At 46.5% G+C, this 71,554-nt stretch overlaps 1 protein-coding gene across 2 annotated transcripts; it reads right to left on the bottom strand.

The window, feature by feature from the left end:
• Positions 1-20,430: 20,430 nt before the first annotated feature.
• MICALL2 (MICAL like 2) lies at positions 20,431-66,296 on the bottom strand. Of its 2 annotated transcripts, XM_054995252.1 has the most exons (18): positions 65,686-66,296; positions 52,136-52,184; positions 47,103-47,244; positions 44,538-44,728; positions 43,935-44,056; positions 43,071-43,763; positions 40,560-40,801; positions 40,119-40,163; positions 37,142-37,220; positions 35,998-36,125; positions 34,824-34,976; positions 32,427-32,491; positions 31,689-31,812; positions 29,906-29,996; positions 28,882-28,955; positions 28,191-28,305; positions 25,881-25,927; positions 20,431-22,581 (listed from the first exon to the last, which is right to left on the bottom strand). In XM_054995252.1, exons 1-18 carry the CDS (start codon positions 65,826-65,828, stop codon positions 22,496-22,498), a joined length of 2,589 nt encoding a protein of 862 aa, XP_054851227.1. In that variant the 5' UTR covers positions 65,829-66,296; the 3' UTR covers positions 20,431-22,495. The 2 variants fall into 2 exon arrangements, with proteins under 2 accessions (XP_054851227.1, XP_054851228.1); XM_054995253.1 differs by lacking the exon at positions 52,136-52,184.
• Between the last annotated feature and the right edge of the window lie 5,258 nt (positions 66,297-71,554).

Below are 71,554 nucleotides of genomic sequence, written 5' to 3'. Positions count from 1 at the left end.
CAGGTGGATTACACAGTGTAAGTCAATGTAATAGGACTCTCTCTCTCTCTCTGTGTGTACATGCTGTCAAGTTGCAATCGACTTATGATGACCCCCCCAACAAGGAGCTTTAAAGACAAGTGAGAGGCAGAGGTGGGTTGCCATTGCCTTCCTCTGCGGGGTTTTCCTTGGCAGTCACCTCTTCAAGTGCCAATCCTGCTTAGCTTCCATGATCTGAAAATATCAAGCTATATCATGCCATCTCCACTCCTTAATAAGACCAGGGTTACAGAAATCTGAAACAATTTTGAGAAATGATAGTGGATACCAGCACAAAATGGCTGTCATGGGACGCAAGGCCAATCACAAAATGGCTGCCATGATGGACAATGATAACATTTGGGGAGTCCAAGCCTAGTGTCTCCTATAATGGGGGCTATTCTCTAAACAGACACTCTTTGCAGATGCAAAGATGAAGCTCTTTAGGGTCTTCTGAAGCGCCTCCTGCTCCAGTGAGAGGGAAGGAAAACCAGGATTGGCTCTTTGCTTTGGGGAAGAAAGACGTGAATGCCAGGAAACACAACAGTAGATGTCATGGTGCCCAGTAGGCACCAACTGGGGATTGCAGCCTTAGAGTGAGTTCCTGAAGAAGATCCTAAAGCCATCAGCTGGGAATGAGTGGACCAGCTGGGTAGTGTAAGGATCTGCCAGCTGAATCTCAATAACTTCACTGCAAGAGTCAGACTGCATGAGTTAAAGATTTATTGATGATCCCCAGTTCAGCATCCCAAAATGTTCTTTGTTAGGAATAAAGTCTGGTTCTCAATACCCAGCATATACAGACATTTAAGCACAGCCCTGTTTTCCCCCTTCTATCTACAGAAAATGTATCTACAGTGAATGGGAAGAAATCCAGCTACAGCAGATATCTACAAAATTGCAAGCGAAGAGAATGTTTTTATAAAGTCAAGGTTATGTATCTATGGCAACAGTTGTTTTCTTGCTAAAAGTTCAATATAGTCAGATAACATAGGCCGTTTTCACACTGTCTCTAACTAGCCCGAGACTCATGGAAGGCTGCCGGCTTTTGATGCCATCTGTTTACAAAATGCCACAAACAGTGATTTATGGCGTTTCGTAATCGGATGGTGTTAAAAATAGCGTGAGGAAGCCGCAGCCTTCCGTGAGTCTCACACTAGTTAGAGACTAGTTAGAGACAGTGTGAAAACGGCCATAGTCTCTGCCATGTCAGCAGGGCTGGCGCCACCATTGAGGCGGTGAGGCAGGCACCGCTGGCGCTGAGGTGCCGAAGGGGGAGCTGGAGGGGGTGCCGGGGGCGGAGGCGCGTGCCATGGAGCTGGTGTTCCTGGCCCACAGCTGCTGCAGCCAGCCAGCCCTGCGCCGGCACCAACACATGCCCCCCCGCTGGGTGCAGCAGCTGCAGGCCAGGCACGGCAGGCATCCAGGGCTGTGTGCGGAACCTCCCCAGTCACCCGCCGCACTCAACTGGGAGCGTGGGCAGCCTCCACATGCTGTCCCAGCCGCTCGCTGGCCAATGGGGCCAGCTTGCTGCGTGATGACGTCATCACTCAGTGACATCATCACACAGTCCGGGGGGTGCGCGCGCGCACTATGTGTGTGCTCATGTAGGGGCAGCTGCAGGCACCAGAAACCCTGGCGCCACCGCTGCATGTCAGCTAACAGGATCCTTTACACACAAGATTTTACACAGCATATAACGAATATCAAGCCCCAGCATAATAGTTCACATTAAGTCCCTAAAATATGACGGGGCCATGATGACTCTGACAGGAAGAAAGGAGGAGATAAGCGCCCTGCTATCTGAACATTTATCGAGAACAGTTCCTGTCTTCTGGTTCTTGTTATTCTCATGGTGTCCATGTGCTTTTTGGGTAACACCTTGCTAGAATTAGAGTTGTGAGTGGTCAAGCCTCATGGTTTCCTTATTTATTTTTAAAGAGTTCTATCCCACAGTTTCTAGGTTCTGCCCAAAGTGGCAAATGACATAAAATAAAAACAGTAACAAATATACATTAAAATAAAGAAAAACAATGAAAATAATATCTAAATGAGCTGCAGTCAAACCTATCAGCAGTATTTTAGAACAGCAAGCAGTAAAACTAAGCCCTTAACTTACATGCCCATGGCTCCAGCCCCAATTTCCCAGTCCTAAGGAATTGATAAGCTGGCAAAAAAATGTTCTTCCCATAGCAAAGCTCCCATAGCAAAGATCTCCTCAAGTGTCTATGGTAGAGGCCACAGAGACTAGAGGAGGCAGACTAGAGTGTCAGCCAGAAGTGGAATGACATCCTCCCCCCAGAGTCTGCTCTTCCCAGGCACTGCTTCCCAATCTCCCAGCATTTGCCAAGGCATTAAAACCAGTAGTAAAAGTCAGAATTAAAAATAGACATTAAGAGCAAATGTCAGGGATACAGGAAGGGAAAACAGGGTAGGATTGCCAGCTCCAGCTTGTGGAATTCCTGGAGATTTTTAGGGTGGAGCCTGGGAAGGGTGGGTTTTAAGAGGGGAGGAACACCATATAGTCCATAGTCCAAATGAGCAATTTGCTCCACGGGAACTGATCTTTGTTGTCCGGAGATCAGTTGTAATTCCGGGAGATTTTCAGACACCACCTGGAGGTTGGCAATCCTGCTGGTCGGTTTGGATATTCAAATTGTACCAGGAAGAACAGATGTGGTATAGTTGTTATAGCATCAGACTAGGATCTGGGAGACCAAGATTCGAATCCCCTTTCTGCCATGGAACCTTGCTGGGTATCCTTGGGCCAGTCACATTCTTAGCCTTACCTACCTTGCCAGGTTGTTGTTGTAAGGATAAAATGGAGACAGAGAGAATGTTGTCAGCCACTTGGAGCCCTCATTAGGATGAAAAGTGAGATACAAATGAAGCAAATAAATAAATAAAGGGCAAACTAGGTTGCTTGGCTGCATTCTAGGCTTTAAAAAAAAGTAAATGTTCTGTCTCAGGAAATGCAAATGCCCCCCCACCCATCAAAGATGTTCTGCAACCTCCATATGCATCTGACGGAGAGAACTGTGGTTCTTGAAAGTTTATGCTACAGTCTTAAAGGTGCTACTATTTTGCTACTACAGACTAACACGGCTAACTCCTCTGAACCTTCATATATTATGCAGATTGAGCAAATTTGCATATTTTGCATCATGTAATCTGCTTTTCTGGGGGAAGGCTACAATCAGATTCCCCAGCCCCGACTTCTGGAAATCTCTCTTCTGGCTTCTGGTATATCGCCTACACCCTTTGCAGCCATGAGCGCTAAAATCTTGTGGGTTTTTAAAAAGACATGGCTAGGAAGCTGCATTCCGCATCCAACATCACAACCTCCTGCAGAATTGTGGTATGCCACTGTGTTATAAGTAGGGGTGCTAATTCCAAGGCCGTCGTCACACGGGCATCTCTTCCGTTAAATTTACAGCATATAGCGTCCTACCTGTTATCGGCACAGTAACGTTTCTTTGGGTCACCTAACGGCTCTTCGCGCCACCAGCTGTCCACACCGAAGCACTCTGTTCTGTTCTCTCTAACCGCGCAGAAGCAGCTCCTCCCCCCCCCTTTTTTTTTTTATTATTCTGGCGTTTAATTCCGCTATAACGGAATAACAGCATATAAACATTCCGTTAGAGCAAAACATTACGACCCTTTTGTTTTTCCAACTTTGAAATTATATAAATAGCCCTTTACCCGCAGAAAACTCCCTGTCTGAGGTGATCCCCATCGCTGAAGACTCTGCCATGGCGACTGAGTCATTTTTACTTCAGCAGAAAGTTTGCATTGTGTTATGTTGTAATGGCGTTATAAGGACATAATAAAATAAAAAAAAGGGGAGTCGCAGGAAGAAATGGATTCTGGGATTGAAGGGAGGGCATAGGATGTTGCGAGGCGAAATACATCGATGTGAGGCATTCACACTGAGGCGCAAAATATCGCAACTATCAAGCAAAAAACAGCAATGAGGAAATCGCATCAGTGTTGGAATAAGGTGGGTGTTTGCCAGGAAATAGCGCCATTTTAGCGCTAAAAAAAAGCCCGTGTGACGACGGCCCAAGTTGGGAATTCTTGGAGATTTGGAAGGTGGAGCCTAGAGAAGGGAGAGAGCTCAGCGGCATATAATGCCATACAGTCAATCTTCCAGAGCAGCCATTTTATCCAGGAGAACTGATTTTTTTAGTCTGGAGATCAGTTGTAATTTGGGGAGATCTCCACCCTCCACCTAGAGGTTGGCATTGGCAACCATAGCTACAAGACATAATGGAGGGGGAGGAGTTGTATTCTTTCTCCATGGCCCGGCTATAAAAGAAAGAAAACTGCAAACTGCAGTGGGAGAGATTGTTCACCCTCGTCTTCTATGTTTGCTGCAGAAAGGCTGCCTTTTGATGCTTCCCCCAGCCTCCTTTACCAGCTCGCTTCCCCTTCTCCCAGCCCTCCAAGTTTCCTTCTCAAACTGTATGTCTTCTGTGATGCCATTAACCCTCCAACTATCTCCAGGAGGAAGTGTGAGCAGAACCGTCACAATATTGCTTTTGCAAACCATCAAAATACCAACTGGCGAACCTTGTTGTTAGTGTTCCCCCCCCCCCCGCCACCCCATTGGCTTCATGTTAAGAAAGGGATTCTTTCCCACCCACATGCTACCCTGCGTCATCCGCTAGCCTGTTGGCTGTCTGGTTAGATGCCCAGGCATATGGCTCCGGGTAGCTCCCTTAAAAGAGCATAAGAACCTCCGACAAGCTCTGCTGGATCAGTCCCAAGGGCCGTTTACAGCACCATCTGAAGCAGAATTAAGAACTTTGAAGTCCATTGATGTCCATGGAATTAACAAGGTGTAACTATCTGGTCACATTTTAATTTGAGAGACACAGGTTTGATTCCCCAGTCTGTTGAGGGAGCTTGTTGGTTGACCTCCTAGGGTCGCCAGATCCAGGTTGGGAAATTCCTGGAGATTTTGGGAGTGGAGTCTGGAGAGGGCAAGTTTTGGGGAGACAAAGCATATCACCAGGGTATAATGCCAATACAGGCCATATTCCAAAGTAGCCATTTTCTCCAGTGGAACTGATCTCTATGGCCTGGAGATCAACTGTAATTCTGGGAGATCTCCAGCTACCACCTGGAGGCCGGCAATCCTACTCAGCCCAGTCCAACACATTCAGCCTAACCTACCTCACAGGGTTGTTGTGAAGATAAAACTGGAGGAAGAGCGAACAATGGGACCAGCTTTGGGACCCCACCAGGGAGAAAGGTGGGGTATAAATGAAACTCCTAAGCAGAGATTTTAGAGCCCGTTGACTTCAATGGATTTAGAAAGGTTACACTCTTAATCTCCCATCTGCTTTCCTAACGAGGCCAGCCAAGTGCAGGTGGAAGGCCTATAAAGCCAGAGCCAAGGGCTTCCCACCTCCTGATAAGTGGCATGCAGAAGGGTTTTGCCCCAGAATATGGAGAGCCCATTGAAGGTTCATGGTTAATAGCCATTGATGGACGGTACCCCATATGGGTGTTGGAAGACTGTGGAAGCTGGCATTGCACCAGCCAGCTTTCTGCTGCAGCTTAAAATCAAAAGGGGGCAAGTATAGTGTGTTCCTATGCAGTGTTACTCCAGTGTAAGCTCACTGAAATCAATAGAGTGGCCTAACATTGCACACAGCCAGGTTCTTAGGAGGAGGAGGTCAGTGTTTGTGTGACTAAGGACCTGGCTAACAGCAATGGGAAATTACTCTGAGGTTTGGGAAGGTTGGATTGCAATGTGGAATGTGGGGATGTGCCTCAAGAGTACAGACATGGGAACTCCCCTAAGAGATGTGCTGGCATAACATAATAGGGAGGTAGCATGTAATAGTGGTTAGAGCATCAAACTAGGATTTGGGAGACCCCAGTTTAAATTTCCACTCTGCTGTGGGGGCTAGCTGGGTGACCTTGGGACAGTCACACACTCTCAGCCTAACCTACCTCACAGTGTTGTTATAAAGATTAAATCGAGAAGAGAAGAATGATGTAAGTCACTTTGGGGTGGGGTAAAGGTAAAAGTAAAGGTAGTCCCCTGTGCAAGCGCCAAGTCATTACTGACCCATGGGGGGACATTGCATCACAATGTTTTCTTGGCAGACTTTGTACAGGGTGGTTTGCCATTGCCTTCCCCAGTCATCTACACTTTATTCCCAGGATACTCATTTTACCAACCTCGGAAGGATGGAAGGCTGAGTCAGCCTTGAGCTGGCTACCTGAACCCAGCTTCCACCGGGATCAAACTCAGGTCGTGAGCAGAGCTTGGGCTGCAGTACTGCAGCTTACCACTCTGCGCCACAGGGCAGAATGATGTTGTAAGTCGCTTTGGGGTGGAGTATCAATAAGGTAAATAAAGAACAGTACTGCTACATCACCTCACACGAGGAACACTATGACATTTCTGTGGGATGACTGGCCACTCCAACCCTTGCTACCACTAGCCAAATGCCTTTTTCCTTGCAGGATTGGAGTCCCAGGGAGCAGACCCCACAGAAACAGTAGACAGGGTTGGATAAGTAGAGGCCAAATGATGGTTCCTTCAACAGGTGAGTTCTGATGGGCAGGAACTCCCATGTGAGAAGGGGCGATTGGGTACCTGGCTGAGCACCTATCTGGCAGCATCTCTAATGCAAGCTCAGGATATTGACCAGCTATGGCAACGCAACACCAGAATCGGTGACAGACGGTTGCGTCCTCAGTTTGAGATTGCCAATGTTCCGAATCCAACTTCGGTCTGGTTTGAGATTTGAGGACCAAGCCAGTCTTTGGTGCCCTCCTGTCTGATGCAGAAATTATTTTTCACCTGTGCCAAGTTCTGATCATGAATTTAGGGGAGAAATCCTGATGATTTAGCAATTTTTTTTAAAAAAACGAAAAGTTTCAGGTGGGTGGCTGTGTTGGCCTGCCGTAGAGTAGCAAGATTCAAGTCCAGTGACCCCTTAAAGACCAGCATGGATATAAGCTTTTGAGAGTCAACGCTCCTGTCTTCAGGTGATGCCCTGAAAATCTTGTTGGTCTTTGTGGGGTCACTGAACTCAAATAAAGTTGACCCTTTTTCTGTTGCCCTTCTTAAACAGACCCAGTTATAATATGGAATATAGGATAAAATGCTTATGACCAATATCACTCTGCTTTCTTTTATACTTCCCTCAAACAGAACTCCTTTATCCATGTTGGCTGCAGACCATGAATGTGGTACCCAAAATATTTCCTGACATCTCTATTGGAGGATTAGGACTGATTCTGGTTCCTTTCCAGTCTTCTTACATTTTGTTAAATTAATTTGATTAATTGTTTTCTGACTTTGCAGTTTGCAACCCACACATTTTGAAATAACAAGGTTCCATCTTCAGTTAGAAATGCAAGAATTCTGTAAAATCTCTAAGAGGAGCCCCCAACACAAGGGGGAAAAAATGGATCCATAGATAAAATGCATAGAATGTTATATCATTTCTGGCAAAACTGAAACAGGATGTTGAATTAATGGGTGTTTTTAGAGGCCTGGCTAGAGATACTTAGGTCTGATCTATTTGTTCATACTGTAATGATTGATTACCTATTGAGTTATCTTGCCTGAAGGCTTCTGTTGTGGCTTGGTGCTACATTGTCTCTTTGCAGGGCAGAGTTCGGAGCATGTTTGTCCTGATCTAGGCCGTTTCCACACGGCATACCTTTTGCCGGGACGCAGCGTGTTCTTTTGCGAAATTGCGCCAGGAAGACGCTGTTATTGCGTGATTTCACGCGAGATCACGCTGCATCCCGGCAAAAGGTAAGCCGTGTGGAAATGGCCCTAGTGACCAATTGGTGTGGAGCTGAGCACTTCCTTGTGAGAATAAGTTTTGCAACATGCAAACAGAGATACTATGAATTTCATGAAAAATGTGCACAAGGGTTCAATTTACTGTGTACAAAGGCATCAATGGTAGGTAAGGAGCTGACGGAAAGACATTTGAACAATTGTCAGCTGAGTGAAGCAGTTGTGTGACAAGGTATCATGGGTTGGGCTAGCCCAAGCAGAGTAGTCAAAGTCAAAGTCCAAGCTCAGAACACGAGTGCCGAGGAAAGTTCAAAATCCAAAATCCAAGTCAGGGGGTCCATAGGTCAGCTACCAGTAAGATCAGATCTAGGTGCAAGCAGAGACAGGGCACAGTCCGAAGCTACAGGAGCAAGGCAAGGTTCAAGGGACTGGTCACAGCAGTAGCAAGAATGCAACACATTGCTTCCACACCAGGCAGTTCCTTTAGACTGGCTTTTATAGCTGGCTGCTTGGGCTCTATCCTGATTCTACTCATCATCGCTATCCACAAGCAGCTGGCGTTGGCCCAGGAGGTGAGCACAGTGCCGTCTCTCCTGCAGCTCCACCCTCTGCCTTTGTCTGCGGCGCTCTGTGGCTGTGGGCAAACCTGGGGGGGGGGGTGGAAGCCCCTGGCTGGGCTTCACCTGTGGTGTTGAACATCCCTGGCTGGGCTTCTTCTGTGGTGTTGGGGCTGGAGGGTGCCAGTGGCTCTGCTTCAGCTGCTGGCTGTGGACTCTGATTAGCCAGCAGATGTTCTACCTGATCACCGGCTTCTGCTGAGTTAGGGCTGGCTACATGGAGCTCCTCTTCTCCTGAGGAGTCAGGGCTGGCTACACGAGGCTCCTCTCCTCCTGAGGAGTCCTCACTTTCACTGAACCCATGACACAAGGATAGAGAGAGTAGAACTCCACCTGGCTCATGCATGAAAAGTGGATTGCACTATCAATGTACTATTAGGAGGGAATACAGTGAAATGGCCTGCCAAGCAGCCACAAACAAGTCAGTGAACCAATCTGTCAAAAACTCAGCTGCAACTCACGAACAGGCAGGTGTTCGAGCAGCCCTATATGCAAATGAGGACAGAGGTTGTATTCCTTGATTTACCCTTAAAATCAGCCCTGATGGCCAAGGCGGTGATTTTCCAGGTGATTCTGTAAAGCTTCACATCAGGTGAGTGTCTTGATTCCAAGCTGGATTTCCCAACACCCTCTTCTTTCTGTCACATAGAGAAAAGGCCTTAGAGCACTTGGCAGAGAGAAAAAAGCTACTAAAAGGAAGAGCATTAGGTAGAAAGAGAGATAGTAAGCGCCAAGCCATATCAGACGTCTTCAGGCAAGATAACACGATAAATAATCAATCAATCCTGGGTGAAATCCTTAAGTGCTTGATGTATCCGGCTGCAAATTGAATCACTTCGCCTACCAGGAAGTTCTTCTCTTGTAAATAAATGAGAGCCAAAATGGGCCCATATTGGAGGGGGGGGAGGAATATAATGCTGTTAAAGCCACTGATTAAGTTTTACACAAGCATACGAGAGCAAACTAAAAGGTTTTAGCTTTTTAATTTAAGAAATGAGGAATATGATATAATTTCAATTTGGGGAGGGGGGGGAGACAACCCTCAGCATTGGTCTTGCAATTGGATTATGCCCTAATGTACTTTTATAAGGTGTCAGTGTGGCTGCCGATTAAGGTAGGGGTGTAATATTCTTTATTAAGAATTTAATGGACTCGCTTTGACTCAATCTGTCTTAATCAGTGTTTCCAATCCACCTGGGAGATCTTGTTTGCGTGGAACCCGAAACTCCAACTTGATGAAACAGGCCAGTCAGCCATCCATCAATGTCTTAAGCAAGAGAGTGGAGGAAGAAAGTACCAGGGAGGCAGGTGTGCATTCAGAGGACTGGTGTGTTGCGTGGGGTGGGGGGAAGACTCTGGCAGGTCTCAAAAGCAATCAATACATTACAAAGGTCACTGATTGGGTCCAGGGTTCCCACTCTGTAAAACAGTTAGATGTGAGCAGATTCTCCTCAATTCCCATGTATGGGCCAATTTGGATCGGGATCTGGAGTGCTTGAAGAAGAGGCCTCAGCATCCTCACCTCTTGCCATTTTGCTAACCTGAAATGCTCCCGGGGCACTGTTGAGCCCAATGGGAAATCCCACATGTACCCCAGGGAACATATGGGTTCCTCATCCCCTGGACCATGTCAGATTGGGAAAATGGTTTGCGGGGGAGAGGCTAAAGCCTCTTCTCTACATGTACCATGGTCCCAGTCCAGGCACACCATTCACAGGGACTGGGAACTCACTGGTCATGTCTGTTAAACAGAGTGGGGATCCTGGATCCAACCTATATACCCCATAATGTGTCAACTGGCCTTAATGAAACTGATATCAGGAACCTGGGATGGGAATTCAGGCAGGTTGCAGCCAGGTTCTAGCCTGGAGAAATGTAAGACTGCAAAGAGACCAGTCATGGAAGCCTCCTTGTTCCAGTAGACTGGAGCAAGCCAGTGAATTTTTTAATTAAATTATTTAATCATATAAACAATAATACAAACCAAAGGGAACCATAAAACCACGAGATGCAGAGAGGAAAAAAATCATAAAATTAAACCATGGAAAGCAGTAAAAGAAACTACACTTCATAATCTGTTACAAACCCAAGAATCACAATGGACAAAAATCTAAACTTTGTTGCATCGAAGGAATTACACCTTTAGCACCTATAAAATCCAGAGCTTGTTTCCATATTTTATCGTACTCAAATAAAGGAACTACCATGCGTAGGTCCCCAAAGAACAGATTATGCATAGAGCAAGCCAGTTCTGATACCCCTCAGCCTCCGTGGAAGGTCTTGTGTCAAGATCTTCAACTGGTTCCATGTACTTACGAGACTGTTGCTGGCTATGGCCTGGCTTCACCTCACTTGTACAGATGAACAGGAGTTGTAGCTGACTGGTGGATAATTAAGCTCTTATTATCATGCAGTGCCAACTCTCCAAAGATCAAGGCCTGTTTGAAGTCAGCATCGGGTGAGTTCTCCCCCAGCATGGCTTGCAATTGGCTGTCTTCCTGATTAGGGTTGCCAGGTCCCCTTACCCCCCAGGTGGGAGGTTGGAGGCCTAGCACTTACCTTTCTGATGTTTTTCTCTCTCATGTGCAGAGCGCACGCGTGCTCCCAGCCTGCATGATGACATGACTTCCAGGAAGCGATGTCATCACACAGGGCACGTGCTACACTGGGAGTGCTCTGGTGCTCCACAGGAGGCCAAATTGGGTCCGATTCAGGCCTGAATTGGCCCAAATCCGGCCACTGCAAAGCGTGGGAGTGCTGTTGCACTCCACATCAGCCCTATTTGGGCCCAATTAACCCCAAATCCGGCTGCATTCGGCCTGATTTGGGCCCGAATTGGCTCAAATCAGGCCCAAATCAGCCCGAATTTGGCCCAATTCAGGTCAAATTAAGCCTGAATCAGGCTGCTGCAGTGTGCGGGAGCCCCCACTGGCCAGGTAAGCTGGGTTGAGGGTGGGAGGGTGGGAGCAGGGAATCCCCTGCCCCCAGTGTGGGACCAGCAACCCTATCTTGAGTCCTCTTGGAGAACTTTCAGGGGGTGACTGGGGTGTTCCCAACCAGCTGCCTTCAAGTTCATATGTACACTCATGCCAAGGCTCAGCTCCAGAACGACGTGTAGTAAGAAGACAGGAGTGCCCGGAAGCACATAAAGAATGCCTTTGCTTTATCACAGCTATTCCCTGTACAGCTGGGAGTAGTGGACAGAGCTCTCCTTTCCATGGGTGTAGCCTCTGAGCTTGGGCACTTCTTACATCGAATGTGGGCCCTTCTCTTTAAGAATTAACTAATCCACTACAAATGGCAGATCTCTCTCACATGCCCCTTTCCAAATAGTCTCTCCTTGTGTGATCCTGGCGGAAGTCTTCACATAATGAGGGTGAGATTACCATCATTGCTTTGGTCCAAAAGAGACACCTCCCGCCCTTGCTGGTTTTATATCTTTCCTAAGTAGCCATGTGCACGTGAATGTGTGCAAAACAGAAAAGTGTAAAAGAATTAGCAAGCTGCTTTGTAATGAATGTGTGATCGAGGGGTGGGGGGAAGTATGGCTCCTCCTTCCATCCCCTTGAGATCTGTGTCTCTAGTAACATTCAACCCTATGCAAAAGGTGGATCCACCAATGATAATGGTAGGTGCTCCTGAACGGGAAAGGGGTGGGCAGGAAAGGAGCGTCAAAAAAATGAAGTTGTTTGCAACGTTTGATTCCATCCCTGGAATTATTTACAGCTGCAGGCGATCTGAAAGTATGTAGAGCAAGAGTCCTCATTTACATGCTAATTCATTTATACCCTCTGGATTGATTCCACCAATTCATTTTCAGCCCACTAACTCTTCTGACGTGAATTATATTATCACCTCCAGAATGGCGGAAGGGAAAGGCAAATGCAGGGGAAGTGGCCCCTATCCCCTTTGCTCTCCAAACTGACCTCAGACTTTGTATAGACAACTGTTGCAGAAGAACAGGCTTAATCTATAGATCTAGCTCCCAAGTCAAAGTCAGCTTTGGAGAATCTGTTAGGCAACTCCTGTCATCAAAGAGAGGGGAAAGAGATACTCAGTTAAAATATAGAGCCCGTACGCTGACTGATGAAATAATGGATCTCAGGGACTTAACAAATGAAACTCATTGGGTGTGTAAATTTTACAGCTGCTATAGCTATTGGTGATGGAAGCACCACCTCCCATTGATCGAAGTGAGACCATTGATGGAAGCGAATCATTGTGATACCAGAGTAGGATCTAGGAGACCCGTGTTTGAGTCCCCGTTCTGCTGTGGAACCTTGCGGAGTGTGCTCTGCCTGCAAAAAGAACTGTGCTTCTCACATGGGTTTTTGAGTAACATTTGGACCTTGCTGGGTTCTTGTTTTTTCAAACAAGATGACCCTCCATTGTTTGCCTCTTCTTCCCAGAATGCCCATACTGGCATCTAACACCTACAGCAACGAAATTGTGAGCGTGTCTGCATCTAACACCAAAAGCTGGAAAGAAAAGGTTTTAAGATCTTGGCCTGGAAAATCTGGTTCCCACCCTCCCGCCTTCATTTTTTAAAATTATTGTGCCATCTAGCCTGATGAAGAATTCCGAGAAACTCAAAAGCTTGTACTGAGAAACTTCTGAGAAACTCAAAAGTTTTGGGTCATTTTGCCTGGCCCTAATAAAAGGTATGACTTGAGTCATACTTCTTGTTCTGGATTTCACGTGGGCCAATACAGCTGTATACAGCTTTTGGTCTTGAGTGTTCATTCTTTCTCAATCTAACCTACCTCACAGGGTGGTGGTTGTGATAATAAAACGGAGGCAGGGAGAATGATGCTTTAAGCTACTTTGGGTCCCCATTAAAAGGAAACATGGAGTATAAATATTTAAATAAATTAACCAGCAGCTTCAGAGGCTGTCATGGAATGTGGACAAACATTCCAACTTCTTTCATTTTTTAAAGATTGTCTGCACAGAAGACCTGAGTAAGCAACTGGCAAAAAAGTTCAGCCATAGAACAGAAGGGAAGAGGTTCATACTGTCCAAAGGATAATCAGTTATAGGGCTCTGTAGTGTCTGTGCACACAAAGATTCAAGAAATGAAACATTGTAGAGGCTGGGAAAAGATCTATTCTATTCTCCCCAAGCTTTGGCAGGTATTATGGAATCAAGAATGGTTTCCTACAAGGTATGAAATGTGGTGGTGGTCTAGTGAAGCTGATTTTCCAAAGGAGGCAGTGGGTTAGGAAAGCTTTTTAAATAATCATCTGTATTCAACTGAAGCCTGTTGTGATATTGTGGTTAGTGTGTCAGACTAGAACCTGGAAGGTTTGAATTAAATCCTTACTCTGACAGCAACCTCACTGGTTGATCTTGGACCAGTCACTGCCTCTTGGCCTAACTTACCTTACAGGACTGTTGTAATGATCAAATGTGATCCCTGGAGGAAGGGTTAGACACAAGGCACTCATTGGATATAGCAACTGAGGAATATCCAGGCTTTAGCTCCAGCCAGCACTCAAAGATACCTTCACAGATTCCCTGAAGAAAACATTTCTAGCAAGAGCGGTGTGTGTGTGTATCTGAACTGAGTGGGTTGTGTGAATGGGTGCTTTTGCAAATGGGGAGTTTGCAAGACAGCAAAGGGAGAATTGGAGAAAAAGTTAATATCATACTCAGAAAGAGAGAAGTATCTGGGTCTCTATTTGTTCTGATCTAATTTTAAGCGTGGGCCAGGGTGGTATAGGGGTTTGGAGTGTTAGACTAGGTTCTGGGATACTTGGCAACCAGGCAGGTGTGTGTTCAGGACTTTTTTTCTGGGAAAAGAGGTGGTGGAACTCAGTGGTGGAACTCAGGACCGCACAATGATGTCATTTTGGGTCAGCTGGAACAAGGGGGGAGTTTTTAAAAGTTTAAATTGCCCTCGGCGAAAATGGTCACATGGCCAGTGGCCCCGCCCCCTGATCTCCAGACAGAGGGGAGTTTAGATTGCCCTCTGTGCCGCTCGGCCATGTGACCATTTTCAAGAGGTGCCGCGTTCCAGCTGAAAAAAAGCCCTGGGTGTGTTACACAGGGAGTGTGTTACATGCCAAGTTTGCAGTAACTTGCAAGTTCGGTCCCTGGTATCTCCTGCTCAAGAATCTGAAGTCACAAACTGTTGGAAAGGAAAGGTGTTTTTCTGCTGTCACTCTGAGCAGCAAAACCAAGTGAACTGAACAGTGACGGACTTGATACAAGGCAGATTCGTATGTTCATGAAAGTTGGTGTTTTTTGGTAATGAATGGTGAGTCGATAAATACTGGTTGAAACACTCAAATTTAGGGGCCTTCTTGGCAATATCTTTGTGCCAAGCCAGTTGGATCTCTGGTGATCTCGAGCATTCCTTAGGAAACGAATGTATCGCTGCCATGCCGCTGAGGGAGGAAAGGATAATGCTGTGTCCCTGCTTCATTCAACTTCAAAGCTCCTTGGCCAGGAAAACTGATAATTCAGTCAAGTGCAGTTTCTTTTAACGTCCTCATTTAGCTCTCGAAACTGGGCTATTGAATTCATGCAGTTCTTTGATCGAGACTGGTTAATTAAGTTATTCCCTTGATATGGGCCTTATCATTTTTTTGCTCTAGACCTCCATCATGCTTCTGCAATTTGTGTGGAAAGCGTCGATATGCAGGGCTTTTTTTCAGTGGGAACGCAGTGGAACAGAGTTCCGGAACCTCTTGAAAATGGTCACATGGCTGGTGGCCCCGCCCCCTGATCTCCAGACAGAGGGGAGATCTGTCTGGAGATCAGGGGGCGGGGCCACCAGCCATGTGACCATTTTCTCCGAGGGCAACCCACTGAGTTCCACCACCTCTTATCCCAGAAAAAAAGCCCTGTTGATATGTATCCTACCACCAACCCAGAAATGGGGCATTTCTGGATTCCCAGTTAAGCCTAGCTTGTTTTTTATCTTCTAAATCTAGGGCCAGCAGCTGGAGGTTCTGCAAAAGTTTCTAGCAGTATTAAAAAGCACACCCGGGAGCAAGATTTTGAGTCCAGTAGCACTTTAAAGACCAACAAGATTTCCAGGGTATAAGATTTTGAGAGTCAACAGTCAAGCTCTCTTTGTCAAATAGCAGACCCAAGTGGCAACTGCTATTTAGAACATTTCTAAGCCTACTCTTCAGAGAACCTGCCCTAGGTGGCTTACAATATAAAACATGATCAAAACATAGTATAAACGTCATTAAAATAACTAGGAAAATCCCTGCAATTAAAAGCCCTGCGCTAAAAGCCTGGGCAGAGCATAAAAACAGCTCAAAACATTTAGCAGCTTACAGGCAAAAGACACTTAGTACTGAATGAGTCGCCGAGCGGCAGCTTTTGTGACTGTAAAGGGCAAGGTCTCACTGTACTTTTTTGCAGTTTGCAAACTGCACAGTACAGAATCCATAGCCAGATACTGAAGGCTAAACTGTTTTTATGCCATGCCTTTAAACAAGGGTTGTGACTTGATTTAAAGTGCACAAATGTTTCCATTAGAAACAAGATAGCATACACCTGCTGGGTTACATGCCCTTATGCAGCAGTCATCACACGCTGCTACTATACATGCGTAGAGTTCAAGGGTCCCATGCCACTTGCCCGCCGAGGCAAGATCACAGTGGACAGGATTTCTCCGTAGCGCTAACCCTTGGCCTGTTCCTCACTATGGTGTACCTGTGGAGCTCAGCTTCTTTTTCCTGTCCTTGGATCTTCTGGTCTTCTGCCCTCAGTGCAGGCTTTAACTCTGGTGAGGTTATCTTCACTCTGGCTCCTCCTTCCTGTTACCATATGACTTTCTGTCATATGTTCACATTTCAGTGAGTCCCCCTTCTGGGGAGGTCGAAGAAGACCACTGGACTAGGGGTTGACCCTTCAAGACAATTCTAGTCATCTTGTAAGATTTCAGTCTGCCTTATTTTGGACTGTGAGCTCAACTTGAGCATTTCTGTTGACTTCTGCCTCCCAGTAACCAATCTAAGGAGGAGGAGATAGCAATTGATAATAATATTTGATTTATATACCACCCTTCAGGACAACTTAATGCCCACTCAGAGCGGTTTACAAAGTATGCCATTATTATCCCCACAACAAGACACCCTATAAGGTGAGTGGGGCTGAGAGAGCTCCAGAGAACTGTGACTAGCCCAAGGTCAAACCTGTTCAAACTTACAGCACTCATTGCTATAGGAGGCTAGAGGTGGCTACTTAAGACAGCATGATCAGGTGATCTGACAATGTCATAGAGGACAGGTACATCAGACGCTGTTAACCGGGATGGCTAAACGGAGCCTTCATGGTCAATACCAGTAGTGGGACTAACGTATGGTATCCAGGCCCTGTTCATAGTTTTTTCAAATATGGCATCTCATTCACTGGGTGGAAGAGGATATTGGACTAGATAGTGTTTAGACATGATCTACCAGGGCCGATTCCAGATGGCCCTCCCCATCCCAAAACGTTGTGCATCGTCGCGCGGAAAACGCGAAATATCGTGTTTTCCGCGTGACGACGCGCGACGTTTCGGGATGGGGAGGGCCATCTGGAATCAGCCCAGGACTCACATTCTTAACCAAGTGGTGAACAAACCTAGGCTGGGTGTTGGCTACCAACACTTATGGGTGCTCATATACCTGCTCAACGTTTGCTTCATGAGCCAGTGTGGTGTAATGGTTAGAGTGTTGGACTAGGATCGGGGAGACCCAAGTTTGAATCCCTGCTCTGCCATGGGATAGGGTTGCCAGCCTTCAGGGAGTGGTCTGGAGATCTCCTAGGATTACAACAACTCATCTCCAGAGACTACAGAGGTCAGGTCCCCTGGAGAAAATGGAAGTTTTGGAGAGTAGACTCTATTGTATTCTACTCTGCTGAGGTTCCTCCCCTCCTTAAACTCTGCTCCCCCAGGCTCCACCCCCAAATCTCCAAGAATTTCCCAACCTTGTGTTGGTGTAGAAGCTTGATGGATGACCTTGGGCTAGTCACACAAACTCGGTCTTACCTTCTTCACAAGGCTGTTGTGAAGATAAAATGGGAGAGAGGAGAGGTAAGGTGCTTTGGGTCCCCATTGGGAAAAAAGGCAGGGTATAAAAGAAACAAACAAAAAAACAGATGTTCTGTTTGTTGGTCACAAGCTGGGAGCTGATTTTTTGTCAACTTCCAGGCTGTTTCCAAGCAATTTAGGCCTATTTGTGGAGTCGCTTTTCACGCATTCAAATGCTGCACTGCAACCAGCAGTGTTTTGCATGTGCGTCCTCACAGGCAACAACGAGAGTTATTGCTCCCCCCTCCCTCTTGTCACTGTACACTCCTGGGCCAATTATCTAAATAAATGGTGAGCAAATGAGTCGGCCGGTGTTTTTGTCATAAAGTCTTTCCATGTGTTATTAGTCTAAGTCCATGTTTACTGAGGTTATTTTGTGCGTATTTCCACACAGCCTTATAGGAGGCCTAGTTCTCCTGCCACATCATTTAATTACCTCCCCCAGCCATGACACTGGGGGAGAATTAATTGTACCCACTGCTCAGATGGAAAAGTGCCTACAAGGCAAGAGAATGAAACTCTGCCACCGCAGCTACCGCGCAGCCGCAACACTGTTCTTTAGCTTTCCGTCTCAGACTGTGGCAGGTCTGTTGGTGCTTATTGAACTGCTGCTAGTTTTTATTGTGGATTTCATGCTAATTTTTCCTCCCAGTGTCGCAGTGTGGATTTCAAGAACATCATTAGCTGTGTTGTGGATTCCATGAATCAAACAGTAGTGTGTATATGTGTGCGCTTGCGCATAAGTAAATAAATACAGCGCTGGGGAAACATCAAATGGAAAAAATTAAATGAGAGCTAGGAAGGCACCACTGACTCCTGTTGCATTGACAGCCATTTCGAAGGGGAAGGGGGAGACAAAGTTTCTTCTGACTGGCAGGTACCAAGCAGCTGCCCTAACAAAAAGCCCTGAGCTTGTGAATTCGGCTCACAATTGATGGCCAATGTTTGTATTCGGGGAATAGCCCCCCTCCTTTGGAAAGGGAGGTCAGGATTGCATGGATGGAGCCACCCAAATTTACCTTCACACTTCTGCGAGGTAGGCTAGTCTGAGGAAGAATGATGAACCCAAGACGCTTCAGTGGCTGTGCTTGAGCCGTGGGGATTGCAACTCATGCTGCCTCACTCCCTGGATGCCACGTGGACTTCTGTACCACATCATTTCTCATGAAAGTAAAAAACGGGAACATCATAATACAGGGATCATGGCTTGGAGGCATAAGGTCCCAAGTTCGATCTCTAGTTAAAAGGAGCAAGTGATAAGTGATACGAACGACCTCCCCGAGACAGAGGACAGCTGCTGCCGGTCAGAGTAAACAATACTCCACGTCGGACTCAGTAGAAGCCTGCTTCATGTATAATACACAGTTGCATGGCTGTCTCTTATGTGAACATAGGAAGCAACCTTAGCTCCAGCCAAATGCTCCATCAAGGTCAGTATTGTCTTCTCTGACTGGCAGCAGCTCTCCTGGATCTCAGGTCTTTCACATGACCTGCTATCAGATCCTTTTAACTGGAGATGCTGGTGACTGAACCTGGGACCTTCTGCATGCTAAGCAGATGCTCTGCCACTGAGATACGGCCCCTCCCTAAACGAAGCTGCCTTCTCCAGAGTCAAATGCTTGGCCTATCACAGTCAGTCTTATCTACTTGGATTGGCAGCAGCTCTCCAAGGTCTCTGGCTCTGGGGTTTGAACCGGGGACTTTCTGTGTGTTGGCTCCTAGTCCCAGCCTCTGTATCAAGGTGGCATATACCCTGACTTTCCCCCCAATGAGAACACAAAGCAGCTTATGTTGTTCTCTTCTCCTCCATTTTATCCTCACAACAACCCTGTAAGGTTGGGCAGGCTGTGACTAGCCCAAGGTCACCCAACAAGCTTCCATGACAGAGTGGGAAGTCAAATCTATGTCTCCCAGATCTGACCCTCTATCCATTACACCACACTCAGCCAGAAGGTTTCTGCATCCATAATGTGATGGCATATAGCATCAAACTGCATGCAATTCCTGATCCTGGAACACACATACCTCTCCCCTGAGTTGAACAGAGACTTGGGATTCTTATCTCACTACAGATGCTAATTTCTGCTCTAATCAAGCTGCATTGTACCATCGTAACTTTACATCCTCTTATCTAATCTAGCTGCATTGCACTTCTGCATCCCGATGCCCTTCCTTGTAACACCATTCCCACCTTCTGGCTGGGATATAAAGGCTCAGGGATCTTCATTCCTACTCATATCTGAAGAAGGGAGCTCTGGCTCTTGAAAGTTCATACCCTGAAAATCTTGTTGGTCTCTAAGGTGCCACTGGACTCAAATCCTGCTGTCCTACTGCAGACCAACACTGCTACCCACCAAAAACTGATCCTGGTTGGGCAACCATGGTGGAACTTATGAAATCCCTTCACAACCTTCCCTCTCTACCACACATTTCACAATATCAAAAAGGGATTCGGCCCATCCTGCTGCCCCCCAGGGAGACCTGGATAAGGGCCAGAAAGCCATGCCGCACCATGTCCTTAACCACTAAAGAGGTTAAGTATCTGTGTCCATAAAGGGGAGACTGCCCACCATCCCTTTATTATACTTTAAGTAATATTTATTTGCATATTTATTTCATTTATACCCCACCTTGCTCCCCAGTGGGGACTCAAAAAGGCTTAGACCATTTCCTTCCCCTCTATTTTATCCTCACAACAACCCTGCGAGGGAGGACATGCTGAGAGTGTGTGACTGGCCCAAGGTCCCCCAGCAAGCTTCCATCGGAGAGTGGGGATTCGAACCCGGGTCTTCCAGATCCCAGTCTGACTCTTTCCATCACACTGGCTCCCCCACTCCCACCCAACCACCTCTCCCTTGAGCTGTCAGGACGGGTGCTGTTTAAAATGCAAATGTCGAGAAAGAGCCTGTCTCTTGCCCAGCCACCACATTCAAAACAATTTTACAAGCCGACTCTGTTTAAATCATTCTTGATTTAATACAAACAAGTGCAAAAATAAAGCCAGTCGCAATATCAACAGCCTAACTATACAGATGTATGTGTCAATGCTGTTTCCCCCCTCTTTTTTCTACCTTTCCTCGTGCTTCCCCCCACCCCACCCCACCCCCTTCGTTTTAATAAGCTTCCTGAGTTTGTTTTTTTTTTAATCTAAAACAAAACCTTTCAGCCTATGGTAGGCCAAAGGGACTTGTTGAGAACTGCACTGCCACCTGGTGGACAAGAAAATATTCAGCTTTGGGGGGCTGCCCAAAGGAGGGAGTGCTTTCTCGGAGCTTTGAGAATGGAGTCTGCAACACATGGACACTGCAAAATCAGGCAAGGAGCAGGTGTGCCAACCCCTGGCCTGAGGTACAGAGGCTTTCTGTGACTTTAATGGCTGCCTGGGCTGGGAAGATTTTAACTGGTACAATAATGAGATGTACGTTCAGCTCTGCCTCCCAAGTGGTAAGAACACAGGAGACGCTTTGTGTAAAAAACGTGGCGACCCTAGCCAGGGAAACTCTTCCAAGGCAGAATCAAGAAACACACAATCCCTCGGCCAACCCTACCTGACACCTAGTTCTGCTCCAACATAGCAAACAGCTGCAGATCACTCATGGGGGTTGCTGCTGGGTTTTTTCTAGCCAGGCCCTTGTGCCTTGACACAGTTGCTGAATGGGCAGAAATCCAACAGGTGCAGTTCCCCCTTCCCACACGCAAGGGTGGAAGAGCAGGGATGTTTGCCAGTGGACCGTAATATCTGCTTCTTGTTATAGGGGAGGCGGGGAAATGGCAGCCTGTGGGAGAATTTCTGCTAGCTCTTCAAGCTGCTTAATTTGTCAGGAACATTGGCCCGCTGGATTTCACAGTCACCTGAAAAAAAGTTAACCAAATTGAGGGGGCAAAGCAACTAAAAGGTCCACAGGTGAGTCTCAGCCTGCTTTGGAAGACTCCTAGCGCAAGGCTGGCCATTCCTTTTTCCAGTGCTGCCACTGTGTGCCACGTCCCAAATCAGAGCCCTCTAAAGCAAGCGGGGTTTCAAACGTGGCTGTCAGGCTAAAACAAAATGGCCTGCTGCTGATGTCAAGGCACAAGTGTCCTGCCAAGATAAAGATGGCATTCCATGCTCCAAGCCTTGCTGTGGTTGCACATCACTGAGGAAAAGAATCAGTACCGGCGAGTAAGTAGTTCTTTTGGGTCACTATCGTTTTCCTCATCAAGGGACCTTGACGAAGTATAGACACATCCGGAGTTTTCCAGAACACAGTTTGAAAACTACTGCAGTGTTCTTTCTGAGGAGAAGCCAACATGCTTCCTGGTGTGGAAAGGGATTCTGTTCCCCTTGGAAGCAGAGGTGGCCAAAGAGTGGCCATTTTGCACAGGATGAAACTAGACACTCTATCTAGACATCTCCTAAAACATTCGCATTTGGGCCTCCTATGGTAATGTCTAGTCGCACAAAATGTACAATGAGATGTGTTTTGGCTAGCAGCCGCATACACCCTCACGGAAAGGAAAAAGGGGGGCGTGATGCCACCACATCATGGGTTACGTAGCCAGCAGAGGACGTGGGCTGCCATTTTCAACAGCAGCCCTGCACGACCCATTGCCCTGAACAACCCATTGCCCTGCACGACCCATTGCATCTAGTTTCAGGCAAAGACTTCTGAGCCTGATGTCTGGGTGTTCCCCAGGATTTTACAGCCATGCCAACCCTCTTATCTTGCCAAATCAGGCAAGACTAAGACCATTCCAACTGGATCCAGGTGCTGAGGAAAAACTCAGATTAATGAGCAAGTTGCTACTGATGCTGACGAAAGCTGTCACACTGGATTTGGGGCAGTGTCAACTGGTTCTTGGAAGGCAAGAGGGGTGATTTCTCCCACACAGATCGCTCTTTACGCCCCAGCAAGGCTTTCTTCTGTAATTCCCAAGAAGAGTAGGATTGACTTTCCTAAAAAACAGTCCTCAGATTTTTGCATCACAGGATCCGCATCAACAAACAATGGTAAAAGCATCCCTCGATCTCCACAAATACAAACACAAGAGAGTGTGCCATTTTCAAATCTAGCTCTTGATTTTCAGTTGCAGTATTTTGAACAATCCAAACTTGACTTTTTTCTTTTCACCTTCCTGGTTGTTACGAGGCACATCTGCAAAGGAAGCGGAAAAATTACCAACTATGATCTTGTTGCTTTAAAACACAGCTGACAAGGAGGTTATAAATACAGGTGTGTGATTCTGTATTTGGTATACCCAGATTATACCAAATAATTGATGATTTGGTATTATCCGGATATACCAAATCAAATTAAAGTATCCTGAATAAAATCAGGATACTGAATAAACGACCTGAATTTATTTGGGTTTATCCAGCAACTGCAGTTACAGCCTTTTAAAAGCCAGCTGGCTGCTCTTGCAAACTCTTTTCTCTCCTCCCTACAACTTTCCAAGGCTTTCCTGGGCTTTTTCTCCCAGAGGAGGGGGGAGTGAGGCAGGAGGGAGGGGGAGTGAGTGAATTAGTGAGGATTCTCCCTCTTGCAGGCTGCCCAGACTTGTCTAGTAATAGTTTGATGTTGGTTGTTGGTTTGGTTGAGCTTGTTAAAGTGTCCTTCCTTGCTTCAATTTTGTTCAGTTTGCTTTTTGACTTTGGTCCTGCTGGAATTTTGTGGTTTGGGGTTGGTTCTGATGTTCTTGCTATGGCCCTAGGTTCTGCCTGCCTGAGTTCTCTGAGTGACACTGGTTCTGTTGGGCTCACAGAGATGTCCTTCCTTGTTTCAGTTTGGTTCTGTTGAGCTTCTCTTGGTTGACATTGGTTTTGGTGGGATTCTCTGGTTTGATATTGGTTCTGGTTGGATTGTCTGGTATGATGTTGATCCCCCTGCTTCAGTTTGGTTCTTTGGGGCTTTATTGGTTCAGCTTGCATTGGAACTTGCATTAGGAAATGGGTTTTGGCCAGGGGTCACCCCTTCGTTTAAGGTTTCTTTTCCTGGAAAGCCTCAGAAATGTTGCCCCCATAGGAAACAATGGAGAGTAGATGGGGGCACCTTGTTCAGGGGCCCATAGAACTGGGTTCCTGGGCCCAATCTTCCTGTAACTCAGGGCAGCGGGTCTTTAGGGGACAGGCAGGACTAGGTTCCCTACAAATTGGGTGAAGTTTGCTTGAAAAAATGCCCCCCCCCCCCCGGATATAATGGCTGGGTAAATTTTGGGATTCTTTAATTTTACTGAACCAGATTACAGAATCTGACCCAGATTTCAGGAATACCAAATTTTTATGGTATTCCTGAATACTGGATCCAAATTCAGCCAAATTTATTTTTTGCTGCCCACCCCTAGTTATAAATCCCGTTCATGACCACAGAGACAGCAGAATAGCCAACTGTGATTTCTCCTCATCTCTTATAATATACTTTGCATCTACATTTTGCTTTCAGAATTCCATGTGATTTATTCACACAATCTTGTGCTATAAACCTGATGACAACCCTATAAGGCAGGCACAACATTGTTATTCCCCACCCCCCACCCCCAATTTGCCAAGGTGGAATGGAGCAATGCTAAGACAGGGTGCCTTGCCAAGGAAGATCTGAACTGGTGACTTCCTGAATGATCAGTCATTCTTGTAGAGGTTTACTCAAAAAGTAAGCTCTTATTTTATTCAGTGGGGCTTACTCCCGGGAAAGGATGGCAGCCTTAGGCACCAAGCCTTCCACTTTTCCAGAGACAAGACTCAACCTTTAATCTCTAACGGCAACATGATATCCACTCTGCAGCACAGTGACAGATATGGGTTCAAGACCTCTGCCTTATAGCATCCAGTAAGAGTCCTTCCACCCCGCTCCTCCCAGGCCAATGTGGCTACAATCTAAAGTTTTAAAGTGGGGAGAGAATGCAGGAGAGGAACCAGAAAAATCAAGCAGTGAACTAGAGAGGGGGCATGGTGCATGTTTTACAATTCTCGGATCACGCATGGCACAGCCTCCAGAATTTGATATGATAACCATCTTCAAGTACTTGAAGGGCTGTCATATAGAGGGTAGCATGGTGTTGTTTTCTACTGCCCCAGAAGGTCAGACCAGAAACAATGGGTTTAAATTAAATCAAAAGCGTTTTTGGCTAAACATTAGGAAGAACTTCCTGACAGTTAGAGTGGTCCATCAGTGGAACAGGTGATGGGCTCTCCTTCTTTGGAGGTTTTTAAGCAGAGGCTAGATTGGCCATCTGACAGCAGTGCTGTGAATCTAGGCAGATCATGAGGGGGAAGGCAGGAAGGATTACATCAATGCTTACTTCTCGCAGCCCTTTCTTACATGTCCAGGGTAAGGCCAATTGCAACTTGGGGTCAGGTAGCAATTTTCTCCAAGCCATTTTTGGCTAGCAATCCTGACGGTGTTTCGCCATCTTCTGGGCATGCAGTAAAGTTCACTGGGTGTGTGTGGGAGGAGGAGGTATCTGTGAATTTCCTGCATCGTGCAGGGTGTTGGACTAGATGACCCTAGAGGTCCCTTCCAACCCTATGACACTAATTAGTCATGGCTAAAAAATACAAAAACAAAAAAAGGGGTGGGAAACCACAATGGGAGGAGGAAAAACAGTTAAGTAATATATATGAATATAAGTTGTGTATATATATTTATAAGTAACCAATGCTCTAAATAAATTCATAAATAAGTAATGAAAGTGCTTATAAATACTTATAAATACAGATAGTACCTAAAAATACAGATAATTCAATGTAAACAATATGAACCTGCCAAACTTTAAATATATATATATATATACAACTTATATTCATATTGATTACTTGACTGTTTTTCCTCCTCCTATTGTAGTTTCCCACCCCTTTTTTGTTTTTGTCTGGTGTAGGAGGTGCCCCTTTTGGCATTGAGAGTGTGACTACAAGTGACTTTCTTCACGTGGAGAACACTAGATTTTTCTCGCAGGGTTACCTGGGAAGTGAAGTCCGAGTGGTCCTTCCCCTCTCTGTTAGAAACGCTGCCTGAAGAGCCACAAGAGGGCTTCGTTTGGGGGTGGGCAGCTACTCCTTTCTTCCAGGGCGTCCTGCAGGCTGCCTGCTCCCGGGGAGCTGCTCTGGAAGTGGCAGCGTCGGTGAAGCTTCAGCTGCAGCGACAGCGGCAGAATCTACAGCAGATTCACTGTTGCTATGGCTGAAGCTTCACCGATGCGACCGCTTTCTCCAGAGCAGCTCCCCGGGAGCAGGCTGCCCGCCCCCAAACGAAGCCCTCTTGTGGCTCTTCAGGCAGCGTTTCTAACAGAGAGGGGAAGGACCACTCAGACTTCACTTCCCAGGTAACCTTGCGAGAAAAATCTATAGTGTTCTCCACAAGAAGAAAGTCACTTGTAGTCACATTCATATAGGGCTTAAAAATACAGCATCCTGGTAATTTCCCATAGGGAGGTGTCCCAATCCACTGTCACAAGGGCTTACCAAGTTTCTGGATCAGGGCTGCCATCTCCTTGTCCTCCTCCATCTCCCTAAGGAAGGAAGGGAAGGCAGTTAAGAGAAGGGCCCACAAGGCAGAAGTTTCAAACACTTGAAGTTTATGGTGGCTGAAAGCAGGAAGAGAGCCGTGTGCCAGGCCTTGAAGTCCTTGGCATCATATGGTCACTCGTGACCCTTAGCCCAGTGCAGCTAAGTGGGGTCCTAGCTGCCGCTGGGGTGGTGTGGTATTTTTCCAGCTCTCCATTCAAATGCTGCATAAATCCTGGAATTAGCATTGGCCGAAGAATTCAGCATCCTGCAAATTTCTGAGTTAATTCTCTCTCCTATCTCATTCATTTCCTTAGGGCTACTGTTGAATCAAAAAGTTTGTACAGCAAGATAATTGCTAGTGTGCTGCAAGAAATGCATCAATAAAAATGGTTTGGGTGCATTTGGACCAAAAGAAGAGGTTGCTTGTTGTATGTCATTTATTACCTTTGGCCTAGTCAGTTTCCACCTGGGGTGGATAGTTCTGCCATATTCTGTATATTGTAGAATAAGGGCAATCGTTCTCAGTTCAGGGATGTCATGAATTACCTAACCTCCACTCGAGAGTAAGTTGCTTATTGCATCTCTGAATGAGTCTCTGTTCTAGGCTTGCCTCCCTCCCTTCACAAGGTAAGCCAAGATAATTGATTCTTGCGAGGGTTACCCTTCCCTAAGGACAAGAATTTGCCTTTATCTCTAATACAGAACAGCATGCCGTGCCCCTGTAAGAGTGGGCTACTGCAACACTGAATGAGCTCTGGCCTGGATTCCTTCTTCAGTTGGGGTTAGGCACCTCTACCATGTTCTGCATCAGGTGTGACTGGATCATTCAATCATACGCAATGCAGAGAGACAACAAAATAGCTCAGCCTCAGAAGACAGGGTATCCTTTGTGTCTCTGTATGAGTCTCTGTTCTAGGTTTGCCTTCTCCTTGGCTCACCCAGACATGCAGAGGAGGTGAGTAGGTAATCCTTACTTTTTGCAGGGTTTTTTTTCCAGATGTAAAAGTGAAATGTGTCTTCAAGTCTAAATCAGAGCAGAAAGGCTCCTCTGCTAGCAGAAGGCTAGCTGTGGCCTGGTTATGTTTTCTTTCCCACCTGCTTAGTCACCACACCCTCTCTAAGCATGCAGCAACCATGTAACAGCAGCCAGAAGCTAAGAAGGTTTCTAATTGCTCTTGTATACTTGCCAAGGAGCCAGACCCTATGAACCATGTTTGGCAGAGAGAGCTGATGAAAACTCATTCCAGGGTTGGCAGCGGGCCCCTCGCAGGAAATTCAGGGGTGAAGGAGAGCCTTCATTCTGCCCTGGCCTCCATTAGGAAGTCTCCCCTTTATCAAGGAGGAGCCTCCAGAGAAACGTGAGAATAAAGAATGGGGGAGGGGGGAGGGGAGGGAGAGGCAGTCAAATTCACTTCCCCGTTTTCTTCTATTCCCTGCAAAGAATGAAAAACCTGGCAGAGCTTTGTGAGGAGCTGCAGCCCAGCAGTACAGCGCACACACAGAAGATTCCAGGTCCAGTCCCCAGCAATGCTGTTTTTCTACGCTTAGGTTAATATAATTTGAGGTCAGAGTTACAGTTCCTTATAGTCCCAGGTTAATCATTGAAGGGTTCCTTTTTTTCTGTTCCTCATAAATAAAACAAAAATCTAGGGGCACCTTAAAGACTAAGAACAAGTATTTCAGAATGAGTTTTTCAGCTCAATTTTCCAGACAGATATGTGATGGAAAATCATACTGGGAAGTTTACGTAAATGGCCACGTTATTGATTGTAAAGTGTAAATTTCTCACGCAAAACATTACATGACCAGGAGGAGGTGTGCTATTCCCTCAGGTCTCTCTCCATGCTGCTGCCAGAGACCCCTAAAGTTCCACAGAGTTCACAGCAGGGCAGGAGGGAGGGATGTGTGCTTGCACAGAAGACCATTTCTGGATTCAAGACAATACTGTATCCTGACTCCTTTGAACACAGTTTGATGTCCAGGTCTTTAATTCCAATGAACCTGCCATATAGAGTCAGACCCTCAGTCTACCAATGTCTACTCTGATTGGAAGTGGCTTTCTAGGGACTTAGGTGAAAGTCTTTCCCTTCACTAACTACCTGATGCTTTAATTGTTGACAGTGGGAAGTGACTCTGGGACCATCTGCATGCAAAAGAGGTCCTTTACCTATCAGCCGAGTGAACATCACTAACTGGCTCTAACACCTGTGCTTGCTTCCTCTATCACCCTGAGAGCTACAGAGCTTCAGCATGTCCATTTCCTACCTAATTCGGTCCTCGTCCAGGTTCTCCACAATTTCATTCCGACCATCAATGATGGCCAGATATGACTCCAGCAGCTCTTCTTCCCTGGCCTTGTCCTTGGAGGTCTTCAGTGTTTCTGCAGAGGAGAAACCAGACATAACATGATGGTCATTTCTATTTATGGACCTTGAAACATCTCCAGTTGGGGAATGGTGGAGATTTCCGGTTCTGAATTCTATTGGAACCAGAAGGACAAAAAAGAAACAGACGAGGCAGAGAACAAAACAGAAGGAACCACTGGAAGGGAACAAGAAGGAACAGAGAGAAAAATCAGGAAGTGGGGAAGAGGGAAACTGGGAGTAGGAGGTAAGGAAGAGGGTGTTCGTGTAGTTCTGAAGGACAGGTGCTTAGAAGTAGCTTCGAAGGGAGAACGGCTGTCCCAAGAGGATTCTGTTTAGGTAAGGCGAGGAATCTGAACCTCAGTTATTGGCATTCAGGACTCTTGGTTTGCTGTAGTCGGGAGTGTGATTTTGTGACTATTTCAATTACTTTTCCTCAAAACAGCCAGAAGGGGTTGGGATAGAAGTACACTGAGTGAAATAAATAAAAGAAAGCAAGTTATATATATGTACACACACACATCCCTCAAGAAGTATCTCAAAAAAATAACTCTCAAGGCACCTCCAAAGAAAGGTAAAAGCACAAGACCCACCAGGCTTGTTCATGAGGTTCCGGAGCTCCGTTTCAATATTCCACTGCTTCTCCTCCAGTTTCTGTTGCCTTGACCTATTTTCCAATAAAAGGAGAAAAAAGAACGCAGTTGGTACATGTGGACTTGCGCTCAGATCTCCCCAGAAGATTGGTGAGGCTCTCCCAGACCTCTTGAGAAAGCTGCGTCTTCGTACCGCCTCATGTGTGCACAAGAGGTTGGAGCCAGGGCTGCCTGTATGCGTGACGGGTGTTCCCCCCTGCTATGCTAAGGATTGTGCATTCTATTGGAGCAGATTACTGGTCCCGCTACCCTAACATGGTCTCCTCTGCCTGGTAGCAACAGTTCCCAACTTGTTACAGATTAAGACATGACATTAGGAATGGTACTTGGGATTTAGCGCATGCAACGTAAGGCTCTGCTGCAGGCCAGAGTGGACCCTCCCCCCAACAAATGAGTGCATGTGTATGGAGTTGACACATAGCACACCACAACACAAGTGCACCTGGCACATTATGGTTGTCTTCTCTGACTGACAGCAGCTCTCCAAAGTTTCAGGCACAGATCTGAGCCTGGACTGCTGACTATGCAGCCTCTGGCTAAGCTCTTTCCTCCATTAGGAGAGGGGCTGTGACTCAGTGGCAGAGCATCTGCTTGGCCAACAGAAAGTCCCAGGTTCATCTCTGGTTAAAAGGATCAGGTTGCAGGTGAGGTGAAATACCTCAACCCGAGAACCTGGAGATCTGCTGCCAGTCTGAGAAGACAATCCTGACAGATTCATGTGTTCATGCGTCCATTTCCTAATCACTGAAATAATTGGAAGCTGTGGAGCTGGAGACCCAACGTGGTCAGGTATGCACTTTGAAAGGCAGTTGCTTTTGACCTAAGGATACCATCAAGGGGCAAGACTGATCTTCCCTCCCATGCCATGGAAGGCAAGCCCTGCAGACAGCAAGACGTCAGCTGCCTGGTCAGCTACTTTCCCAGCCCCTATGGAATGGGACAGACCATTTGTGGCGTCACTCACTTGTACATCAGCTCTGACTCCCTCCTCAGCAGCAGCTGTTTCTCATGGATCAGCTTGAACCATTCCACCATCAGGGCGTCCTCACGTTCATCTATATGCAAGACCCAAAGAGACACAAAAGAATCTGCATTAGAGGTGGGCACGAACCAGGAAAATGGTGGTTCGTTGCAGTTTGTGGTTCGTCATGTTTCACGAACCACCATGAACTTGCCTAGTTCAAAAACTGGTTCATTTGGTTCGTCACTTCCAGGGCTGCAGAAGGTCTGCAGAAAGCCCATCCTCCTCACCCCCACTGCATAGATAACAGATTAATTGGCGACAGGCTATCTGCAGTGATGAACCGAAAAACGAACCATACAAACCACTCTAAAACTCATAGCAGTTCATCACAGTTAGTCAGAAATGAGCTCTGATGAACCACCAGTTCACAAACCAAAAACCGGCCTGGTTTGTGACAAACCTTGGTTCATATTTTGGCTCGTGCCCACCTCTATTCTGCATGAACTTAATTCATTCCATCAGACAGACACTGCCAGAATGGAATGGATATGGTGTCGGCTGAGGGAACCAGCTGAAGATCTGGGAGACCTGGGTTCAAGTCCCCACTCTGCCAGGGAAGCTTGCTGGGTGACCTGTGAGCCAGTCACGCTCTGTCAGCCTAACCTTCCTCACAGGGTTGTTGTTATAAGGATAAAATGGAGAAGGGGAGAATGATGTCGCAAGACACTTTGGGTCCCCAATAGGGAGAAACGTGGGGTATAAGTATAAATATAAATAAATAAATAAAACTATAAATATTGAGATGTTGATTGAGTGCATTTTTATCTTCCTCTTCCTCCAGAGAAGTGTACATTATTCTTCCCTCGTCCAGGTTTAACCTCACGGCAACAATCCTGTGAGGTAGATTAGGCTGAGAGTGTGTGACTGGCCCAAGGTCACCCAGCATGCTTTGTGCCAGGGTGGGGGATTTGAACCTGGCTCTCTCCCAGAGCCTGAGAACAGATGGAAAGGAAGGTGGCGGCAGAGGAAAGGGCACGGATCCATTTTCCCTGCTGTCTTCTGTGCTGCAAGGACTAAGAACTTCTTTGTTTTTAAGTAAGATTGCCAGACTAATGAACTGAGATGGTGATTTTCAAACTGGGCGCAGCAGGTAGCATTAATGTGCTGGAAAGAACTGCTGGTGTCCATTGCAAATTCATTAATTAAACCATAGAGCCCACAAAGGAGGCTGCCTAACGCATATCAGCATGACTCACTGCTCTGGTCTTTGCAATCAGTCTCCGTTGGGGGCAGTTAACTTTCTGCATCCATTTGGAGATACTGTAGAATTACCTACTCTGAGGAGGCTTCCCATTGCATCTCTGCATGAGTTGTTTCCCTATAGTCATCTTCCAAGTACACCCAATGCAGCGACTTGTGCACGAACACGGGTGCAAGGCTTCTACGAAGGTAGGGAATTCTTGTCCTTGTACTAAAAACAGACCTTTTCAATGCCAAGGATGAAGCAACTCTTGCATTATAAAACTGCAAAAGTGAGGCATTCTAACTCCTCACCTGTCAGAAGCCTGGGAACACCCATCTAAAGAAAGAGGATTTGTTAAAACTGAGGAAGCCCAATCCATATCTGGATGGCAGAGGTTCATCAGGAGCTCCTCACAACCCCCTCCACGTTCTTCAGTTTGGAAAACCTCAATTTGGTATACAAGGGGTCAGTAATAAATTACTGCCCATATGCGCATGGGGCAAGCCTCGCAGATGTGCAGCAAATCCCATGGCCACCCACCTCCTTCACATTTCCGCAACTGCTTCTCCATGTCCACCCCTTTCAGTTCCAGCTCGTCCAAATCATTCTCAATCCTCTGGACTTCCTTTTGGATTTCTTCCTCAGGGATGTAGTCTGAGGGGTGCTGAGAGGGAAAAAAAACAGAAGTTAGTAACAGATGCACCCCTCCCCCACCTAGGGTTGACAGGATGAGCCTGTCAAACAGCGGGGGGGGGAGGGTTGGGGAGGATACAGTGTGGGGGGTGGCATTGCGACCCTGATGTTTGTTCCAGGGAAAACCTGGAAGTGATAGTGGCAACACTAGGAATCACTAGAAACCCTATGGTAAATCCATAGAGTTTCTGGTAATTCCTAGAGCTACTGTCATCGCTTCCAGATTTTCCTTGGATGCGACATAATGTTTCAGACACTGATGAGTTTAAAAAAAAATCACTTGCCATCACTTGGAGTGGTAGCAGGCAACAGGGCAGGGGATTGGCAGCCCTGCCCCCAACTCATAAACCTCTCCTGCCCCTACCAGCTGCTAGAGAACAGTGTTCTTGGTTCTCATGGTGTGAGAGGCAGTGAACTCATTGCGGCCATTTCACGATACCTCATTCTCCCTCCTAGGTGCTGTGGCCCTGACTGGGGCCATGAAAAGACCTCTAGCAACTTTTGCCACCCAGCAATACCCTCACGCTCCATGAAGTCTGTGACACAGACTGGATGCAAAGCTCTGGCCTCTATTTTAAGCCATACCTTGGATGGAGATACCACAGGACTGCTTGGAAGCTTCCGGAAAGGTTCAGGAGCTGAAGGTTTAACTACAAAGGGCAGGGGCAGGGGGATGGAGAGAGAAGAATCTCTTGTGACATTAAGCAAAACTGACTGGAATTAGTATGAGAAGGATTCTCGCTCAAAAAACCCTGACTTGTAGGTAACAAGATCATTAATATATATATATATATATATATAATATAAAAATAGACAAGAAACGCACAGCTATCCAGTTTCCTCTCAAAAGAATATCCTTCTGATGAAATGTAACTGCAAAAGGCCCTCCTAAAAAGAACAATCTTGCATTCCTCGGGGAGTGCATTCCACAGTGCCAAATCTGCCACCGCCAAAGAATGGGCTGGGTGGCACACAGACTACTCGAAGGAAGGGAGCAGCCCTGGGAGCATCTGAGGTGGAGAACAGGATTGTAACCACTAAAAACATCAGGACTTAAAAACAGCCAGGGGGACTTTATTTATGATACAAGTGTACGATATACAGTTCTTGGGCATACCTTCAGTGAGACCAGCGGCTATCAGCTGATCTTGGGTTCAAGTCCGGTTTTCCTGGGGGCCACTTTTTTAGGGTCCTGGGGAAAGGAACTCCAAGCTTTTATCCTCAGGGCAGGGAGAGCCATATAATATAATTCTCCTCTGCTGGCAGTTAGGAGCCACTGAAAGAGGAGGGCAGGGGCTGCCTCGAATCCCACAAAGGTCCCCTATTTCCCCTGCAGTTCCAAGATTTGTGGAGCTGAAATTCCCTTGTTACAAATCACCAGATTGGCCTCAATTTGATTGACTCTCTTTTCTGTGGCACCCACCCCTCTGGTACAGCTTTTCTAGAGAGATTTTAGGGTCTACCCACTTTTAGGCCAGAGGTCTCCAACCTTTTTAAGCCTGAGGACACCTTTTTAATTCCGAGGTAGGGTGGTGAGTGAAACTATGAAATGGCTGTGGCAAGAGGCAGAGTCAACTACAAAATGTCAGGAAGTGAGGTTATACAAAGCTCTATTATTAACCGTTCAACATTTCAGATAGAAATTCTTGTTTAACAGGATGCCTTTTAAAATGAACATATTTAAAAATATTTTCTTGCAAACACACAGCTTAATTTCTGCCATATGGTGAAGATCCTTTTGCTGTGGTTGCAGGCTGCTACCAAAGCAACATTTTTTAAAAATCTGCACAGCCAATCAGACCTCCAATGGCAGATCAGAAGCCCTATTGGGCAAAATCCCCACCTGATTCCTAAAATCTCTTGGTGGGTACCAGGAAAAGTGTCAGAGGGTGAGATGGCACCCATGGGCACCATGTTGGGGACTCCTGTTCTAGGCTGACCCAGTTTGGGTTCCGGTACACATATGGACATCATTTTCTTTGTGAGCAGATTTCTGTTTGGATTATGGGCAATACTTGTCATTTTATTGGCGGATAAGCTTCAGTTTTAGTTATGTTTTTAAAGATGGTAAGCTTATGTATTTTGAGGGTTAGTCACCTCATATGAAGTAGCTGCAGGGCAGACCATTTTTAACATAAATAAATAGCTGCATCAAGGCTAACACTAATCCCGGTCAAACCAGACTGCAAAATCTATTAACTGCGCTACACCACAATTAAAACTCAGAACAGGAAGGGAGGGCAGAATTTTGAGCACAGAAGGGAGGAAGTGTGCTTGCTCCTCATCCCCAGGGGCAAAATTATCTCCTCCCTTCCTTTCTAAGTAGTCGCCAAAGATACATCTGACCCTGTTAATCACAGGTTTTCTTCCATCAGAATCTTCTTTCCTATGTGCTCTCCAATGGCTGTCTGATTCGACCGGTGCCAACTTTGTGGTCCTTTTATTCAGCTTCTTTCTTATTGTATTAATTGAGATATTTATAACCCTCTTTTCTTCCTGATGGGAACTCAAAGCAACGTACAATGTTGTTGTCCCCTCTTCCATTTTATCCCTGTGGCTGTAGCATAGTGGTATACGTGGCTGGGTTGCAAATCAGCCCTCTGCTAGTTCAACCCCCGCTACGGCCAGGACTTCAGCAGGTGGCCTTGGGAAAGCCACTTCTCTCAGCCCCAGCTCCCCACTGACTTTGTTCACCGCTCTGAGTGGGCACTAATCTGTCCAGAAGGGCAATATATAAGCACAGATGATGATGATGATGATGATGATGATGATGATGATTCCTACAACAATCACCCCTTGAAGTAGGTTAGGCCAGGAAAGAGAGAGAGCACCTGGTCCCAAGTAACTCAGCAGGCTTCCATGGCCAAGTGAGGATTCGAACTTGGGTTTCCCAGATTCTAGTCTAGCACTCTAAACACTACACTGTCTATATGTGCTCATTGCTTGAAAAAAGGGTAAAATAAAGGGAGGGGGGTCACTTACCAGGTGCAATGGCTCTCTTTGGCCAGCCTGGCTCCTCTACCTTGCGAGAAGACGGAATATCTTCCCATTGTTGTCTGGGCTTCTGCCAGCCACTGGTAATATCCAGTTGGGACACGAGCAGTTTCTTCTTCTGTGGCTGATCAGCTGACGGCGCTAGAATGAAAAAGTACACATGGCTCTCAAAACAGTCCACAACCACCTTGCTTCTCATGGAAAAGTCTTGCATCCAGTTTCCAAATCTTTTCTCCTTTTATGCACAAATGTCAAGACCTTTTCCTGCTTACCTATTCACCTGCCTGCCCTACTTCTTCCAGGCCCAATGTTGTAGTGATCCTGCCACGCCTTAGATCTCAATTGCAATTGCTCCCTGTCTGGGCCCTATTCTACTTCTGACCTGATCCTGCCAAGACTTCTTCCTCAGGCCTCAGCAAACACCCAGCATTACCCCCGATGCTTTTCTTGTTATATATAGATCCTAAATACATTTTATTTATATCCCCCCTTTTTCCTCGATGAGGAGCTTCCCATATCATTGAACCCTCTATATTATCCTCACACAGAAACCCTGTGAGGTAGGTTTAGCTGAGAGTCATCAGCCCAAGGTCACCCAGAGAGCCTCTAGGGCAACGTAAGGATTTGAACCTGGGTCTTCCATATCCTAACCACTACCTCACACTGGTTCTTTAAGATCATCCTCCCAAGTTCGTGAGTGCAACTGCAGACGACTTCACCAAGGGAAGAAGGGAGCTTTGACTCTCAAAAGCTCACACTCTGTAATTCTTCTTGATCTCTACCATGCCACTGGACTCAAATCCTGCTGTTCTGCTGCAGACCCACTGAAACAACTTCACCGAGGCATTCTCTGTATGAGTTAAGCAGAATGCAAAATTTAACGCTAATGAACATAAACACTCTGCTTGTTGCTGTTGACTTGAAAATGTTGAGAATGAAGAAGGCTTCTCTGCAGCTAAAAACCAGGGACACCTCAGCGCCCAAGTTTACGGCAGACACAAATCTCACTGTTAAGACTTTTGCCAGCCTCTGTGAGGACTAAATACTTGCAGGCAGATCTTCAAACTGACAGCTAAGACCCTAGAGAGGATTTCACATCCGGTGCTCATACAAAGGGCTCACAGAACATAAACTGCTCCTCCCGCCCGCACCACCACCATACCGGGATCCTGAACCATCAGGGAGACTTTTGGCAAAGCTGGTTTCGTTTCTTTGGGTGCTACATGGATGACTGGCTTGTGGGCATCTGCGGGCTTTGGAGAGTTCCTTGCATCTCCTTGGTGGGAGACTCTACAAAATAATATAAAGAGGCAGCTGCAGAAACCGTACCATCTCACAAAACACATTCCAGCATCCTTTGGCACTATCAAAACTCTGCGCTAAGATTATTTAACTATTTAGAATTTGTACGCTTCCTCTCCAGCCATGCTGCAGGCGACTCGCCACTAAAACAGCAAATGCAATAGAACACAAATTGCACTGATAACAGCACATCAAAAGAAAAACGTTACAATCAGTATCAATAAAAACAACCAATAAAAGAAAGAGAGAAGATAGAAGAGTCTAAAACAGAGCAGTCTAAAACTGATGCTGATAAAACGGTTCTCTGGCTAGGAGCTGACCCAAATTTTACTAAAGATTACCTTATTCTTATTCTGCAACATCTGTCCATGAGATCTACAGTTGCACCCAATCTCTTGGCCAGTCAGAGGACCCAGAAGGTTTACAAGCAGAGCACAAAGGCCAAATCCTTCCCCTGTTGCTACCCCTCAAAACTAGTATTCAGAAATATACTGCCATAAACACAGAGGTCTTATTTAGCCCTCATGGCTCCTAGCCATTGATGAACCTCTCCTCTGTGAATCTGCGTCATCCCCTTTAAAAGCCATTTGACTTAGCAGCTATCACTGCCTCCTGTGGCAGTGAGTTCCACAAGTCAAGTATTAACTATTAACACTATTGCAGCTGTGGAACACACAGAGAGGTCAATAGTAGTGATGTGCAGACTGACTTCCATTACTAAACTTCCTAAGGAGCCCCTAACCTAGCCCAGTGAATATATTATGAAGGGATCCATTTCAAATCCTTTAAAATTGAGAGGACAGGGGTTGAAACAGGGACATCCATCCCACAAAGCTTGTGTGCTGCCCCTGAGCTATGGACATCCCATGTGCAGATCTCAGGGTGTGCTGATGAGCTAGTGAAGGTATTTCCCTGTCCAACATCTACACAGAGATCAGCATGAACTTTTATTGTGGAATGAAAATGCAAATATCTCGATGAATGGCACTCTCAGTAGTACCTACTTGGTGCCCACCGGCTTCAGTCTTGACCGCCAGTCTGCAGGGCTCTCCAGCTTCTCTTCTGTAATACCCATGCTGCCAGCTGTATGAGAAACATATGAATATAAACACACAGAGCAGACTGCCTTATAAGGTGCCCAATTACCGACTGATAATCCAGCCAGTGCAGTGTAATGGTCTGAGTGTCTGATTAGGATTTCTGAGACCTGGATACAAATCCCCACTCTGCTATGGGTGACCTCAGGCCAGTCATTCACTCTTGGCCCAACCTACCTCACAAGGCTGTTGCGAGGATCAGATGGGAATGGCATGTGTGCTGCTCACAGTGCCTTGGAGAAAGAGGTGGGATGAAAATGCACTAGACAGACTAGTATGATCTCTGCTGACAGGTCAAGTCAAAGAGCTTTGTTATTTGGAACCCAGATCTCTCCAATCCAGTTCTTGAACCAGATGTATGCAAGGAGATCTGTCTTTGGCCACCCAGCCATTTTAAAAAACTTAGTTTTCAGGTTAGGAGCACCCAATTTGGATCAGGACTTGGAAAGGGGTTTTAAGCCCCACCCCACCCTGCACTGAATGGCACAGGAAAGGCTTAAAATCTTTTCTAGTGGTCCTGAGCTGAATCAGTCCCTCCCCAGCCTTTTTTTAAAAAAATCCCTGAACTCTAAACATAAAACTCCCACTGCATGAGTGGAGGTGTTTCCTCAATAGAAAATTCAGAGCCTGCTAAGGCTGAGTTGCCACCCAGAGCTTTGCTCTAGACAAGCATCCCAGTTCTCCATGAATCACCCCGACTTCTTCTTCACAAACCACCCCATCATCATCATCATCATCATCACCAGGGCTTTTTTTCAGCTGGAACGCGGTGGAACGGAGTCCCGGAACCTCTTGAAAATGGTCACATGGCTGGTGGCCCCGCCCCCTGATCTCCAGCTGGAGTGGCGCTGGAGCGGCGCGGAAGGCAATCTAAACTTGCCTCTGTCTGGAGATCAGGGGGCGGGGCCACCAGCCATGTGACCATTTTCACTGAAGGCAACCCACTGAGTTCCACCACCTCTTTTCCCAGAAAAAAGCCCTGATCATAGCCATCAAATTAAAACCCCTGGCTCTTGGAAAAGCAGCACAAAAACGGAGCCTAATGTAAAAACAAACTAGTCAAGAATATGCATGCCTCCTCCTTGCACACCTCTTTGCATAATTTATCCTGAGAAGGGAACCAGAGTTGAATTTGTCTACTGTTAAAAAACAAAACAAAAAACGGGTCTTCTTGGCACTGGATTTTTCGTCCTTCAATGCAAAACCAATTTCCAAGTGTGTTTGTGGCACAGCCCCTCTTGAACAATTCTGGCTTCATCTAATCTTTATTTTAATGGCCTTCCTAAGTGCATTGTTTTAGTAGAGCAGTGGAGGAGGGGAGAACATGATTTACATGTTTTCATCAATTCAAGTGACACAGTGTTCAAAATATCTGCAACGGGGCGAGAGGTATGTGCAGGGAAGCATAAAATGTATCCATAATCCATCTTTGGGGCAGAATTTACATACCCCTAGCATATAATGCCACCAACTCTACCACAAGAATACTATAAAACTGAGGAGGAATGGAAGAGGAAGCTATTGAGAAGATAAGGCTGTAACCAGAGTTTTATTTGTCCTGTGCAGGTACAGAGAAACTGTAGGAATTAATACTGGACATAACATTCGATATGGGGCAGAGAATTCAGTATCCTGAAAATCTCCCCTTCTTTAAAACGCTTGTTTCTAATTTAATTTAATTTAATTTAATTTAATTTAATTTAATTTAATTTAATTTAATTTAATTTAATTTATTGCATTTCTAGCCTGCCCTCCCCACCAGCAGGCTCAGGGCGGGTAACGACATTAATAATATTAGAATAACATAAAATACAATATAAAATCAATAATATAATACAAGATATAAAAATTAAAACCAAATCCCAGCGGCAATGTGTGATGTGAATACACCTCATCAGGAATTCATGCGGTTAGAGAGGGCAGGTTGCAGATGTCTCAGCTATACAGCGAACCAAGGCCACAGCAGAAGGCCGACCAAGTTGCCCGCCCAAGCCTCAACCACTACCATAGGCCTTGATGGAAAAGGAATTCCACCAGGCCAGTGCTGCAGCCAAAAAGGCCCTGGCCCTGGTTGAGGCTAAGTAAACGTCCTTAGGGCCAGGGACCACCAGAAGATGTTGATCGGCTGAATGAAGGGCCCTCTGGGGAACATATGGTGAGAGGAAGTCCCGTAGATATGTAGGTCCCAGTCCATTTAGAGCTTTGAACATCATAGTCAAAACCTTAATCTTGACCCAGAATTCAACTGGTAACCAGTGCAGCTGGCACAGGACAGGTCGTATATGTGTCTGAACCAGCTTCTCAGTGAGGATGCATGCTGCTGCATTCTGGACCAACTGTAATTTCTGGATCAACCTCAAGGGCAGCCCTGCATAGAGCGAGTTACAGTAGTCTAATCTGGAGATGACCATTGCTTGGATCACTGTAGCCAGGCTGCTGGTCAAGAGGTAGGGAACACTATTGACAAGGAAGTGTCCAGGATCACACCCAGGCTCTTAGCAATAATGGCAGCAAAAACAGGTTTTGAAGTAGGTGTAAAAGAGAGACCCAGCATAATATAGTGATTAGAGTGCCAGACTAGCATCTAGAAGATCCCAGTTTGAATCCCTACTTTGCCATGGAAGCTCACTGGGTGATCTTGGGCCAGTCACACACACACAGCCTAGCCTCCCTCACAAGGTGGTTATGAGGCTGAAATGGAGGAGGGGAGAATGTTGTATGCTGCTCTGGGTCCCCACTGGGGAAAAAAGTGGGGAAGGAAGGAATGGAATGCTTGGTGCAATCTCCAAAGTCAAGGGTAGTTTTTAATATTAGACAAATTCATGGGTGCTAGGGTTTATCAATCTTTAATAGAACCTCCATGTTCAAAGGAACTATACCTTACCTTCGTGCCTTGCTTGTAAGCTTTCCAGAGGCTTCCTAGGGGCTGCTAGAGAAAACAGAATATGAGACTAACAGTGGAATCTGATGCAGAATTACCCCAGTCTATCTCCATTTGCTATGGAGGTGTTAGATCGGATTCAGTAAGGCAAAGGGCTTAGCGCCCTTCCTCAAGTTTAATAGAAGCAGAACTGGCTATGCAAATTAATGATGCTTATGCAAATGTGATTAAGCTGCATAATTTACACAGGGTGCAAAAGTATAGGATTTAATTTGGAGTAAATGACCGAACACTAATAATGTCTGACGAAGGAAGTTTTGATTCTTAAAAGCTTATACCCTGAAAATCTTGTTGATCTTTAAGGTGCTACTGGACTCAAATCTTACTCTTTTACTGCAGACCAACACTACCCACCTCAAATGAATGCTAATAGCGAATTCTTACCTTTGGGGGCCTTAATATCCACTTTGAATCTAGCTTCGGCAGGTCTGCTAATGGGCTGATCTTTGGCTGAGTTCTGGATGGCCGTTCCCACTGCGTGGCGCTGGTTCTTTGGTGAATTTTGGGCCGCAGTTCTCAGTAGCACTTGCCCTGGTTTTTCTGAGCTGCTTGGCACAGTGACAGGTCTCAAGATGTTGGTGGACTTTGCCTCTGGATGCTGAAAGCCGGAGGTGGCAGGTGATGATCTGCCATGACAGATGGAAGAAAGATACTTAATACCTTGGGTGGAATCCATGCTGTCCTGCGAGCGCTCCCCTGCACTTCTGCACATGCCCCAGTTTAGAGTTGCCCTCTGCTTCTGCGTGTGCTCCATCAGAACCCACCTGGGAAGGTCACTTTTCACAAAGCACAAAGAGCTGCACAGTTTGGGGGAGATCTGAAGCCACAGAAAAAACCTAGAAGCTGTGTGCACCATTTTTCAGACTGGACACCTGAAGCTGCCTTCTACTGCACCGCATCATTAATCCATCAGGACCAATCTCGTCTAGTCAGACAGGCAGCGGCTCTCCAGGGTCTCTGGGCAACACCCTTCCTATCACCTGCTACGTGGCCCTTTTAAACTGGTGATGCTGCAAATTGAACCTGAAGCCTTCTGCATGCAAAGCGGAGGCCCCGCCACTCGGGCATATCCCCCCCTAAGCAGGAGTCCTTACACCAGGTACATAAATGTTTGATCTGTTGTCAGCCTAAGGAGCCAGCAGAGATAAGCCTCATGCATAGGATCTGGCACTCTGATCCGGAAACGGTGTTCTTTTCATTTAAAAATAAAAACCAACTTTCTGCTCCTTTTGGAGACTGCAGTTTTGATTGCTAACACTGCTCCCCCCAAGCATTTTGGGCAGGGAGCACGGGAGAGTGCTTGAGCCTCACAACCAGGCCAGAGTCCGGCTCACAGGTGGTGGCTTCTTCCAAGATCACCCAGTGAGTGCCACAATGATCAAACAGCCTGGCCTTCCCCAGGCTCCGTGGTATGAACCGGTTCCCCCTGCACTAGGAAAACTTGTTCCTCTCCTTCATGGTGACCCTCCTGCCCTGACAGGATTAGGGAAGAGTCTCGTAAAAATAAACCACTGTTCCCTACTGCTGCCATGCTTTGCTGATGCTCTCACACACATTTGAAATCCAGTTGCAAACAATCACTTAAGTGCATTGAAAGTGCATTACCCAACGTGTGTCAAAGCAGCCTACATCTCAAAAGACTACGGTCCAGAAAATTCTCTGAGGGGGTGTACAGTCTTGCATGCAGGCTCCAGATCAGAAAGGCCCTGCCCTATGAGTCTGGTATCTTTGCTTCATTTGGGGAGTATTTTTCCCTCCAAGGGGTCAGACATGTTGATCTGCTCTAATGATTACATGGCAGTGTTTATTTTTCAGTTTTTACCCTTTTTCCCACTAAAGATCTCAAACATAAGAAGGCCCTGCCAGATCAGGCCAGCGGCCCATTGAGCCCAGCATCCTGTTTCACACAGCAGCCACCCAGTAGCCTTGGAAGGCCATGAAACAGGGAACTAAGGCCAAGGCTTTCCCCTGAAAGCATTGGGACTCAGAAGGTGACTGCTTCTGCCCACGGAGGTTCCCTTTATTCACCATGGCTAGTAGCCATTGATGGACCTCTCCTCAGTTAATCTGTCTCATCAGATCAAGGATTCCCAAAAAGTTTCACATCTAGCCACTTGGAGCGTTCCAACCATAACCGCACGCCCAACTCTCTTTTCAACTTTGAAAACTGCTCAGTCACAGAGGGCGAGGGTGGCTTTGGGACACAACGACCAGCCAATCAGTCCAGCTCTGAGAAAGGGTCTTAGAGAATGCTACATGGTAGTGAATTTCCTCTGTCAAATTTACAGCATGTACTGGCGACGAGGGCCGGCTCCATCTGTGCCACTTACTTTCCCCCTGCCTGTTCTCCCATTTTAAAATGTCAGGCCACAGCAGCCCAAGTTGGAAAAACAAGAGCCAGTGGGTCGTACCAGTTAGACTGTGGAACTGAGAGATCTGAGTTTGAATCCCCACTCTGCTACAGAAGCTTGCTGCATGAGCTTGGGCCAGTCACTTGCTCTGCCTAACCGACTTCCTGGGGTTGTTGAGAGGGTAAAATGAAGGAGAGGAGAATGAAGTAGGCCGCTTTGGATCCCCATTAGGGAGAAAGGCACAGTAGAAATAAACTAAATCAGTAAATCAATCAAGAAAAGATGAAGACCACACGAGTATGCTATACCAGTCCCTTACTACCAAGCCACATGACTGCCCCATTAGTTTTCACAAAAGTTGCCGAAGCGGAACGAGCTGATATATACAAGTTTGCTCAGATCACATAAACCACAGATTGGTGGGATTTGCAGCCACAGATTTTAGTGTTTTCTAGCTGCAGGATTTCAGGCGCCCAGTTAACTGAACTGACAGATGCACAGAAATCAAGAAGACCTTCCTACATATTCCCCAACAAACTCTTACCCATGGAGTCCTAACAAGCCCGGCTGAGCACCAGCAGGGGCTCCTTGCCTGGTAGTTGAATGCCCAGGTAATGCATGCATGAGGATGCTCCGTGCTTTATCCTTCTCACTGCTTCCTGAATTTGTCCCTGGTGTGCTGATGCCAGGAAATGGTGTTTTCCCAGCTGTTTTGGAAGTACTAAAAGGAGAAACCTGATTTTTAACGGGATCCACTTTGTCCGTGGAAAGGCCAGAAGTCCCTGAACCGGACTGGAAAAATTTTTCTCGGGCCTGCTGTGTTTTGGCTGACGACGCTGTCCAATTAGAAGGGGCCATTGCAGCAGCAACTTCAGCACGGTCAGTTTTACCCCCAATGGGGTTGGACTGGCGCGAACTAGGGCTGGTAGAAACAGAGATGGATTTATTTGTTCCCAGATATGAAGGTTCCCAAGGTGCTGGCTTGGTGAAGTTGCTGTTTCTGAGCTCCTGGCTTGTCTTCAGGGGTTCCAGTGCTGGCTTCTTGGATTCCAGTCCTTTCAAATAGATCCCAGAAGCCGAAGTGGTACTGGTAGGTTTATTCTCTCCACCGACGACCCGTGCAGGTACGAAAGCCTGTAGATGGTTTGGCTCATCATGTCTGGTGCAGGTAAGTGTGCCTGGCTCGGCCCCAACTTTGTAGGCACCAGAGGTTAGCGTGTTGGAGCACTGCTTGCACCTAAGGGGAAACAACAGTTTTAGAAGGTCATGGCAAGACACCAAATCCCACCCATTGCAGCTCAAGGCAGAATCTATCAAACACTGATAGACGCCAAGCAGAGAAGAGAGAGACAGGTCAGATCGCTGGCAAAGCCCATGCCTAATCAAGACCCCATCCAGGGAACTGTACCTAAAGCAGTTTCTGTGATAGAGTTTCCCGTCCACCAAGTGACGCTGTACCAGATGCACGTGGGTGCCGCAGACGGCACAGTCGCTGCTGCGCGTGTTGCTGTTCTCCGCCAAAATCCGTCTCTGGATGGGGGACACAGCAAAATAAAATGCAACAGAGTCCTGCAAGGTTCATTCAGGTCATTCTAGATAAGGTCAAGATCAGAACTGCCTGTTCTTAGAAAAGTTGCTGGAAGTTCCCTGAATGGTGCTCCCTGCTGTTGTTTTTTAAGTGCAATTATCAGACATGCAGGTACATAATAGCATGCCCCATAACAACAACAATATTCGATTTATATACTGCCCTTCAGGACAACTTAATGCCCGCTCAGACTGGTTTACAAAGTAAATTATTATTATCCCCACAAAAATCACCCTGTGAGTTGGGTGGGGCTGAGAGAGCTCTGAGAGCTGTGACTGACCCAAGGTCACCCAGCCGGCATCAAGTGGAGGAGTGGGGAATCAAAGCCGGTTCTCCAGATTAGAGTCCTGCCACTCTTAACTAAGGGGCACTTCATTCAACGCTATCCTCCAGCTCCTGCCAGAGAAAATGGTGGTTGCATACCCCAGTTGCCGGAGGGTTCTCCTTCACCAGATTTCGTGTCTGTAGAGCCGGGCTTGTCTTGGGTTCAGAAGGCACGTGTATCCGAGAGGGCTTGGCTGGAGCCAGCACGGCTGGTTCAGAAACAGCCTTCTTCTCCATCGGCTCGTCAGTGAGGTTGGATGAGGGGCGTTTGATTCCAGACATCCCTCCAACTAGCAACAAAGGAACACAAAAATATTCAGGAAAACAACTGGGGGGAGGAGCTTATATCTCTCTTAAGATGACAAGTACCATAGTTTAAAAGTTACAAAAGTTTGAGGAAAATACCACAGAAACAAGCAGGTTCCCAAGTTTAAGACTGCAAAATATGAAATTGTACACCCTTGTACAAAGAACAGTGGCAAAATGGGAGCTAGGGTTGCCAACTCTAGGATGGGAAATTCCTGGTGATTTGAGGATGGAGTCTGGGGAGGGATCTCCGTGGGGGTTAATGCCATAGAGTCCACCCTCCAAAGCAGCCATTTTCTCCAGGGGAACTGATCTTTGTTGTCTGGAGATCAGCTGTATTTCAGGAGATCTCCAGACCCCAGCTGGAGACTGGCAACCTTAACAGAAGCATTCCCACACCACTCAGTGTCGATACTGCCCCTTCTCTTCCCCCTTCCCCAGCACACTTGCACAGTGCAGGGGTCAGCATGTTGGACTAGAATCTAGGAGGCCCGAGTTCAAATTCTCACTCTGCCACAAAAGCTCACTGGGTGACTTTGGGCCAGTTGCATGCTCTCAGCTTAACATCCCTCACAGGGTGGTTGTGAGGATAAAATGGAGGAGAGGAGAACAACGTGCCGTCGCCTTCATCCAAATTGGGCTTGGCAATTTTGCGAGCCTGGAACTCTCAGCGCGTGTCTGTTTAAAAGTCCTCAAGGTAGCCAAGAGGATTTTGTAATGTTAACTGTCCTGTCTTATCTGTCCTGTTAAGCAGCAGGGCTCAGTGAGACCAAGCCCATACTGCTGACCTTTGGCTCAGTTCAGAATAAGTCCCTGGTTGAAAAGTAGCTGCTGATCAGTACCCCAGAAGCCCCCCCTGCATCCCTGCTCCTTCAGCCTTTGCCAGGCACAATTTATTGTTTAGAATACCTACAATCCTTTCAGTGTTCATGAGACCTCTCTGTGCTCCTTAAAAAAGCCCTGTAGGGTAGGTTGGTATTATATGGTAAACCAGAGAACTGAGACAGGCTTGCGTCAGGTCAACTGTGGCAGAGGTAAGATTGGAACAGGGGGCTTCCCAGATCAGAGCCCCTTTCTTTTTCCCATGGTGCTACACCAGCTTCTGAAAGCATTATCTTAAGATATGAACAGTTTGACCTAAAGGGTGGGAATGAGACAAAAGAAACTCTGACAGCACAGAGATAACAGCACAAAAAAAGAGAAGAAACAACAATTAAAGAAAATGCAGCTAGCACATGCCGAATGATGCTGGGCTTGGCAGTGTGAGAGCTGAGCAATACTAACAGCCTTTAAAAAACCTCCTTCTTTAAGCCAGGACAAGGGGTGGCCATTATATCAGCAGGCAGCCTCCATAAATATCAACTGTTTCCTGGCTGGAAGCTTGCAAACGCCTGAATGCAACCGTCTTCCAATAGGGCCTCAAAGCCAAGAGGTCACCATACCCCCCATCCAAAGGGCACATTCCTCGCAGGCTGTGGCCCTGGAAACAGATGCCCAGCCTGGAGTTCTCAAGTTGGTCAAAACCATACGGAGGACACAGGAGAGCATTCAGATCGGAGGGCTCTTTTTCACAATATTCCCTTGGGAAAAGGAGAGAAGAGACCCAACTGGCAGGGATCCCAAACTCCTTGGTGGAAATGCTGGCCAGAGGCTTTTGTTTCGGCGTCTGGTGAAGGATTCCAAGAGATGGGGCACAGAACACAGGAGGGAAATAGTGGGGAAAGGGGGAAAGAGATGTCACCCCTTGGGGAAGAACAGAGGGCTCTTTGTATGCTTACAATGTCAACTGCAAGGGAGAAGCAACTGACTCAAGCTTTGGCACTGATTAATTAGAAAAGGCCTCTCTCTCTTTCACACTGTTTCTTTTATCACTATGATCATATTATGACGATATTAAGACCACAGGCTCATGTTTTAGTTGGAAGCACCATGTTTCTAGGCCTTATGATAAGCTGGAACCATGCGGCTGGAATCTGAGAATCTTTGAGGGCAGGGATGAGTTACATGTGCCTGTTAGTCCATAAAGCCCTGTATACGCTGACAAACGACAATAATTTTTCAAAAATATTTTTAGGGAAAGCCTCGCCTCGCCAAAGCCCCTAAAATGGGGGTAGGGAGAAGCAAGGGTAGAGTTTGGGAAACTCCCCAAAGAGCATACGATGATGCTTGACATTTAGAGATATACTGCTTCTGACCCTGGAGGCTCTATTCTGAGCCAACGCTGCTAACGCAATCATTTGTTAATGCAGCTTTCATGTATCTGTCCCAGTCTCTTGCAGATATTTGGGTTCATGCTGAAGTGGGTGCAAAATCTCTTTTTAAGAAAAAAGAGGAGGGGGTGGAACAAGGTGCACTCACTTGGAGACCGGCCATGGAAATAGTTGTAATACTGTGAGACATAGGTGAGTATGCTCAGTCTGTCCGGCACCTTCAAGGCCACCATGTCCTCCGCATCTAGCAAGGCTGGGATCCCCAGCTCCTTCTCAGCTACTTGGAAAGCCTAAAGAATACAAATGGAGGAAACAAGAAGTCATGTTGTGAACTCAAGTCATGAGAAAGAGAGGAACGATATCCTTTTCCTTCCATGTAACGGTCCCCATTTTCTTCCGAAACTCAACAACACACAGAAATTAACAATCACACCGAATGTTCTGATTCAAAAACCCTGCCATGTACTAACATAACATATAATCCTGGATAGTTTTCTTTGGGTGTAAAGTGCCATCAAGTTGCAGCTGACTTATAGCAACCCTGTAAGATTTTCAAGGCAAGAGGCAAACAGAGTTGATTTGCCATGGCCTGCCTAGTGACCCTTGACTTCCTTAGTGGTCTCTCATTCAAGTACTAACCAAGGCCAACCTTGCTTAGCTTCTGAGATCTGAGGAGACTGGGCCATCCAGGTCAGGGACTCGTCTTCCTTACTTATAGTTAATAAAAATAATTGTGCTTATATACCACTCTTCTAGATAGATTACTGCCCCACTCAGAGTGGTGAACAAAGTCAATGTTGTTATTATCCCAGGAGTACAGCTGGGGAGCCGGAGCTGAGAGGAGCAGCTTCCCTAAGGCCACCTCCAGAGCTCATGGCAGTACTGGGAGTTAAATCCGCAGAGTGCTGATTCACAGCCCAACCACTTAACCACTATGCTACAGCAGCTATTTTCAGAGTGCCCCAAACTGTACTTAAGTTACTGTAAAGTAGCTTGTGAAACCGCAACTCGATATGAACTTACAAACCATGATTTTTATAGCTTATTATGTGTTCCAAGCAAACCATGGTTAAGGCAGTTTCTCCACCTCTCTATCACAGGTAACAAATGAACAAGATGGTCTTGTGGAGAGCTAGTGTAGTACGGTGGCTAGAGTTTCCAACTAGGATCTGAGAGACCTAGGTTCAAATCCCCACTCTGCCATGGAAGTTTGCTGGGTGACCTTGAGCCAGTCACATCTCTTAGCCTAACCTACCTCACAAGGTCTTTGTGAAGATAAACTGGATATGGTGAGAATTATGTAGTGGTTAAGAGCGGCAGGACTCTAATCTGGAGAACTGCATTTGATTCCCCACTCCTCCACTTGAAGCCAGCTGGGTGACCTTGGGTCAGTCACAGCTCTCCGGAGCTCTCTCAGCACCACTCACCACATTGGGTGATTGTCGTGAGGAGAATAATATACTTTGTAAACTGCTTTGAGTTGATGTTAAGGGCAGTATATAAATCGAATGTTGTTGTTATTGATGTAAGCCACTTTGTGTCCTCCCTGGGGAGAAAAGTGGGGTATAAATGAAACTTGAAAAATTAAAAACTACCACTGAGCTAAAGGTCTTTCCCTGAATATTCAGGACATAATGAATTGAACTACTGTAGAGCCCAGGCTAGCCCAATCAGGTCAGATCTCAGAAGCTAAGCAGGGATAGCCCTGGTTAGTACTTGGACGGGACTACCAAGGAAGTCCAGAGTTGCTTGGCAGAGGCAGGCAATGGCAAATCTCATTTGAACCTCTCTTGCCTTGAATACCCTGTGGGGTCAGCTTGCCACAAATTGGCTGCAACTTGTCGGCAAAATAAGTAAAACAAATAAGGTGTCTAAGATTGCCTCCATGGACTGACAGCCACTCTCCAAGCTCTCCAAAAAGAAGTCCCAGGATGGCTTTCTCAAGCCCTTTCCAAGGCCCCTCAAAATGCTGCAACACTCTACAAACAGATGGTGGCAGCCCTAGACATTCTTCTCAAGTCTTCCGTCCAAAGCAGCTCAGCTGGGTCCAGCCCTCCCCACCATCTTGAATAAATTACATTTTTACGCAACCAAAAAAGAGGGGATTTCAAGTATGCTGGCCCAAAAGGGTTGTGTTTTTTTTCCTTCTGTCTTTTGGCTGTTAGACAGCAAATGTCTCCACACTTTTTAAGGCCTTATAAGGCAAGCTGCAGACCAGAACAGCATTTTTCCTCCAGAAGGATTTAAAAGACTCTTGAGGGGATTGGAGCACTGGGACAGCTGCTACATTTGAACAATGGTGGAAGAAAAAACAGTGGGAGAAGGAGCAAGGTCCACCGCATACACACACACACACACACACACACACACACAAAGGTTGTTCAATCATCTTGGCAGGCGGGGCGGGAAGCAGCTAGTGCAGAAAGTATCCAGCACATTAGCTGTTGGGGTAGTGGTTAGACTGGAGAGGCCCCAATTCGAATCCCACCCTCTACCAGGCATCCTTGGGCTGGTCAATCTGCTGCTCTCAATAGCCTGCCTCACAGAGTTGTTGTGGGGGGGGACTTGGTGGAGGGAGGGGAGAATCAGGTACGCCTCTCCAAGTCCCTTAGAGGGAGGGTGGAATAAAAACTGAAGGGGTAAGCCAATGGGAGACAAAGACAGGAGTGTGGGGTGTGTGTGTGTGTTTTTTCTGGAATCTGAGCAATCTTTTGTCCAAATCATTCAATTCTTTATGACAACATCATTAATTTTTATTATTAAATGAAAGATAACTCGAGACCCAGCGTGATGTAGTAGTTAGAGTGTCAGACTAGGATGTGGGAGACCTGGGTTCGATTCCCCACTCGGCCATGGAAGTTCGCTGGGTGACCTTGGGCCAGTCACACACTCTCAGCCTAATCTACTTCACAGGATTGTTGTGAGGATCAAATGGAGGAATGATGTAAGCTGCTTTGGGTCCTCATTAAAGAGAAAAAACAGGGTATAAATAAATAAATAAATGCAGCCAACCTGGATCCCTTGAGCATAGAAAACTGCCCTACCCAGACCACTGACTCACGCACTCTGGTCCAGCACTCTGGCTGATTCTTCCGATTCTCAGAAGCTAAACTAATAGAGATTGCTCAATGGGAATTATTTCATTGTAATGGGAAATAATGTCATAAACCGAACTGTTTTGGATATTTGTACCCCACTTTTCTCCCCACAGTGGTTTACAACATTATTCTCCTCTCCTCCATTTTACCCGCACAGCAACAACCCTGTGAGGTAGGTCAGAGTGGGAGACAATGACTGGCCCAAGGTCTCCCAGCAAGCTTCCATGGCAGAGTGAGGATTTGAACTCAGCTCCTCCCAGTCCTAGAGCAATGCTCTCTACCTCCTCTACCATGCTGGCTCCAGGGACTGACTATGGGACCTTCTGCATGAGAAGCAGACACCTTGCCACATTGACCAATCCTGAATTTAGGTTCTCTTTCTCTTCCCCTACACAATGAGGAAGGAAAGGAGATCTGACTGCGGGCGAGGACCCTTTCAGCTCTTCCAGGTTTAAGCCCTGATACTGAAAAGAAATGGCGAGGCTTCACAGGAAAAGGGCTGAGATGCAAACTGAATGTATGGGCAGGACTCTCTGATTCAAAAAGCATGGTGTCTCCTGCACCAATAGGATACACGGAAGCTGATTCAGCCCGTTAGTATCCAAAAGATCTTTGAAGTTAGCAAGCTGGAGATTTAACTTCCAGCAGCCGAGAAACCAAAATGGATCTCAGTTGTACAGTAAGAGCAATCTGCACCCTATCTTTTAAGGAAGGAAGGAAGGGCACATTCCATTCTACAAGCATTCATCCCACGCTCGGATTTTGGAGTCGGCACAGGACTGATGGGTGGTCTGAACTTTTGGGAAACATCTGCAGCCTTGTTTCCACCCCAAAATGTCATGCTCAAATATTTAGCAATGCAGAAGTCCGTGCACACAGCCCAAACTGCAAGATGCACTTTCCGAATAACAATTTTATTTATTTTTATTTTATTTGGGGTTATTTATAGTTCACCATTCTCACCAAGACTCAAAGCAGATTACACAGTATAAACTTGCACGGTCAATAGGATGGGACATCTAATAAGCAATGTCACAGGACTAGGAGAACAAAAATCTGGAAAAAACCCCCAATGAGAATTAAAAGAAGCTGCAGAGAGTTTTTCACCCACAACGTGAACTTGCCTTGACAACTTCTGTTGCAAATGTATGTTCCAGCAAGTTAAAACACTGGATTCCACACTCCTGCTCCTTCAAATATTGAGGAGAAGGTTGCCTGCCTTTTGTGCTACACAAATTTATTCATCTTTCCTTCACTTTTAAAAAATTTAGTTGACAAACTGTTCTGCTAGTGTATGTACATATGTGGGCAGGGCTTTTTTTCAGCAGGAACGCGGGGGAACGGAGTTCCAGCACCTCTTAAAAATGGTCTCATGGCCGGTGGCCCCGCCCCCTGATCTCCAGACAGAGGGGAGTTGAGATTGCCCTCCGCGCCGCCAAGCAATCTAAACTCCCCTGTGTCTGGAGATCAGGGGGCGGGGCCACCGGCCATGAGACCATTTTCACCAAGGGCAATTTAAACTTTTAAAAACTCCCCCTTGTTCCAGCTGACCCAAAGTGACGTCATTGTGCAGTCTTGAGTTCCACCGCCTCTTTTCCTAGAAAAAAAGCCCTGTATGTGGGTGACAGCAGGGGTATTAACCAAAACGCCTCCACACCACCAGCTTTTCTCTATTCTAATTGACCAGGCTTGAAAACTTGCAGAACCAGTTTTTCAGAGCTCAGCCCTGGCCAGAAAGGGGACTTTTGAAGGCACACCTACTGTGTTTAATGTCAGTGTCAGGTGAGCTATCGTTTTTGTTTCAGTTCAGAGGTTTCAACAGCTAGTCTAAAACAAGGCCCCCAAATGCCATGAAATAAGTACGTGACAAAATCCAATGCTGCTGGTACAGCCAATTAATCAGATGTTTGCAGAATGCGTTAAGGGGAGTAAAGCACAGTGGTTTTATGCAGTTCCTCATTTATATGTAAGGGCTAATCATTTTGATTTCATCTATCCAGGCCAAAGGAGCATGCAGCGATAGGACGGAGGGAGATACCCTTTGGGGGCAGAAAAACTGGAACAACAAACCTGAAAATCTTACCAATTGGTTGTTTTCAAAGACATTTTCTTTGCGTAGAGCAGAGAAATTGCTGAAGTACAAAAACAAAAGGAAAGGTTTAGTAAAAAATCTCCTCCAATTGGACCATTTCACATTAAGTTTCCTGTGCTTTATTCTAATCCTCAATTTCCGCCCCCCCCCAAGAAGCTCCCCCATTTATCTTATTTATGTACTACATTTATAGCCCCCAATAGGGGCCCAAAGCAGTTCACGCCATTCTCCCTTTCTCCCTTTTATCCTCACAACAACATCAAACATGTTCTAAACTCAAAGCAGCGTACATCATTCTCCTTTCTTCTATTTTATCCTCACAACAATCCTGTGAGGTAGGTTAGTCTTATTCCTAATAAAGAGATCCTGCTGTTAACCCCACAATCAAACGTATTCTATGCCCTGGTGTATTTATTTACATCATTTATATGACAACTTTCTCCAGAACAGACAGAAAAGTGGCATATAAATATTTTAAACAAGCAACAAAGCCCATTGTGGGGGAAAATACAACGGGCTCTAGAAAGGGGAGGGCAGGCAAGCAGGCATTCCCTCCTCCTCCAAAACTGATCCCAGCCGGATGAAGGCAGGCACGGGGGCAGGCATGGCCACCTCCTCTGTGCCTGATCCTGGCCAGGTGAATGGGGAGGTGGGCATTGCCACCTGCTTTGCTCCTGATCCAAGCTGGGTGAAGGGGGACTGGGCATTGCCACCTGCTCTACTCCTGATACCAGCTGGGTGAAGGTGGGGGGCAAGCATTGCCACCTGCTCTACGCCATTCTAGCTGGGTGAAGGTAGGGGCGGGCATTGCCACCTACTCCGCTCCTGATCTTGGCCAGGTGAAGGGGGGAGCGGGCATTCCCAACTGCTTTGCTGCTGATCCGAACTGGGTGAAGAGGAGATGGGCGTTTCCACCTGCTCCACTCCTGATCCGAGCAGTGTGATGGCAGGAGGCAGGCATTGCCACCTACTCTGCTCCTGATCCCAGCTGGGTGAAGGTGGAGGGCGAGTATGGCCCCCTGCCCTGCGCCTAATCCCAGCTGGGTAAAGGGTCGGTGGGCATTGCCATCTGCTCTGTGCCCGACCCCAGTTGGGTGAAGTCAGAGGACAGACATTGCCACCTGATCCCAGCTGGGTGAAGGGAAAGCGGGCATTGCCACCTGCTCTGCATCTGATCCCAGCTGGGTGAAGGCTGGGGGCGGGCATTGCCACCTGCTTTGCTCCTGATTCCGAAAACAAAAATAGGGACCACCTTGGTGGTCACTTTTGTGCCAGTGAGCACTTTTGTGATGTATTTACTGGGATGGTTGTTGTAATACTCACATCTTGATTACTTTAGCACTTGGATTATTTTGTATATACACATTATAACTATATTTTTGATAATTTGAGTGTTCTTAATGTGTATTCATTGAGTTTTCACTTCACAGCCCTGGTTTTGTCTGTAATTTTGCTTGCTCCTGATTCCGGCTGGGTGAAGGTAGGTGATGGGCATTGCCACCTGCTCTGCTCTGGATCCCAGCTGGGTGAAGGCGGGGGGCAGGCATTCCCACAAACTGCAGGGCCAAATATTTTATTTCCTTCATTTATACCCTTCCTGTCTCCCCAATGGGGACTCAAAGCAGCTCATGTCATTCTCCTCTCCTCCATTTTTATTCTCAGAACAACCTTGTGTGGTAGACTAGGCTGAGTATGTGTGACTGTCCCAAGGTCACCCATTGAGCCTCCATGGCAGAGCAGGGAACTTACACCGAGATCTCCTAGAACCTATTCCATCACTCTAGCCACTACACCATACTGACCCTCGAACTTAATGCGAAACTACAGCATAGTTAGCAAAGATCCACTCATCGCACCTGAAGAAATAGGATTTAGTCCACAAAAGTGTATGCTGGAAGTGAATTCCAATAATCTTCAAGGTGTCACTATACTGTTTATTTGTATTATAAGAAAAGCCTAGCTGGTTCAGACCAAAAGTCCATCTTGTTCTTCTTATAGGAGGGCAGGACGTCTCTCCTTTCCTTTGTGGCAACTGGTGTCCAGAAGGTTACAGCCTCGGAACATGGAGGTTCCACTAAGCCATCATAGCTAACAGAGATCGATGAAGCGATCCTTGCCTGACCCAGTATGCAATATCACAATACAGAGAGTAACGCAGGCTGTTTCCACACTACTCACCTTATTCCGGAACAGGGTGCAACATCATGAAAAAAACACGGAAGATAGCGTCTTCTCGCGAGAGTTTTGTGCGAGGTCGCGCAAAACTCACGCCAGAAGACGCTATCTTCTGTGTTTTTTTCGTGATGTTGTGCCCTGTTCCGGAAAAAGGTGAGTAGCGTGGAAATGGCCACAGTAAAAAACATACAAAAGCAGAGAAAATCCCGTGTCGACTTACTAATAAGAATTAATATATCAATCAAGGTACAAATATATGATAGTTAATCGTAATCCACAACAACTTAAGCCCACAGTGGAGCTTCTTAATACACAACAATAACCTTATAAGAACTCAGACCCACAGTTGGAGTAATAATTCATACGAGCCCTACACTATTACAGACCTTAAAATATAAATATAAAGTGCTAGTGCTAAAGTGCCTATTAATTATATTATTGCACGTCCCTTATAAAGTGCAAAAACAAACTTAGCACAACACAATTATGTAATATACAGGTCATAAGCACTATGACCCAGCATGCAAGCTAGTGACCAGCACTATGTCCTGTGGCAGAGTTTCACAAATGTGAAACATGAAGATTTTTGTAAAATTATTTATTATATTTGTATTGCACTTTTCTTCTATCTGGAAAATCAAGGCAGAGTACACTGGGGGGCGGGGGCGGTCTCCATCCGGTCACTGACCAAAGCCAGCCCTGCTTAGCTTCAGCAGGATTCCCTTCAAATTTCAACCAAGAAATACAGTAGAAATCCTGCTGCAGCTACCAGCAAGCCACCTCTGCGATACAGGTTCTGCTTACGCCTGAGAACCACAATAAGCCCAGAACAACCAAAAGGTTTAAGAAAGAGGCCAGCTTTAATGCGGACCGACCTCCTCTCCAGGGGCTTAATCCCAGATAGTACAAAAGCAGACGATTGTTCACAGGGGTGAGGGGGACCATGGACTGGAAAGATCTGGACAGGAGCAAAGAGGCATTTTCCATTCAGATTTTCAGGGTATGACTCAGCGCTGCTGAATTTCAAAACGTGCGTTCTCCCAAGTCTTCCCTGTTGGGCAACAGAGAGATGTGAGGGAGCCACAAATAAACCACCCCTTTAAGTTCTGCTTCCCCAAGAATCGGGAAACCAATCGTTTTAAAGGAAGCCTCAAAAGCTGTGGTGAGCTTTCTTTTTCTTTTCTCCTTTTCCAGTCAGGACTGCCCACCTCTATGGCTTGACCAGCTCCTAACACACAGAAAACATACTCTGTCAACATTTTTCCTAGTATGGAGACTGAGAGCCAGTGTGGTGCAGAGTGTCAAACTAGGATCTGGGAGACCCAGGTTCAAATCCCCACTCTGGCATGGAAACTTTCTGGGTGACTTTTGGCCAGACACTCTCAATTTATCCCACCTCACAGGGTTGTTGTCAGGATAAAATGGACAAGAGAACAATATAAGCCACTTTGGATTCCCACTGGACAGAAAGGCAGGGTATAAATGAAGTTAGCAAATCTTGCATAGACTAGAGCCCACTTCATCAGATGCACAAAGTAGAACCTCATTAGGCAAGTGTGCGCTTGTGTGTTTGCAAACACAACTTATTGGCAATCTTGCCATTTTGTTAAGTCAAAGTTTTCCTCGCTCTATTTGTATGAGTTTTTCTCTCCAGAAATGACAACAGGACTTCAAAAATAGTACTAAAATTTACTTCAAGGGCACTAAAACTAGAAGCAATCAAGTTGTGAAGCCAACTTGATTGACTGGATTGGGCAGACTTTGATTTTAATATTTTTATTGTACAGATATGATTATTTTTTATGTGAGGGTATTTTAAAACAATTGAATTATTCATTTATTCTGTGTATTTTTTGAGGCTCTTGAATTGTATTGGTATTTGTAATGCGGTTTGGACTAAGTGAACAGGTCACAAAGATCTAACAAGCTGTTCGGCTTTATGGACTATTTTATTGAGAATAAAGTAAATGTGGTTCAGGAGCTTTAAGAGCATAGGAGCAGGGTCAGAAAAGAAAGATGGCGACCTTATTGGCAGACATTACCACATACAATGAATCTCTGGATTCTGATAGTACATTTACAAGCAGAAAAAGAGACTGTTCAAATGCCAGACAGTTGTAGACGCAAGAGGGTCAACTTAGCATCAGGGTTGCCAATGTTTTATTGCACCCTGCTCCTGTACACGCTCCTCAGGCACCATGCAAGTAAGAATGCTCATCTCAGCACTGTGAAAAGTATGAATTGCTGGCTTCTGCAAATCGAGATGTTGATTTTAAAAGGCACAGGAGCAGGTCTCAAATCCTGAAATGAAGTTCAGTTGGAACTGGAGTCAATGATCCAAAGAATTCCAAAGGGTAAAAGTTTTTTTGATGCTCCCCACAATATGGTGTCACCACAACAACTGTGGGTAAAGTGCCATAAAGACACAACTGAATGATGGTGACCCACAGCAAGGGGCTTTCAAGGCACAAGAAACAGAGGTGGCTTGCCGTTGCCTTCCTCTACAAAGTCTTCCTCAGTGGTCTTCTATCCTAGTTCTGACCCTGCTTGGCTTCCAAGATCTGACCAGATCAGGCTATATCATGCCACCTTTCCTTCCACCACAACAATTAGGCAGCTATAACTTCTGAAATATTTTTTCAGATGGATTTACTTTCTAGTAGCAGCCACGATGGAGCAAGCCAGGCCTGTTGGGAGGTAATAGCCAGGAACGAGTATCTTAGGTTGTAGAATGCAAGGTCTAGAACCCTTGATCTTTGAACCGGGTTGAGTTTTATTTTACTGCAAAGTGCTAGGCTCTCCTGTCCACAAAAACTATCTCCAGCATTTAACATGTCCTCACTGGACTTTGAACCTCAGAAAAAAACTGGCAGTAGTTCCTTCCCGATACAGGAAGGATCCTGTCTGGCCAACATCCCAGCTCGAGGCAATAAAGCGCTCAGGGACGGATGCAAGCGAGGGACTGCACCTGCCTCTGGCCAGTTTCCAAAAGCATGGCCTCTGCAGGCTGGAAAAAAGCTATACCTGTTAAGGTCCTCCTGTTGAGAGAGATGGGTGCATCATAGCAGCAGAAGGGTGAGCCAGACAGACCCTTAGAACTGAATAGATGCAAGACCCTTGGAACTCACTGGCATCCTTCAACCATAAGCCCTAACCTTGGTTGTTGTTAAACAAATATGCATGGGGGGAATCCTCAACCTTATGTGTCCCTCCATTTCTTTTCGCATGGCTCAAGAATTAAGCTTTCGACCACACTGCAGACAGTGGGTGTACCCAAACACTGACTGTGGCTTGAAACCAATGAGCAAGGCAGGTTAAAATGTGCGAGAGAGGTTGGCCTCGCAAGATATAGGCCTCAAATTCGATTCCTGCTCTGACAACTTACTCTGCCTCTAGACCTCATTGAAGAAAAAAGGCACAGCATGTCCTGTTCCAAGACGACACTGATTTCTGCACAGGCCAAGCAGATGCGATGCAAGAATCAGACCTCGTAAAATGAGGGGAGAGGGGAAAACAGCCCACAGCGAAACTGGATTGTACAGTTTCTTTCAGCAGCAAATGGTATGCTGTGTTGTTTCTTCTGTGGCCACAGGCACTGGAGAAAGAAGGTCAGTAGAGAAGTTCAAGGAAGCAAAGTGGGAAGGAAATGTAGGAAGAATTACCCGGGGGACAGAGAGAGAGAACGAGAGACAATGGGGCGGCCTTTCCTGGCCAGGCAAGAAAGGCAAAAAATTCAAGGAATTAGGGCAAGAGCGGTCCAGCATTCAGCGATACAATAGATCTAAACAGAGAGATTCCTTATTGCTGATAGCCACTGATGGACCCGTCCTCCATGAATATGTCTAACTCCCTTTCAAAACCCTCTCAGCAATCATCACAACGTCCTGTGGCGGTCTGTTCCACAAGTTAATGGGGGGGCATATTTTCTTTTGTCTTTCCCAAATAAGCTGCCCATCAATTTCACTGGAGTGTCCTTGAAACTGAACATTTCATTTCCTGCTGTGACCAGCTGGCAGCGCAGGCCGAAGAGGGCCGAAGCACCTCCTCATTATCGTCCCCCACCACAACTGCTTCTGAAAATGGAGGTTCCGTTTCAGCTGCAGCTCCCTCTGCCACTCAGGCTCAGGTTATGCAGGAAGAGGCCTGGGCCAGGAGCAAGGCCATATTATTCATAAGGCTGATTAGGCCGATGCCTGGGGGCCCTTCAGAGACTAGGGGCCCGTCAATTTTTTTTGCTGAGGCACACCCCTACATAAATTACAATTAGCTGATTCTCTTATATAACCTCTATTAATAAGATAATTAACTGCTTCTTTATTTAAGTGAAACAAATTGTCTCTTATATTAAAACAATTATCCATAAATTACATATTTTTAAATAAATAATAAAAAAATTATTCCCTTCAAAATATTACAGTATTGAACATGTGCTTTCCTGAAGAGTTCTACTCGTGCAATAAAAATATTTTTTAAATCGTGAATTGAATTCTTCAGGAGACCCTCAAAATGGACATAGGGCTATGTACTGCGGCCTAGTACCTACCGTACCAGGGTCAGGTTGTCAGCTGTAGTGGGGTGAAAGACTGAAGTGCCAGAGGGGGCCCAAAATACCTGAAAGCCTTAGGGGCCCAGCCATGGGTTAATAAGGCCCTGGCCAGGAGGTGACAGAACAGAAAAAGAGAACTGCATCTTTCAGTTAGAGCTGCCATCTTGCTACCTGACCACAGAACTTGAAACCCCCTGATGTGCAAGAGCCAGGCTTCCCTCATCTGGATCCCTCCCTGGCCTACTCTTTGCTCTCTAAAGTGCAGCCTGTGACCAGGATTCCAGCCTTGCTCCCCGCCCCCCGCCCCATATCACGGCATCAGGGGAATTTAACAGTGTCCAGGGCCTAGTCTTCACACACAGCAGAAAGAGGTGGTTGAACAGACTGGCTTTTGACTCCTCCTCTGTGCAAAAACTCCTCACCAGCAGAATATAAGCAGCACGGGGTGGGGTGGGGGGAAGAGCCCTTTCCCTGCTGTGCTAGCTTTCTCCTTGCAGGAATGGGATTGATTGATTGACTTTTATTTTATGCATGCATACCCCACCTTTCTCCCTAAGGGCCCCCAGAACAGCTTACATCATTCTCCTCTCTTCCGTGCTATCCTCACTTTTTATATTATCCTTCCCCACTTCTCCCCCCCAATGGGGAGCCAAAAAGGCTAACAACTCCTTCCCCTTTGCCATTTCCTCATCAGAACAACTCAGCAAGGTAGGCAAGGGAGAGAGAATGTGACTGGCCTAAGGTCAGTGAGCTTATCTGGCAGAGCAAGGATTCAAACCCAGACCTTCCAGATCTACTCCAGCATTTTAACCACTACAAACAGTGGTTTATGTTTTTAACACAGGGAAGCATTCATACATGGAGTTCCCCTTTCGACCACTTCATTCATCAGCATGCGCAAACACTCCCTCTCTTTTCTTTGCCACAGAAGTAAAAATGGAGGCAGGGCAGGGTTTTTTTATATGGTGCCTGTTTTTGGCTTTGTGACTTGCAGCAGAATCACAGCTTCCAAACATGCATCATGAAGACGATAAAGATCTTTGGCCCACAATTCCAGATGTAGGAAGTTCCATGTAGGAATGAATATGAATCCCATAAACTGACAAGCTTGACAGTGGTTTTTCATGTCCCAGGCACATGTTGAAAATCCATGTTATTTATTGCAAGATTCAGGTCCAGCAGCACCTTAAAGATCAACTAGATTTCCAGGGTATAAAAATGTATATTTGAAGTGATGCTTGTATTGGCCCTTGAAAGCTCATCTTTCAAGAGCCAATACAAGCATCACTTCAAATATACATTTTTAAACGGTGCTCAAGGGGTAGTTCTAAGTAAGGTCTCAAACCAGGTGCAGTAGAAGTCCCTAGCTGTTCTTCCCATCTCAGAAACGGCATCTGTGGTGGTGAAAAGTGCTATCAAGTCATAGATGACTTATGGTGACCCCCTGCTAGCAAGAGACTAACAGAGGTGGTTTGGCATTGCCTGCCTCTACAACCCTAGTCTTCTTTGGAGGTCTCCCATCCAGTTACTAACCAAGGCTATCCCTGCTTAGTTTCCCAGATTTGACAAGATTGGGCTTGCATGGGCTATCCAGATCAGGGTGAGACCGCAGCTAGTTTGAAAAGAGGATTGGCTTCCAGTAGTGCTGAAACCAGATGGTGTCACAAGCTATGTCCAGAAACAGGCCTGGAGTGGGGGCAAGTCACACGTTACATTTTTAGGCATATACCTAGACACCTGAGCAAAAAGTCAGGCTCATATTCTCAGCGTGAAGCCAAAACCAAGCGAGGCCCTTTCAAGTGAACTCTCAGCAACAAGCCTGGCTTTGCTGCTGGGTAACCTGTGACTTGACTCTGACAGAATCAGGAAGACTGCAATTTCAAATCTCACCACTTATTTATTTATAGTCCAACTTTCTCACTGAGGCACAAGGCATCCATACGGTCAACACTTCCCCAGGGAAGGCAAGCGATCCTCACTCAACTGCCCATCTACAATGGGGAGACTACTGGCCTTCCTTGCAGGATTGCTAGGAGGATCGCAGAGATGCCCTGGAAATTCTTTGAATGCCCTATGGTCTATAATGCGCCTGTGCATCCTCGGAGGTGACAACCTCTCTGCAGGAAGGGCATGACGTAGCCTGCAGTGTGGCAGCATCTTTATCAGATTCATAAGACAGGATAAGAGGACACTAATTGCACCCTGTCCTCTTGTGATATATGTCCACTTCTTTCCCCTCCCCTCCTCTTCTGTATTAGACCAGTTCGGATCAGGCATCTGACAAAGAGAACTGTGATTCTCGAAAGCTTATGCTACAATAAAATAAAATTGGTTAGTCTTAAAGGTGCTACTGGACTCTTTTTGATTTTGATAAGACAGGAGGCACCTTTCCTTGGGTGGCAGGGGGTTGTTGCCAAGAGATCTTTGCAGCCATGGGGGGTCCACTTTCTCGCGGCTCAAACACTTGTCTGCCAATCTGCACTGCTTGCCGAGAACTACCAGAGATGCAGGGGGAGACAAGGTCCCCCATTCCCTGCAGCTCTGCATTTCACAGACGCGGCAGCAGATTTATAACAGGAACAGGGCTCCGTCTCCCCCCTCTCCCACCTCAACCACCCCCTTCTGTCAGTTTGATGGTGAAGGGCTGACATGTAAACAGCCCAACTTGTAAAAGCTGTTAGCAAAACAAGTCTAAACATGGAAGGAAGGGGGGTGGGAATCAAATGTTTCTTTCTTTTTGAGCAAATGTTTGCTTTAGATGCCACTTTCCAAGGGGCAGCTTCATTGGCTGTTTGCGAGGAAACAAACGCTATCGAAAAACACACACCCTGCAAGAAAAGGGGGGCGGGGAAGCGGGGAAGGAGCCAGTATGTTTCTAGACAGCAAGAAGCAAAAGTTGGAATGCCAAACCAAAGCTCCTTGGAGAGAACGGGTAGAAAAATCCACCCCCACCCCCATAATGTTAGAGCGCCAGTTAACCCAGGAAACTGGAGAGACAGCCAGCAGATTCAGAATAATCAAAAGTTATCTTCGCACAATTGGTAATTGGACTTCAACTGGTGGGTCTTCAACTGGCTTTAAACAGGTTGCACCAAGGACACCACTACCACAGTCTTTGGCATGTTTGTTTATTTACTGCATTCACACCCTGCCTTTCTTCCCAGTGGGGAACCAAAGCAACTTGCTTTGTTCTCCTTTATCCTCACAACAACCCTGTGAGGTAGGTTTGGCGGAGAGTGTATAACTGTTTCAAGGTCACCCAGCAAGCTTCCATGACAGGGGATCAGAGATTATCTTAAGGAGGGGGAGAAAGATATAAGCATACAGTTAAAAAAAGAGACTAAACAAGGGTCCTATGTTGTGAAATGGAGCTCAAAGGTGAAGTCTCAAGTCAGACAAAAAACTGAAACTGGTTAGTGTACAGAATTCGTTTCAGTTCTTCTTGTAACCTACCCAACTACATTTCTGTGCCAGCAAAGAAAGAATTTCCTCCTCAAACATCGCTTTCTTGATCCAAAGACGAGATGGCCAAACTCCCCCCGAATGCTTAGCCTTGGAAATCTCTCAGGACAGACCCTGTCATGTACCAAAGTTTAGTTCTTTAGAAAATAGACTTATAAAAAAGTCTTGGTTCACCTTCCTCCAGATATCTATCTCCCTCTATCCACAGCATAAAAAGGGGAGAAATGTCGGAGCCAAGTTTTCTGGCCAAGCTCCCCAAGAGTTGGCGTGGGGTGGCCCAGTGAGAAAAGCGCTGACATTCCTTAGGCCTCGGCTGGCTCCCGGCTATTACTATGCCTGGAAAATGGCTGGCGTCAACTCCTGGGCCTGAGCCAACTGCCAGCAGTAATGCCACAGGGGCTTGGCTTGGCCCCAGCCGGCGCCAACCTAGGCACAGGAAGTGAGAGGTGGATCTTCCCTGGGGGGACAAAATACCTTGAACCCACCTTGCTTGCTGGATGAGGCCAATCAAATGACAGAGGAATCGTTTGGGCTGCTAAGGGAATAACAGACCATAAGAGCAGCTGGGCTGAGTCCATGGACTCTGGCATCTTGTTCCCTTCAGTGGCCGAAACTTAAAGGATACAGCACTCCCTAGCAACTGGCATTCTGTGCAACAGTGCCACTGGATCCCACAGTCCTAAATCATGTCTCTGTTGCCCACCGTTGTCCCCTCCTGCCCTAGTCACTGTGGCCTGCCCCACAATGCACAGTCTCTTGCTCTTAACTCCACAAAACCCAAGCGGTAGCAAGGGTATCTTTCTTTCTTTACAGTCCGCCTTTCTCACTGAGACTCAAGGCGGATTATAAAACTCAACACTATTGGAACCACATAAGGCCCAAAGTAACCCATGTAATTGGAGGGGGGCAGGGGGCTGTAATTGAAAAGCTCTAATGAGAGCAAGAGAAGGAAACCAGGACAAAAAACAAACTTGACTCTTTTATGGCTGGAATTGCCATGGGGAAATATAAGGTACACACCCCACCTCAATGGTTGCACCCCCTAAACATTTTTCTCATGTAAGCTAATGGTAGCCATTTACCGCTTTGAGGGAAAGTAAAGAGGTGCCCTAGGGGACACTGCAGGTTTTCCCAGCCTGCCATAAGCTCTCCTCCCCCCAATCATGTCAATCAACCCTCAACCAATGGGGATCCCCTTCCTAACTTGGAAGTAAAGCAGAAATCCGACTAGGGCAACAGACTTGCAAAATGCAACTGCACTCACTCCAAAATTCAGCCGTGCACAGAAAGGAACTGTAGCCTCTCTGAAAGCTTCCAGAGATCTCAATGTACCTGTCCCATCTTTGCTGAATCATCCCCAAGCCCATCTCTGAAAAAACGGACCAGACAAAGGAAGGTAATTCACAAGGAAGGCCTCACAAGATAACTTCTCCTTTCCAAACATCTGACAAGATCCCCACAGCACCCTCAAAAGCCACAATTTCCATGACTTCACAGGCACCAGGTCTCTGGGTCATGGCATAACGTTCCTTTGTCATTTCCTTCCATGTGACTCGTCCCACGGAAGGAGCCAGCAGGAAAGTGATACAGCTGAGTAGCCCGAGCTGACGCTAGCAAACAGCTTTCCCTTGCTAGACTGTCACTCCAGGCCAGGCAGGTTCCCAGGGGAAGTCATGTGAAGCCACCATCTCCCTGTAGGCAAGCAAGTTTGGATCAAGACAGCGTCTCAATGGGATGCATCTTGGGGTGACGGTTAGAGTTAACCCTAATCCTCTCCCCCTGTATGACAACTAGGTAGCAGAATGCAAGAATATCAACCCAGATAGGCTGTTTGATCGCAGAGGGTAGGCTCACGCATCCTCCATGCACAAAATACAACATGCACTCAGAAAAGTAGTAACTCAAGGATATTCCTTTCCCCTGACATGCTAGTTTTCTATGTGCAGGGAATTTTTCACATGAAGGAACATTTAGACATGCAAGCTGCGATCTGAACTGGTGCAGTCCAGGAACAGTTTTCCCATTTCAGGGAGAACCACACTTTAGTGATACCTTTAGTGGTAAGTTTCTCAAAAGCCCTACCTTACCACTTGTTTATACCTTGCTTTTCTCTCATATGCTGCCTACAACATCATTCTTCCCTCCTCCACTTTATCCTCACAACAACCCTGTGAGGTAGGTGAGGCTGAGAGAGCAACTAGCCCAAGGTTACCCATGGCAAAGTCAGAATTCAAACTTGGGCCTCCCAGATCCTAGTCTGACACTGTAACCAGCATGACACCATTCTTAAGTCTTGAATCAAAAACATTAATTGGATCAGACCAAGAGAAAGGGCCTATCGGATCAGATCAACAGCCTAGCATCTTGTTTCCCACTGTGATAAGAAGCTCACAAGCTGGGCCTTTGCATAAGAAGGTTCCATCTGCCATAGTTATGGCTGGAGAGTTGCACAGCATGGTGGGTGGGCGACCACAGCAAGATCTGCCATGAGGGGAGGGGCTTTGTATCAGTCCTACCCACCCGCAATACAAGGATAATACGAGAGAGGGAACATACCTGACACACTTGGAGCTTAAGTGTTCTCTAAATTGCTTAGAGTATAGACAGAGACTACAGCGGAAATATTGGAAGGGAACAAACTTGGGAAATATTGGAAGGGAAATATTGGCACAAACTTGGGAAGGGCAATCAGACACTATCAGAACACCTTGGGGAGGCCAAGAGTTGGGGCTTGAACCCAGAGGAGCTTGGCGAATGCCTTTTGAGAGGGTTATCGCCCGCACCCTGCTCAATCAGGCCGAGCATTTGTTGTCCAGCACTCTGTTTCACAACCAGCATCACGCTCCCCCTTCCCATAACCGCACCTGAGTCATGCCCTTGGGACCCTCAAGGCCAGACAAGGCTCTTCTGTCCAGAGTCTCAGGCCTTTCCCATTACCTTCTCCCCCATTCTTTGGAGAGAGATCCTGGGGATTGAACCCAGGACCTTGTGCATGAGCCCCCTGAGCCACAGCCCCTCTCCACATGAAGGAGTGGTCTCTCAGCAGCAGTTACCAAACTTTGCTGGTAGCAGCTCTCCAGGATCTCAGGGGCTTTCTGGTCTCCCAAGCCCCGCTCCCCTGGGGAATTGAACTCAGGACCTTGTGCATGCCAAGCAGAGGCTCTGCCACCGAGCCACAACCCCTCCCCAGTCATTACCCCCTGGGATCCGTGATAACTTCTCCACACGGCGGTGGACAGCGTCCTCCACAGACATCAGTGATCGGGGCCGACATCCCTCCCCCGAAGTCTCGGGCAGAGCAGAGCCCCCTAACAGAGCCCCTTCCCCACCCCCCCGAGGGGCGTGAGGGGTTACTCACATCAGATCCGGCCTGTGGCGGTGCAGGATGGCGCAGAAGGCCAAGCCGTCGCGGAAAGAGGTGGTCATGTTGGTGATTCTCACGTCCTCGTACCCTTCGCATTGCTTTTTGCACCACTGCTGCAGAGCTTGGATGGCCGCCATCTCGGAGGCGGGGGTGGGCAGGGGGGCGATCCGAATGAAAGGAGGTCGTCGGGGCGGAGAGACACGCGGCGCCCCTCAGCCGCGCCTCTGGGCGGCCGCGAAGGAATCCAGGGCGGCCGGAGTGGGGATCGAAGGACCTTCACAAGGGGTGCCGGCAACAGCGTGCGCCTTCCGCTCTCCTCATCCTCGCCCCCCTACTTCCAGGCATTCACACGTGCCCGGGTTGCATCGCGGGGACAGTCAGCGCGCGCGGCTAGGCGGCGAGAGACTCGGGGATCCACATCTTCCTTCAAGAGGACTTGGGGGGGGGGATCTTTGCAAGAAGGATCCCGGCGGAGAACCACGAGCGGGTGCCGTGCGTAACAACCCCCTCCCCAAAGTTCAGACGTGCGCAAAGACGCGCGACCTCTCCAAAAACAAAGACCAGAGCCGCCCTGGCGAAGTGAGCGCCGATCCCGGCCGCCTGCAACTTTTCCAGGAAGCCAAAAAGAAACGCCAACGGCTGGGTCTCCGAGGAGGAGGCGGGCGGAGAGAACTTCGGGGGAGGGACGCCGAGCTCCAATGCCTGGAGCCCGGGAGGGCGTGGAGCGCGGCGAGCCGAGCGGCTCCGGACTCCGCCTCTGCCTCCAGGGGGCCGGGAAGGAGGCGAGGGCTGGCCGGCTTTTCCCACGCCCTTCCCCCTACAAAGCCCTCCAGCCGGGGTTTGGCAAAGCGGACCGGATCCTAGGCACGCTTCCTCGGAAGCAAGCCTACTGGATCCAGAGGGATCGACCCCGTTGTAAACCACTCTTCTGCGCGGCCGCCGATGGTTTTTTTAAACATGAACGTCACACTGCATGTATGCAGTCTTTTACACGTGCGCACGGGTCTTGGGAAAAGACGCCTTGAAGGGCACGTTTGAAGCCCGTCCTGTCCTCACACTCTTGCTTGCGCGCTGGCGTCTGGAATAGGGGGGGCGCGTGCGCTCGTTTCTAGGGAGACCCCCAAGGAGGTGGTCGCCAACCTGTTTCAACCCAGTGTGCCATTTTTCAGACTTGACTTGTTATCTTACCTTTTAAAAAAATCGTTAAAGTACAATTACGGCACCAGTTTAGACTGCTAAACTTTGGCAGAGCTGCTTTCCCTTTAACTATTACTCCGTCCCTCGTTGGATTGTTTCTGCCACTCGGCTTAATTCATTACTTCCTACAAACTGGCTTTGACGTGGATGGATTCTTTGGTCTCTGCTAGGTAGGGCTTAGAAAAGGGATTTTCAACCAAATAGTACTGTGGTGCTCTTATATAGATCCATAGTGTGGCCGTGTTCACAATGCTGTGCACAGCTCTGGTTGCCTAAGCTCTGGCAAGGATTGTCGGTACACTGGGAAAGGTGCAGAAAAGGGACAGTCAAAAAGATCATAGGGTGGAACTTCTCCAAGGAGGGTTTTTTTAAGTGAAAAGAGGCAGGAGGGGACATGATATGATAGCCAGTGTGGTGTAATGGTTAGAGCATCAGACTGTGGGAGACCCAGATTTGAGGCGATGAAAACTGAATTATTTAAGAGGGAGGGCTGTACTGATGGAAGGGCTGTACTGAAAAGAAGTGGTCTCAGAGGAATGCATCCGTAGAGAGGTAAGGACCATAGACTTTATTACTATGTGCTATCCGTTACTTTGGGTACGCTCCTACCCAGTAGTTCTGTTGTTTAATGTATCAGTCTTAGAATTACTTATGCTCCCTTTCAGCATTTCTTCAACTTTGTACTAGATTTCTGCTGGTTTTAAATCTTTGCAAATTTGCATTTTATAGACCCTGTTTATATTGTTGATTGAAATGTCCTTGAAATGGACTCTGCTTAACTCATACTGCCTAATCTGCCTTGAGTCTCAGTGAGAATGGCGGACTATAAATAAATAAATGCCCACTCTGCTATGCAAGCTCACTGGGTTGGGCCAATCACTCTCTCATCCTAACCTGCCTCACTGGGTTGTTGTGAAGATAAAATGGAGGAGACGAGCAGGGCTTTTTTTCAGCAGGAACACGGTGGAACGGAGTTCTGGCACCTCTTGAAAATGGTCACATGGCTGGTGGCCCCACCCCCTGATCTCCAGACAGAGGGGAGTTTAGATTGCCCTCCGCGCCACTGGTGTGGAGGGCAATCTAAACTCTCCTCTGTCCGGAGATCAGTGGGCGGGGCCACCAGCCATGTGACCATTTTCGCCAAGGGCGATTTAAACTTTAAAAAACTCCCCCCTTGTTCCAGCTGACCTAAAGTGACATCATTGTGCGGTCCTGAGTTCCACCACCTCTTTTCCCAGAAAAAAAGTCCTGGAGATGAGAATGATGTAAGCTGCTCGTTGGGGACAAAGGTAAGGTTATAAATGAAGTAAAAAAATAACCAAAAAATAGGATGGATGTTTGTAAAAATTAGGCATGGTGTAGAGCATGTGCTGTCAGAGAACTTTTTCTGCCTCTCCCAGAATACTAGAACTTGGGAGCTTACAATAAAATTAATGGGCAGTAGATTCAGGAAAGACAAAAAGGAAGTACTTCTTCACAAAATGAGTAATCAAGTTGTAGAATTCACCATCACAGGATGTAATGGTGGTCATTAATTTAGTTTAGCTTTCAAAAGGATTAGACTAATTCCTGAAGGATAGGTCCATCAATATTATTAGAACTGTCCTGAATGCCATTGATTGGGGTCATTGATTGGGGTTGACCCCGAAAGCTTTCTGGAGCATCTGATTGGCCGCTGTGTGAATCAGCACAGTGGACCCTTGGCTCTGTTTTTCACTTTGCAGCCAAAGCAACTGCTTATTTGTCTCATTGTATTAGACTGCAATTGCACCATTATGACTTTACAATCCTGAAAAAAGAAAAGAAGAACGGGTTTGGGGCTTCTGCCCCACAATTGGCATGCACAGGTGAAAAGAGAAACATGCCGTTTTCAAGTGACTGTAGGCCTTGTAGAAAACCAGCTTTACAAATTCATGTTTAAGCGGGAAGATTGCAATTTTATGCCTGGCCTTTCCTTCTGAAGCAGGGTGTGTTAGTAAATGGACCCAAACAGCTTTCTCTGTTAAAAAGCCTTTAAGATTTTTTTTTTGGTTAATATTTATTTTCTCGTTGGATCTGTCTGCGATACAGAGGTTTTTAAATGGTGGGGTTCTTTTTAATGCATATTGTCTGTGTAGGAAGAAATTTCCAAAATGAATGATGTGCAACAACAGCATGCTATCCTAAAACAGCAAACGCCCAAACCACCTCTGTAAAATAATACACAATGACCTCAAACTCCAAAACATCAGCCCCCAACAAATGCATAATTCAACTCATCCACAGTAAATTCATTAGTCCAAATGTTAAAAAATACGGGAAGAACCAAACCCCAGAAAACGATCACCAAGGAGCAACTAAAGAGTTTAGCAGAAGTCGGAGGTTAATTTCCAAAGCACATTGAACTCAAATGGCCTTTAAGAAGTTTCCTAAACCTTTTAAAAATTTAAACATACAAAAACACAGATATAGAAAACACATTTTAAATCATAGCCATACATGCTCAGATTATATATGTGTGTGTATGTAAAGTGCCATCGAGTCACGACTGACTTGTGGCAACCCCAGCATGGGGGGTTTAAGACAAGTGAAAAGCAGAGGTGGTTTGCCAGTGCCTTCCTCTGCAGAGTCTTCCTTAGTGGTCTCCCATCCAAGTACCAACCCTGCTTAGTTTCCAACATCTGACAAGATCAGGCTATACTATGCTGCCTTCCCTCCCCAGATTATAGATACACATTCACAATAAAAAACAGACTTTTCTTAAAAAATAAACCCACTGTTCACTAATCTTATCTCAAAATAACCAGATTATTAATTATTCCAAAGGTCAGAAATTTCACGCAGGTAAACAGTTTCAGGCCTTTACCATAGTTAACTCAGTTTGGTATAAAACTTCTTTCCAATGTAAATCCAACTTAGTCACATCGTTATTTTTTTTTTTTGCAGAGCCGTAAGTCTCATCAAAATATGATATCTTTCACTTTTTGTAAAAATGCTCTACTACTACGACATTCATTTGTTTCCACAGTTTATTGAATACTGATAGTTGCTGTCACTACACAGAAGAAAATCACACAGAACGGTTTTGGAATGGATACATAGTAGATTAAAAAAATATTTCTACTTATATCCAATACAGGGTTGCCCAGGGCTTTTTTTCTGGGAAAAGAGGTGGTGGAACTCAGTGGGTTGCCAGCACAGGGGACAATTCCTGGTGGGAAGTGGTGCCCCTGGTACCACACGCACACGCGCAAAGTTTGCGCACGCACCCAGGACCACACAATGACGTCACATTGGGTCAGTGGAACAAGGGGGGAGTTTTTTAAAGTTTAAATTGCCCTCAGTGAAAACATGGCTGGTGGCCCCACCCCCTGATCTCCAGACAGAAGGGAGCTTAGATTGTCCCCTGTGCTGGCAATCTGAACTCCCCTCTGTCTGGGGATTAGGGGGCAGGGCCACCAGCCATGTGACCATTTTCAAGAGGTGCCAGAACTCCGTTCCACCGCGTTCCAGCTGAAAAAAAGCCCTGGGGTTGCCAAACTCTAGGTGGTGCCTGCAGATCTCCCAGAATTAATACTGATCTCTAGACGAAAGAGATCAATTCCCCTGGAGAAAATGACTGCTTTGTAGGATGCAGTCTATGGTGGTATACCCAGCTGAGTTCCTCTCCTTTCCCCTAGATTCCTCCTTCTTCAGGCTCCATCCCCAAATCTCCAGAAATTTCCCCACCTGGGGTTGGCAACCTTAGTCCAGTATCATGAAACAACATTAGGACAACCATTTCCTAGAATTTTTCTCATCTAAAACATTTCCATCTCATCTGAATAAAGTTAATTAAAGGCTCACCATAAAACCAGCTGTGACATTGCTAGTACCCCTATATATCCTTGGCAACCCAGCTGGAGAACATTGCCAGTGGTATAATATATTAAGACCATTTCCTCCCAAGCAAAGCTAATAGAAAAGGACAGAAATGACCAGACTTTTATATTAACTTCTCAGCTCAATGGTAAATGCCATTTTTAACCTACCCTTTTGGTGGACGTGTTCTTAACATATAGAAAACTGCGAATGTGCTTTTTTCATTGGACAGTGTTTCAAAAGAGGTTGCTTCAGGTGGGTAATGATGTTGGCCTGTAATGGAAGAACAAGATTCAAGTCCAAGACCCAATACAATTTCCAGAGTATAAGATTTTGAGAGTCAAAGCTCCCTTCGTCAGATCCAAGGAGGAATGGAGATCCCTAAGCCTTTCTATACCAGTGGGAGGGGCGTTGCAAAGAAGGGAGTCAGGAGGATCGAGTCTTGCTCTTTAAAGAGGGTTAAGTTTCTTAAAAGATCTCTATTGCAAAATTTTAACATGGATCAACTTTTTAACTGCAGAAAATGATAGATTGAGATGGCATTATTACTACTTAATGAAACTGTTCTATATGATTTTACAATACCATTTTTAATAAGCTCCCCATAACGGTCCATACCAGCAGTCTCCCAATGTAGGGTAAAAAGACGTTGTTTCCTAAACTTTGCCCAAAAGCTTGTCCGGCATGCCGCTAAAAGGGCCACCCTTGAGCAGCCCATAGATCTCAGAAAAGAGGGATCTTCCTGCAGACAGCATGGGGTTGATCTTTTTAAAAAGGTCTCAGCTATTGTAAGTTTGGCAAGTAGTACTTTGGCAGTCAAGTGCGA

Source organism: Eublepharis macularius, chromosome 12 (genome assembly GCF_028583425.1).
Source record: "Eublepharis macularius isolate TG4126 chromosome 12, MPM_Emac_v1.0, whole genome shotgun sequence".
NCBI lineage: Eukaryota > Metazoa > Chordata > Lepidosauria > Squamata > Eublepharidae > Eublepharis > Eublepharis macularius.
The sequence above is the reverse complement of the archived record's forward strand: the minus strand, read 5'-3'. Positions and strand labels throughout refer to the sequence as shown.

What these genes read in the sequence shown, in the direction of transcription:
- MICALL2 (XM_054995252.1), bottom strand. Translation starts at nt 65,828, where the DNA reads ATGGCGGCCATCCAAGCTCTGCAGCAGTGGTGCAAAAAGCAATGCGAA. An exon ending in TCTTTGAAAACAACCAATTG is followed by an intron (nt 47,245 to 52,135) that starts GTAAGATTTTCA and finishes TGTATTCTTTAG; the next exon opens with GCTTTCCAAGTAGCTGAGAA. An exon ending in TTTCCATGGCCGGTCTCCAA is followed by an intron (nt 44,729 to 47,102) that starts GTGAGTGCACCT and finishes CTTTGTTGCTAG; the next exon opens with TTGGAGGGATGTCTGGAATC.